Below are 72089 nucleotides of genomic sequence, written 5' to 3' on the forward strand. Positions count from 1 at the left end.
TTTCGCACATTATCCCATCACCTGCCACCAAGAAGAGGCTTGCTGCTTTTCGAAAACTTGATCCTGCAATAAGATCATTTCAAGCAAATACCCAGGATTCTCAAGAGGTATCCTCAGGTTCTGTAACAATGTCGAGTAAGTATCCTGTTTTTTTGCATAATTAAATGTTTAAAAAAATAGTTATATAGAAATAAAATAAGGATACTTATCTGTTTTGGGTGTGTAGGTGCTGGAAAGTCATCAAAGTCTGCTTCTCGTTTTAGTGTCACTGACCTTGATACCGTCCGATCCAGAAAGAAGAAGTCTGCTGCTAGCCCTTCCGTTACAATCCCTAAGGCAACCACTTCGAAGGGAAGAGGTGGAAAGAAAAGGAAGGCTGCCGGTGCCCTTGAAGGTATACCTCTGATCCAGCATCAGTTTGACGAATATGTTGCTCAGGTAAGAATAACCGATCCTTAAATATGATTCTTGTACATGATCCTTTCATACTGAGGCTAAGGGATCCTGAATTGTATCCTTTCTTTTGCAGAAATTTGCTGAAATCCGAGACTACGTAGTGAGCATTGAAGAGATTGAGGGAAAATACTCGGACCTCCAACAAGTGGCGTTGCTCAAGGATCATAAGATTTCCTCCCTCGAAAAGGACCTCAATGAAGCAAAAACTCAGGCGGTTGCAGCTCAGATCAACGCTGACTATGAAAAGCACGAGATCATGGAGGATGCTAAAGTCTCCGCTGCCATTGCCATGTACAAAACCAAGTTGCAGATGGCCCAAGAAGCTCAGGATCCTAATTTTGACAGGAGCAACTGGGACATGGAGGGCTGGAAGGCTAGGCTGGCTGAGTTGGAGGACGAAGAAGAGGCTGATGAGGTTCTGGCAATCGAGGCAACCAACAGTGGCAAGGATCAGGGTGGTGAAGAAGTAGGTGGAGCTGGTGATGGTGATGCAACAAAGGTGTAAGCTTCAAGGATGGGTGATGATGGACATTTGTAGACAAAGCCAGAGCCCATTTTTTAAAGTCTGGTAGTTTGTTTTGGTTTGATGTTTTTGTTGAACAATGATGGGTTGTATCTTGAACAATAGTTATTAGGTTTATGGATCATGGATCCTCAGACAATAGGTAGGATAATAGGTGGTGGAGGGATCCTCTGTTTGGGGGATGAAGCCACTTGTTATCCTGCCGCCTTTAATTTCCTGCACTGTTATGACCACATGAACAATGGACACCATTTGCCAACCCATTTGGACGGACCACGTTTTGCTGGTAGAAATGTGGGTTGGCAATTTTGACAACCTTAAAGGGTTGAACATTTTGTGAATAAATAAAACTTTAACTTTTTGGCTTATCCTGTGTTGTTATCCTTATGAATTCTTTAGTTTCCAATTGTTATTATATACTTTGTTTGAATAAGAAAAGATGAACAAATCATTTTTAAGAGTTTTAGGATATGATAAAATATCCTATAGTTAATAAACTTAGAAAAGTTATGCAATTTAAGGATCATTAGTTCTGTTGTCAAAGAATAAGAGTCACTCATAAAATAAAAATGAATAAGGATCATACCTGAGAATCCAAGTTAGGATCCTAACTCCTTAACAATTATGATCAGGATTATCAAAAAGACAAACCTTAGTGGAAGGTAAGGATCAAGGATCCTTGCTTGTTTAACTTTAAAAACCTAAAATAGAATATAACTTGGGACTAAGCCAATATAAAAGACAAGTTAGTAACTGGGGACAAGCTCAACAATTCTGGGGACAAGCCCAAAGGATAACTGGGGACAAGCCCAAAGGATAACTGGGGACAAGCCCAAAGGATAACTGGGGACAAGCCCAAAGGATAACTGGGGACAAGCCCAAAGGATAACTGGGGACAAGCCCAAAGGATCTTGTGTAAACTGGAGTATGGCCCTTACTGGCGACTATCCAAACTTAGTGACATGAAAATGCCAAAACCTTAGCTAACGTGAAAACGTTAGAAACCTTAGGAACGAATGTATAGTACGTCTACCATTATACGTAGGATCCCGGATACAGCCAGTACAATGAAATTGTCAGCCCCTAAAGCGAGTAACGGTCCCATTGCCATGAACTGTACCAGGATCATCGTGCGCTGCTGGCGATCCTGGGGACAGGCCCAAACTGGGGACTAGCCCAAAGAACTGGGGTCAAGCCCAAATAACTGGATACTTCTGTGGATGGTCAATCCTTTGTTAAAGATACCTAAACCTTCTTCAAAACTCAGAATCAAGTGAAAAGGGGATAAAGGATCCAGGATCCTTATCCTTGTAATTAGGATAATTAAAGAATGAAATAGTTGAGATTAGGATATTACCAAAATGAGGGTCCTCTGTTCTGTAAGGATCCTTCGAGGATACTTGTTGGCTAAGGATCACGGATCCTTATTACATGAAGTATTTCTTCAAGTGGACAGCATTCCAAGCTCTTGGTAGCAAATCACCTTCCATTGTTAGCAACCGATATGCCCCCTTTCCTGCTTCAGCTTCAATCAAATAAGGGCCTTCCCATTTTGGTGCCAACTTTCCATCAGCAGGATTGGTGGTATTCTGAAATGCTTTCCTTAGTACCATATCACCAACTTGGAATTTCCTGATCCTGACATTCTTGTTGTAAGCTCCGACCATCCTTTGTTGATAACTGGCCATCCTTATCCTTGCCAAATCCCTGAGTTCTTCTATAGTATCCAGGTCTTGAACCAAGTTTTCAGCATTTCCTTCAGGATCACGGATACTTGTTCTTGCAGTAGGAACCACCATTTCTGTAGGGATCACTGATTCTGCTCCAAATACCAAAGAGAATAGAGTTTGACCAGTAGGATTCTTGGGAGTTGTCCTATCAGCCCATAATACATAAGGTAGCTCTTCTGCCCATTTTCCTTTCTTGGATCCAAGTTTCTTATTCAAGTTGTTGATGATGATCTTGTTGGATGATTCTGCTTGGCCATTAGCTTGTGGGTGGACTGGTGTTGATGTTATCATCTTAATCCCCCAGCTGTCATAAAAGTTAGTAGTTCTACTCCCAATAAATTGGGATCCATTATCACATACAATTTCAGAAGGGATACCAAATCTAGTAATAATATTTCTTTTGATAAAGGATATCACTTCTTTCTCTCTGACTTGAGCAAAGGTTTCAGCCTCTATCCACTTTGAAAAATAGTCAGTCATAGCAAGCATGAATACTTTGCCACCAGGTGCCTTGGAAAGTTTACCAACTATATCCATTCCCCATCTCATAAATGGCCAGGAAGAGGATATAGGATGCAAGAGCTCTACTGGTTGATGAAGGATATTACTATGTCTTTGACAAGGATCACATCTTTTAGCATAATCCACAGCACCTTTCTTCATAATAGGCCAGTAGTATCCTATTCTCAGGATCCTTGAGAATAGTGCCATGTCCCCAGTGTGATTTCCACAATCTCCTTCATGGAGATCTTTTAAAACTTCTTGAATTTCGGGATCCTCAATACATCTTAGATATGGTCCTGCAAGAGATCGTTTGTATAGCATGTTATTCAATATTGTAAATTGAGATACCTTAATTTTGAAAGCCCTGGGGTTTTCTCCTATAGGAATCTCTCCGTGTTGGATGTAACTCATGATTGGGAGGATCCAGGATCCTGATTGCGGAGCATCACTAGGTATGATTGCAGAATCCTTTCCTATCTCCATAGCCACATGATCTTCAATAGCAGGATTCAGGATATGGATAATAGGGATTTTGATATCCTCTGGGATCTTCAAGGATGATCCTAAATTGGCCAGTGCATCAGCTTCTACATTCTCTTCTCTTGGTACCTGTGTCAAACTAAAAGATACAAAAGAGAGTGCCAATTCTTTGACTATCTATCTCTAAGTATTTGATTAGCTTTTCAACTTTGACAGCATAGGATCCATTAAAGTGATTAGTGATTAATAATGAATCTACATGTACCTCAAGATACCTGATCCTCATATGCTTGGCAATTTGCAAACCAGCTATCAAGGCTTCATATTCAGCCTCATTGTTAGTAGTTTGGAACTCACAAGCTATAGAGTGGGGTATTATGTCCCCCTGTGGCGATTTTAGTAGTATTCCAAGCCCTGTCCCTTTGACATTAGAGGCTCCATCTGTGACAACTGTGATCTGTAATCATCGTATTATGTAAAACAATGTCCGTTATCAATAAAACAATATGCTTTGGTGTTATTATGTGTATTTTGGTGTTACTATATGTGCAATTGTGTTTATTAATTTTACAATTTGATTCGATACCGATTTCAAGCTTTAAATCACTTTCTGGAAGGTTATACGCAAACCAGTTCTTAAACGCAATCAGTTTAACGCGACGTACACTCCAGAATTGTGACGTAAGCCAAATATACCCTAGATATCCCTTACATAACTTAGAAATAAGTTTCGAAGGATTCGGTATGACGAAAACATGTTTATTTGAACTAAAGAACTAATTACGACAAAACTGCGAAACGAACGTTGGTGGCCGCCCGGATAATATTTAATCTCACAAATATTCTGTTATGATTAAAATTTTATTTTAATCAGGTTCGTGTTGAAAAATAAATTAAAACGCTTAAAAACGTTATTTTTCAAGTTTAAGCGCGTACCGTGTGTTCCTACGCGACACAGTGCTTACACTGCAAAACGCAGACAACGCAGCAAACCCAGGAATATGCCAGGAATATACCAGGAATATGCCAGGAATATGCCAGGAATATGGCAGGAATATGCCAGGAATATGCCAGGAATATGCTAGGAATATGCCAGGAATATGCCAGGAATATGCCAGGAATATGCTAGGAATATGCCAGGAATATACCAGGAATATGCCAGAAATATGCCAGAAATATGCCAGGAATATGCCAGGAATATGCCAGGAATATGGTAGGAATATGCTATATGGGAGATCTATAAATACCACCATTCCATCACTCCATCTTCACTTCCCTCTCTCCCTCCCAAACCGTCCCCATCTCTCCCTCTCTCTATCTTAATCTTCTTCATATCTTCAAGTCTTGTTCTTGAAGATTCAACACCCGTTCTAGTAAACTTCAAGTTAGTGTGAAGATCTAAGGGTGTTCCTGTCACACCCCCAAAATCCACCCGCGGAGTACCACCGCTTGGGAGCGTGACTGACCAGGATCAAGCCATCAATCATATCAAACATAGCATTTAATAATAAAAGTGATCATCGTAAGTCACCACAACATGATTGATGTTTCAAAACCAAATACTATTTTAAGTAGCGGAAGCAATGTAAAGTAAACCCAAGTAAAGTTATAAGTTCAATAATGTTCATGATCCATCTGCCACAACGACCTGCTCCTTCCTTGTGCAAGCTCCATAAAGTACCTAAGGTCCTGCAAGGCATGCAGCAAATAATCAACAAACTAGTTGAGCGAGTTCACAGAAAGTAAGATCGTAACATAGTGCATAAGTATAGCTAGTGGGGGCTTCCCATACTAGTGTGTAATAAAGGTGGGGGCTTCCCATGTTCATCCTGGCTAATGAGGGCTTCTCATTAACGGTACTTACTAGACTAACTTCCGACCATGTGTTCTTCTTTACCGAGAACAGGAAAACGTACAGGGTCACGTAGGCTTTACGTGACGTGCCCTTCCCCGAGGACAGTGGTACGTGTGGGGGCTACGTAGGCTTTACGCAGCGTGGCCTTCCGACCTGGAAGCCAGTGAATGGTATTGGGTTACGTAGGTTTTACGTAACGTGTCCTTCCCGACCCGGGAGACATATGGCAATTGTACTGGGTTACGTAGGCTTTACGTAACGTGTCCTGACTAACCTGAGGACGATGGTCTATAGTCTGGTATATGCGTAAGTACGAGTAATCATTCCATATTCATCATATCCAACCCAATTCCCAACCCGGGAATCCCATGCCTTGGCTGTGTGAACTCACCTTGGTTTGCTCGGCAGATACACAAGGAATATAAGTAGCAAGTAAATGATCACTCACGTCCTATCATGGTTATTATACGAGTCAGGTTCATATATAGCACGTATATAGCAATCACGTATAGTCATGGCATACATGTACGCACGTAAGCAGACAAGACATATCATGCGTGATCCAATTGTCTAAGTCCAATCATTCCCGGCCCAATGACATAAGCAGCCCAATAACAAAGCAGTCCAGATTCTCAATCGGCCCAAATAGCAAATACATACAAGTCCATTAATAAACAGCCCATAAATCAAATCATTGGGCTCAATAGATTGGGCCCGTAACAGTGAAGGCCCAACAGTGTGCGTGTAAATGATGGTCTCGACTCGCAACGGGGTTACGAGTCGCAACGAGGATCTCGAGTCGTATCGGCTGGATGCGAGTCGCAACGATGGTCTCGGTTCATCCCGGTCTGGTTACGAGTCGCAATCTGACTCGCAACCGTGGTTGCGGTTCGTGCGGTTGTGGTCTCGAGTGGGGTTCCGACTCGCAATCCGAGTCGCAACCGGACGTGTAACTGATTTCCATACTTTAGTCAATTAAATCCCGTGATTTCAGCTAACAGTTTGGCCAGTTTCGGTAACCAGATCAATTAACATAATTTTCAACAAATCATTAGCATGATATCGATCAAATAGGATAATTGCAACACAAATTCATAAGAACCCTAATTAATTCCATATGAACAACATTAACAAATCGCATGATCCGGTCCGATTACTAGCATACACATTAACTTAACAATTTAGCATAACATCCATACATAAACACACATCAGTCGATTAGTACACGTACAATCTGATATCATCATCCAAATTATCCGATTCACAACAAACATGAAGCCGATTACATTTATCAACATTCAACCCGATTCCTAACATATTATCTTGTAACCACTATTGTTCATCATACAATTCCAACCGAATAACATCAAGTAACACGTATAGCACAACAGAAATCACAAATCCAAGGGTAATACACTAACCGATTACAAGTGAGGTGTGTGATCCGGGCAAGAGTGCTCCTTGGTGCCGTCGGGTTCAAGCAGCCGAGAGAGAGAGGTAGAGAGCAAAGCTTCTAGGGTTTGTGTGTGAGTGCTTGATTTGCAAAAGTGGTAAAACAAAACCCCTAACTTGGTTTTGTGTGTGTTGCGAGTGGGGAGTGGGCCGAGCCCACTCGGTTGTCTAATGGACCCGAGGACAAGGAGTGGCCCGAAGGGCTTGTGCGAGTGGTGTTGTGCGGTTCAAGTTGTGTAGCTTTGTGCGGTTTGGCTCGTTTACATACATACACATATTATATGCACAACACACGTAATAACAAAATCACATAATTATTCAATAAACAACGTTCTCATAACCACGTATCGTTACACAAAGTGAGTCTAAAGTTCGAGTTGTCACATTATCCCCAACTAATTGGAAATTTCGTCCCGAAATTTGGTATGCACTCACTAAGGAAGCTAGGTAAACTGTACTGTTCACTGATTTTCCTGGGGTGTCACATCCTCCCCCCGTTGATCTGGAATTTCGTCCCGAAATTCCGAAGTAGTAGCTTCAGCCTCAGTAGTGGTTGCCTGGTTCCCGAATAAATGGGGGTACTTTTCTGTCATCCTGTCTTCGCGTTCCCAGGTGTACTCTGGGCCACGTTTGGAGTTCCAACGAACTCGGACAAGAGGGATTCTCTTGTGTTTGAGGACCTTCACATCCCGGTCCGTGATTTCAACTGGTTCTTCGACGAACTGCAACCGCTCGTCAATAGTGAGTTCCCTAAAAGGAATGATGAGGTTTTCATCTGATAGGCACTTCTTTAAGTTCGATACATGAAAGACATTGTGAACTGCCCCGAGTTCAGCTGGTAGGTTCAACTTGTATGCTACCTTGCCAATCTTTTCGATAATTTCGAATGGTCCGACGTATCGCGGATTCAGTTTACCCCGTTTGCCAAAACGAACCACACCCTTCCAGGGTGAAACTTTCAATAAAACCCGGTCCCCGACCTCAAATTCCAATGGCTTTCTACGCTTGTCCGCGTAGGCTTTCTGACGGTCGCGTGCTGCCGCCATGCGTTGTCGTATCTGTGCAATCTTTTCTGTGGCGTCCACTACAATCTCTGGACCCGTAATCTGACTATCCCCCACCTCTGCCCAACAGAGGGGTGACCGGCATTTACGCCCGTACAATGCCTCGAATGGAGCGGCTTGAATGCTGGTGTGGTAACTATTATTGTAAGAAAACTCCACTAAAGGGAGGTGTTTTTCCCAGCCGTTGCCGAAATCGATGACGCATGCCCGAAGCATGTCTTCAAGTGTTTGAATCGTACGCTCAGACTGTCCATCCGTCTGAGGGTGGTATGCTGTGCTCATGTCTAACCTTGAGCCAAAAGATTTGTGCATTGCTTGCCAAAGTTCTGACGTGAATCGTGCATCGCGATCCGAAATGATGGACGTGGGCACCCCGTGCCTCGAAACAACTTCTTTAAGATAGACGTCTGCGAGAGTGGAGAACTTGTCCGTTTCCTTTATAGGTAGGAAGTGTGCAGACTTGGTGAGTCGATCAACTATGACCCATATGGTATCGTTCCCACGCTGGGATCTAGGTAGGCCTGTAACGAAATCCATGGAAATTTCTTCCCATTTCCACTGTGGTATCTTAGGCTGCTGAAGTAGACCAGCTGGTTTCTGATATTCGACCTTGACTCTCGCGCAGGTCAAGCACTTTCCAACGTACGTAGCGATGTGGGCCTTCATACTAGGCCACCAATAAGTAGTGCTGATGTCGTGGTACATTTTATCCGACCCTGGATGTACCGAGTAGCGAGACTTGTGTGCTTCATCCATTACAAGTTCGCGTAAACCGCCATAGAGAGGGACCCAAATCCGGCCCGTTACATAGTAGGCGCCGTCTGCCTTCTGTTCCATCTGCTGTCGTGAGCCGCGTAAGGCTTCAGCCTTGACATTTTCGGGCTTCAATGCTTCTATCTGAGCAGCTCGTATCTGTGCAGGAAGGCTAGACTGAATCGTAAGCTGGAGCGCTCGCACGCGCTTCGGTAAGGTGTCTTTCCGACTGAGGGCATCAGCCACAACATTGGCTTTGCCTGGATGATACTTGATAGCGCATTCGTAGTCATTAAGTAACTCGACCCATCGTCGTTGACGCATATTCAAATCCTTCTGCTTAAGGATATGCTCGAGACTCCTGTGATCGGTGTAAATCGTGCACTTGGTACCGTACAGGTAGTGTCGCCATATCTTAAGCGCGAAAACAACAGCTCCCAGCTCTAAGTCGTGCGTCGTGTAGTTCCGTTCATGAACCTTGAGTTGACGAGAGGCGTAAGCAATAACCTTGTCGCGCTGCATTAACACACATCCCAGTCCCCGAATGGATGCATCACAATAAACCACGAAGTCGTCTGTGCCCTCTGGCAATGAGAGGATAGGTGCACTGCAAAGTCTATCCTTTAGGTGCTGAAAAGCCGTCTCCTGGGGCTCTCCCCAGCAATAAGTAACACCCTTCTGTGTCAGTAGCGTAAGCGGCTGAGCAATCTTCGAAAAGTCTCTAATAAACCGTCTGTAGTAACCTGCCAGACCCAAGAATTGGCGTATTTCCGTTGGCGTACGCGGTGCAGGCCAGTTCCTGATCGAATCTACCTTGGATGGATCGACGTGAATCCCATCCTTGTTTACCACGTGGCCTAAGAAGTGGACTTCACGAAGCCAGAAGTCGCATTTAGAAAGTTTGGCGTACAACTGTTCCTTTCGAAGGAGTTCCAATATCAGGCGAAGATGCTGCTCGTGTTCCTCCTGACTCTTGGAGTAGATTAGGATGTCGTCGATGAAAACAATGACGAACTTGTCGAGATAGGGTTTGCACACCCTGTTCATAAGATCCATAAATACAGCAGGCGCGTTCGTTAACCCAAATGGCATGACGAGGAACTCGTAGTGACCGTAACGAGTTCTGAAGGCTGTCTTAGAGACGTCCTCATCCCGGACTCTCAACTGATGGTACCCCGACCTTAAGTCTATCTTCGAGTAGTAGCACGACCCTTGCAACTGGTCGAATAAGTCGTCGATGCGCGGAAGAGGATAACGGTTCTTCACCGTCACCTTGTTGAGTTCACGGTAGTCGATGCACATCCTGAACGTACCGTCTTTCTTTTTCACGAATAGTACTGGAGCTCCCCAAGGCGAAGAGCTTGGTCGTATGAAACCCTTTTCCAAGAGTTCTTGCAGCTGCTTTGACAATTCCTCCAATTCCGATGGAGCTAGACGATATGGTGCGCGAGCTATGGGTGCTGCTCCTGGAGCGAGCTCGATCTGAAATTCGACCTGACGATGAGGCGGTAAGCCAGGTAAATCTTCAGGAAACACCTGAGGGTAATCACGTACAACTGGAATGTCTTCCAATTTCTTTTCCTTTGCTGAGGCATCTGTAACAAGAGCCAGAATGGCAGTGTGCCCCTTACGTAAGCATTTCTGAGCCTTCAAGAAAGAGATGATGCCAACCACGGCACCACTCTTGTCGCCTTGAACTTCTAGAGGTTCCTGACCAGAACGAGGAATGCGAATAATCTTTTCGCTGCATAAGATTTCTGCCTGGTGTTGGGATAACCAATCCATCCCAATCACGACGTCGAAACTACCCAAAACTATGGGAATGAGATCGATAGGGAAAGCTTGACCAGCTAGGATAAGATTACAACCCTGAACTACGTGCGTGGCTTCTAGACTTTTACCGTTAGCTAACTCTACTACATGTTTGGTGGGTAAAAGTGTTGGTGCACGTTTTAGCAGTTGACACATTTTCACAGACATAAAGCTTGTATCCGCACCCGAATCAAACAAAACAGTAACGTAAATATTGTCGAGGAGAAACTTACCCATAACAACGTTGGGATCGTTCACTGCGTCTCCTCTTCCCAAAACGAAAGCTCGACCTCTTGCCTCGTTGCCATTATTGTTGTTGTTTCCGCCGTTGTTGTTGCCGTTGCCCTGGTTGTTGTTGTTGCGATTCTGGTTCAATTGGGGGCAATCGCGTTTGAAATGACCTTCAGCCCCACACTGGAAACACCCCCGGTTTCCACGCTGTGGCTGCTGCTGCTGCTGGTTCTGTGGAGCTGGTTGCTGAGGCTGCTGATTCTGATTCGCAGGCCGTGGACTCCTACAGTCTTTGGCCTCGTGACCCATCTTAAGATACCTTTGACAACGACCCTTGTTACATGGGCCGTGGTGATGCCTGTTGCAGTTGTGGCACCTAGGTTGACTACCCTGATATCTCCTCTGTCTGTGACCACTAGAGGATTGCTGACTGGGACTCTGATAGTGGTCAATCTTCTGCTGCTGAGATTGTGGCTGAACAGATGCTGAACCTTTGCTGGAATCCCCATCCCACTTTCTTTTACTGTCACCAGATGTAGCAGGAGTAACTGAGGTGGTGACATTAGCAGTAGCGTTAACACGCTTGGGCAGTTTATTCTGATCAACTGCCTGATCGGTGATACGGTGGGCGAGACGCTGAATTTCCTGGATGTTTTCGAGGTTAGCCGACGTCACGTGGCTCTGAATTTCTGGCGCCAATCCCTTGAGATACAACTCAATGCGCTTGTATGGAGGGTCCACCATAGTAGGACACAGAACGGCCAGCTCATTCGACCGTTTGGTATACGCTTCGATTTCCGATCCAACCATCTTCAGATTATACAGCTCGTCCTCCAACTTGTGAATATCCTCACGTGTACAGTACTCACGCTTGATGAGTTCCTTAAAGTCGTTCCATGGGGTGGCGTTAGCAGCTGCCAACCCTAAGATCTGGACTTGGGCGTTCCACCAAGTCAGTGCTATCCCTTCCAAAGTACCGGTGGCAAACTTAACCTTGCGAGCCTCAGGGCATTCGCACATTTCGAATACTGATTCTAGCTTCTCGAACCAGTGGAGGAGTCCCACTGCCCCCTCTGTGCCGCTGAAAGAGTTTGGACGACAGTCCATGAAGTTCTTGAACGTGCAGACAGGCTGCTGCGCGTTTTGACCTATTGTGTACGAATAGGACGAAGTTAAATACGGGAGTTAATATAGGATCTAAAGATCCTAGTGTGTGCCTATACTGCAGGATATACTACCTGCTTGAGCTGCTGCAACTGCCGCAGCAACTTGAGCTTGAACAAGAGCCTCTAGCTGGGCTTGTGTCATGTTGATTCGTCCAGACATGATCTTCATAGTAACAAGTAGCATACGTAAGAATGGTTCGCGAGTAGGGCGATGACAGAAAAGCGTAGGCATATAGGTGTTCTCACGAAATCAAAGCATGTGTATCTAAGCGTAATGCGAGCAAAGTTCTAAACAGTTCTAGCAAACAGGCAATAAACATAAACCTTATTACCTAGAATGTCGAGTCTTGCACGTGGAGCGAAGCGTCGTTGTGGATCATTGAGAGCACTGTACTGGTTATAGTCCGGTTTTAATAAAAACGTTTTTCCCATATTAAAACCAAGTTCTCTATAACCAATGGCTCTGATACCAATCTGTCACACCCCCAAAATCCACCCGCGGAGTACCACCGCTTGGGAGCGTGACTGACCAGGATCAAGCCATCAATCATATCAAACATAGCATTTAATAATAAAAGTGATCATCGTAAGTCACCACAACATGATTGATGTTTCAAAACCAAATACTGTTTTAAGTAGCGGAAGCAATGTAAAGTAAACCCAAGTAAAGTTATAAGTTCAATAATGTTCATGATCCATCTGCCACAACGACCTGCTCCTTCCTTGTGCAAGCTCCATAAAGTACCTAAGGTCCTGCAAGGCATGCAGCAAATAATCAACAAACTAGTTGAGCGAGTTCACAGAAAGTAAGATCGTAACATAGTGCATAAGTATAGCTAGTGGGGGCTTCCCATACTAGTGTGTAATAAAGGTGGGGGCTTCCCATGTTCATCCTGGCTAATGAGGGCTTCTCATTAACGGTACTTACTAGACTAACTTCCGACCATGTGTTCTTCTTTACCGAGAACAGGAAAACGTACAGGGTCACGTAGGCTTTACGTGACGTGCCCTTCCCCGAGGACAGTGGTACGTGTGGGGGCTACGTAGGCTTTACGCAGCGTGGCCTTCCGACCTGGAAGCCAGTGAATGGTATTGGGTTACGTAGGTTTTACGTAACGTGTCCTTCCCGACCCGGGAGACATATGGCAATTGTACTGGGTTACGTAGGCTTTACGTAACGTGTCCTGACTAACCTGAGGACGATGGTCTATAGTCTGGTATATGCGTAAGTACGAGTAATCATTCCATATTCATCATATCCAACCCAATTCCCAACCCGGGAATCCCATGCCTTGGCTGTGTGAACTCACCTTGGTTTGCTCGGCAGATACACAAGGAATATAAGTAGCAAGTAAATGATCACTCACGTCCTATCATGGTTATTATACGAGTCAGGTTCATATATAGCACGTATATAGCAATCACGTATAGTCATGGCATACATGTACGCACGTAAGCAGACAAGACATATCATGCGTGATCCAATTGTCTAAGTCCAATCATTCCCGGCCCAATGACATAAGCAGCCCAATAACAAAGCAGTCCAGATTCTCAATCGGCCCAAATAGCAAATACATACAAGTCCATTAATAAACAGCCCATAAATCAAATCATTGGGCTCAATAGATTGGGCCCGTAACAGTGAAGGCCCAACAGTGTGCGTGTAAATGATGGTCTCGACTCGCAACGGGGTTACGAGTCGCAACGAGGATCTCGAGTCGTATCGGCTGGATGCGAGTCGCAACGATGGTCTCGGTTCATCCCGGTCTGGTTACGAGTCGCAATCTGACTCGCAACCGTGGTTGCGGTTCGTGCGGTTGTGGTCTCGAGTGGGGTTCCGACTCGCAATCCGAGTCGCAACCGGACGTGTAACTGATTTCCATACTTTAGTCAATTAAATCCCGTGATTTCAGCTAACAGTTTGGCCAGTTTCGGTAACCAGATCAATTAACATAATTTTCAACAAATCATTAGCATGATATCGATCAAATAGGATAATTGCAACACAAATTCATAAGAACCCTAATTAATTCCATATGAACAACATTAACAAATCGCATGATCCGGTCCGATTACTAGCATACACATTAACTTAACAATTTAGCATAACATCCATACATAAACACACATCAGTCGATTAGTACACGTACAATCTGATATCATCATCCAAATTATCCGATTCACAACAAACATGAAGCCGATTACATTTATCAACATTCAACCCGATTCCTAACATATTATCTTGTAACCACTATTGTTCATCATACAATTCCAACCGAATAACATCAAGTAACACGTATAGCACAACAGAAATCACAAATCCAAGGGTAATACACTAACCGATTACAAGTGAGGTGTGTGATCCGGGCAAGAGTGCTCCTTGGTGCCGTCGGGTTCAAGCAGCCGAGAGAGAGAGGTAGAGAGCAAAGCTTCTAGGGTTTGTGTGTGAGTGCTTGATTTGCAAAAGTGGTAAAACAAAACCCCTAACTTGGTTTTGTGTGTGTTGCGAGTGGGGAGTGGGCCGAGCCCACTCGGTTGTCTAATGGACCCGAGGACAAGGAGTGGCCCGAAGGGCTTGTGCGAGTGGTGTTGTGCGGTTCAAGTTGTGTAGCTTTGTGCGGTTTGGCTCGTTTACATACATACACATATTATATGCACAACACACGTAATAACAAAATCACATAATTATTCAATAAACAACGTTCTCATAACCACGTATCGTTACACAAAGTGAGTCTAAAGTTCGAGTTGTCACAGTTCCCAAGGTGTTGTCAAGTGAATACAAGCTTCCTATCATCCCACAACCTACTTGAATCTTGAAGGTATAACACTTATGTTTTACCATTGATTCATAGTTGTTCTTAGATGATTTAAAGTTTCTCTTGAATCTTGGGATTTTCACTAAACTTGAAATCTAAAAATGAAATGGGTCTTGGTTACAAAAAAAATGGTGGTGTATATATACATGTATAACCGTACATATACATATATATATATATATGTGTGTGTGTGTATGAGTTTTGAGTTTGGTTGTTGTTAAATACTCGTTTATATTGTTGCTTGTTCTTAAATAATGGAAAAAAATGCAAGTACTTGATGATTCATGTATGATATGTTAGATGACCAAGTACATCAGCAAATAACATAAATAAATCTCATATTTGATGCATCTAAACCCATATAAAATGTGATGCTATGTTAGTGTGCTTTAGGCACTTGTACATGAAGATACATGTTGGTTTAAAGCTCAAGAAATGATAAAAAGGGGTTGTTTGGCAAAAATGTTTTAGATCAGTTTATAAACACTAAAAATAACTTTATTTGATGTATTATAATGGCATGAAACTTTGACATAAGGTTGGTAGCTTTACATGTTGTACATATAGCTTAAAAAGTGGTAAAATATGCGAAATTTGCATGATCTAAATGCTTTATTTAAGACCTGCACTATCATGAGTAAAACCATTATTTTATTCAGTAAATAACATGGGTTATGATAAAATTTCAAGTCGTTTTGATTAGGGATGGTTCGGGTAACGTTTGATGCAAAACTATGGGGTAAAACGGTTAAAAATCGCCTTTTCGAAGGATTTTTATTAAACTGTTTTAGATCAGTAACCAAACTGATATTTTTAGTATAAAAATAAGTATTTTAACTTATATTAAGTTTACTTGGTGTTTGGTTAGTCATACGTGACTTCCGACGCTCAAAAAAGTTACTGAAACGCTAAAATAAGTGTTTTTCGACATAACTATAATGGGTTGTTCATGAGAAAATTTTATATGTTATAATGTGCTATGTGTTTTATAATATGTGTATGATGACATGATAATACTTGACAAGATTATTTGTTTTAGCTTGAGTACATATACGCGAATATACCAAAATAATAAAAAATAATAACTTTTCAAGGAATCTCAAAGTTATGTGAAAATTCTAAGTATCGGAGAAACTTCGTCATTTTTATGAATTTTGTTTATAAAATCATTCTTATTTAATTTAGGACAAATAAATAATTTGAGGGATTGTGTTAGCATATAAAAACGCACCCAAAGGTGAGTATATAGTTCCCCTATTTTACTGTTTTCAATTATTTTGGGGTGATTCATATGTATCAAAATGATTTCGATGTTTTAACGATGGTTTCAAAACGAGTAAGATGGTTTATACTAAACTAATAACGATTTCGATAATGTGAACGAGCTTGTTGGTTGTAATTACATAACAAATGACATTCATTAATTTCGGCCAAACCGACCAGTATTAGGTTATGGTACCATAGGATCCGACAAATCCCGTTATCAGACCGGACCCATGGTTATGTGTGGGTTAGGTGGGTAACGACCGAATCTGATGATTGTTAACTTACCCTTTGGAGGTTTGTTAATGCGAAAACGAGTTGAACAATAAACGAGTCACACAGGTTTGAATGTTATTAGCGAGACGACCAAAAGTAGTTTCACGATCTAAAACGAGAATGATTTAAATGACTAAAGAGATGTTTAATGAATTAAACGATCTGGGCAAACAATTGGAAGCGATGTCACACAAACGAGGTTTTCGAAACGATATAAACTATACGAATTTTATTACGAAAATGATTTACGATTTGGTTTACGAAAAACAAATGTTTTGGGTAAAGGTTAATGGCTTCGAGGTTTACAAATTATAACCAAACAATTTTGATTCGGTTATTCCTTTTACGATACAAACATTTTATAAAACAAGGTTTTCTAATGACAATTAACAAGGTTGCAAAATTTATTCCAACGTATAAACGAGCCATGAATCTGACACTCTCACAAAACCTATGTACTCGCCAGCATTTCTTTGATGACTTTGTTTTTACATATGTTTCAGGTGAAGTTGCTTAGTGTTGATTGCGAATAGGAAGCATGCTCACTTAGGACCGGAGGAGGCCTTAGTGATTTAATAATGATATTAGTCTATGTTTGATTTGCTTGTTTAACTTTAGAACAATGTTTAATATTTAATGAAATGAAACTATTCGTATCCATGGTTTGAAACAATAATTCTGTTGCAACACTCCCCGGCGTTTCCGCCATGATTTGTCGTTTTACGTGGTCGGGGTGTGACACCATCAGTGAAGAGTATCCAAGGATCGTTAGTTTCTTCAAGCTGTTGGACTTCTAACTCAGCTTCCTTTTGCAAGTCACTACTGAAATCTGCCACAAAGTCAGCTAAGGCTTGGGATTTAATGGCGGTTCTAGGCTCATATCTTATATCATAAGCACTGAGCTTCACTGCCCACTTAGCCATCCTTCCTTACATTTCAGGTTTCCTGAGAACATTCTTAATTGGGAAATTAGTCTTAACGATAATGGTATGAGTTTCAAGATAATGTCTTAACTTAGTAGACGCCATAATTAAAGCCAGAATAAGTTTTTCTAAATGTGAATACCTGGATTCAACATCAAGCAAACTCTTACTTACATAATAAACAGGATGTTGTGTACCTTGGTGATCCTTAACAAGGACCGCACTTACTGCTTTTGAGGATACTGCTAGGTATAAGGATAATATATCCCCCTTTTCTGGTTTCATCAAAGTGGGGGCTGAGGATAGGTAATCCTTAATAGCTTTGAGGGCACTTTCATACTTCTCAGTCCATTCAAATTTCTTGTTCTTCCTCAGGATGTCATAGAATTCCTTGCACTTTTCTGAGGATTTGGATATGAACCTGTTTAAGGCTGTGATCCTGCCTGTTAATCTTTGCACATCCTTAGCATTGGCAGGTGATTTGATGTTCACAATAGCCTTAATCTGCTCTGGACTTGCTTCAATGCCCCTCTTAGTCACCATAGAGCCTAGGAATTTACCTGCTTTAACACCAAAATGACACTTGGCAGGATTTAGTTTCATGTTGTATTTGTCAAGGATATTGAATGCTTCCTCCTAGTCCCTAAGGTGATCCTCAGCTCTTTTAGACTTGACCACCATGTCATCTATATAGAGTTCCATAGTGTGTCCAATTTGATCCTTGAACATCATATTGACTAGCCTTTGATAAGTAGCACCTGCATTTCTTAGTCCAAATGGCATAGCAATATAACAGTAAATACCAGTTGGGGTCATAAAGGCTGTATCCTCTTGATCAGATGGTTCCATCTGAATTTGTTGAAATCCAGATGAAGCATCCATAAAAGTTAACAGTTCATGACCCGCGGTAGCAACCACCATGGAGTTAATGTGGGGCAATGGGAAAGGATCCTTGGGACATGCCTTATTTAAATCAGTAAAGTCGACACATACCCTCCACTTTCCGTTTTTCTTTTGAACAAAAACCACACTGGCCAACCATTTTGGATACTTGACCTCTCTAATCATACCTACTCGGAGTAACTTTTCTACATCCTCCTGGATAATGGCATTTCTTTCTGGTGCAAACTTCCTCCTCTTTTGATGGATTGGTTTGAATGACCTGTCAATGCCAAGTTTATGAGTAATTATATCTTTAGATATAACTGTCATATCTTCGTGTTTCCTTGCAAAGGTAGATTTTCTTTTCTTGAGGAAGGATACCAAATCCTCTTCTATTTTGCTAAGGATCCCTGATCCTATGTAAATCTCGGATTCAGGATCATGAGGATCCATAAGGATTTCTTCTACATCCTGCTCTCTTGCCTCCAAGACATCCCTTGGAGGATACTTTAATTGCTATTGCTCTCTAGGCCTTGAGGCTGGTTTCATTGATGAAGTGTAGCTTATTTTCGCCTCTTGCTGATCGCTCTCAATTTTCACCACCCCCCATGGACTAGGAAGCTTCACACATTGATGATAAGTGGATGGGACTGCCTTCATGTCATGTATCCAAGGCCTGCCAAGGATAACATTACAACAGGATAAGCAATCTATAACACAAAATTTTTGATAAGAATGTAATCCTTCGATATAAATTGGGAGTTTGATGTCCCCCAGAGTATTCTTGGTCTCCCCACTGAATCCCACAAGCACTGAGGATCTTGGTATAATATCAGATTCAGGAATATTCATCTTCTTAAGGACATCAAGCTGGATGATGTTCACAGAGCTTCCTCCATCTATAAGGATCTTGCGAACAAAATGGTTAGAAATAAAAAGAGTGATAACAAGACCATCATGATGAGGATCCTGAATGTCAACACGATCATCCTCATAAAAAGTTATAACTTTATCCTTGGTAACACTGGATGTTCGGTTGGGTCTATCTCCATTCTCCGTCTTGGTTTCCTTAGCATGTCTTTTGGCTGCTGAAAAGGAGGTACCACAAATTTCTGATCCTTCGGATATAAAGTTTATAACTTGTGCATCTGCTGGAGGAGCTGGAGCTTTATCTGGGATCCTTTCAGGATCCTGGGTTCTTGAGTTCTTTCGCCCCAAAAGTTCCTTTAAGTGCCCCTTGCTTAACAAGTAACCAATTTCTTTCCTTAGTGCAATGCACTCTTCGGTGAGATGCCCAAAATCCTCGTGATAAGCACACCATTTTGATTTGTCTTTCGTAGCAGCTGGTTTATCACTTTTTCTTGGCCACCTAGCTTTTTCACCTAAATTCTGCATTGAAAGGAATAGTTCATTGTTATCAACAGTAAAACAGTATTCAGAAGTTGGAGGATAATCCTCATCATCTTCTTCCTGTTCTACTGCATTCACGTTCTGGTTATCAGACTTGTTGTAGGATTGAACTTGTTATTCTTGAAGGAGGATCCTTGCTTTTCCTGTTTTGAGGGTCCTGCAAGTCTCTCCTGGATCCTTTTGTCATCCTCTAACCGGATGAATCTATGGGCACTAGTTCTTACTTCATCAAGATTCCTGCATGGGGTCTTAACAAGATCATCATAGAATAATGAATCCCTAAGCAAACCCATTTTAACGGCTTCTACAGCCGTAGCTATATCCAAGATAGGAATATCTAAGGATTCTTTACTAAACTTAGTGATATAATCTCTAAGTGATTCATTTTGACCTTGAGTTACCCTATACAAATCACTAGTTAATCGTTCAAACTTTCTACTACAAGAAAATTGATTATTAAACAGGTTAACCAGATTAGCAAATGAAGTAATAAAATAGGGGGAAGACTTAGCAGCCATTTAAGAGCTGATCCTGTGAGTGTGGATCCAAATCCCTTGCATAGACATGCTTCTTGTAACCTCTCTGGGATGCGGTTAATCTCCATCCTTTCTCTGTATTGAGCCACGTGTTCTTCAGGATCTATTGAGCCATCATATAACTTCATGGTTGGTATTTGGAACCTTTTGGGTATCTCAGCATCACAAATAGGTGGTGCAAAACGAGATCTTATGGCTCCCATCTGCAATTTCAGGAATAGGTTTAACCACCACTGGAACACTGGATATCATGTCCTTAAGCTTTTGTAACTCCCTAGCCATAGCTTTATTGATACCTGTATCCTACATAAGGCCATGGTTAGTGGTATAAGAATTATTAAAAGTGTTATGTGACAACCCTCAAAATTCCATGTATTCCGTACAATTTATTAATGATAATTAATGTCTCACCTTGGAAAGGTGTAGTTCGTTTTGGCAAATGAGGCAAACTCAACCCGCGATACGTTGGACCTTTTGAAATCATTGAAAAGATTGGCAAGGTGGCCTACAGGCTGAATCTACCTGAAGAACTCAGCGGAGTTCACAACGTTTTCCATGTGTCGAATCTGAAGAAGTGCCTGTCAGATGAGACCCTCATAGTTCCTCTCAAGGAGCTCACTATCGACGACCAGCTGCGATTCGTCGAGGAACCAGTAGAGATTACAGATCAAGACGTAAAGATTCTCAAGCACACCAGAATACCTCTCGTCCGAGTTCGTTGGAATTCCCGTCGTGGCCCAGAGTACACCTGGGAACGAGAAGATCAAATGAAACTCAAGTATCCCCAATTGTTTAAGAAAAACACAACCACCACTAAGGCTGAAGCTACTGCAGAATTTCGGGACGAAATTCCAAATCAACGGGGGATGATGTGACACCCCAGGAAAACTAGGAAACCAACGCAACATAACTAGCTTCCTCAGTAACCACGAGCTAAATTTCGGGACGAAATTTTCTTAACAGGGGGAGAATGTGACAACCCTCAAAATTCCATGTATTTCGTACAATTTATTAATGATAATTAATGTGCTTGACGACTGTGTGGAATTACTTAACTGCTTTCTGATATCTGTGTTATACTTACATGTGCATGTTAACATAGTAGTAGTATACAGAAAAGTCATTAAATAGTCTATTATGCTTTCCTGAGTATTGAAAATCAAAAACGTTACAAAAATACATATGTATGACACTTTACGGATTAATTAAGCACTTTAATGGAACAGTGTGAAACCGAACAACCGGACTTTACCCGGAACATAAAAATATTGTCATTGACATTGTTTTCACTTTACTGAGCTAGTTAGGGTCCCCGAACACCCTAACACCCGTTATAACACATAACACACTAGTAACTAATTTAATCACCTAACTAATCTAACTAGCTACTAACTACATCATTCAAATCCAACCATATAACCCCCCCCCCCTAACCGAACGGTTCCCCATAGGGGACACACTCGACCAAATTATGATTATTTTATTCTTATTGTCCAAAATCTAGAGAACACATTATTTGTTGGTTAAAGACCTAACTTGGTTTATAAATATAACCAACAGATCTCATTTCATTCACTAAAACACATCAACAAAATTTAGCTCTCTTCTCCTCTCTTTCTTTGAATTCGACAGCCACACATCACCACCATACACCCACCATCAAGCCACTTTATAGCCATTTTCCATCCATACAAAGGTGCAAGAAGGTGAACAACGAAGCTTGGTGCACTCGCAAGTTGAAGGACCGCTCTCGTTTTCTTTTATCCACCACTTTTCTACACTCGAACTCTCCTAGCCTTGTGCTAGTGGTAAGCACTTAGATCCTTGCATTTTACATGATTGTTGAGTGGTTAATGATGTTTAAAGATCGAAAAGGTAGAACACTAATGAACATAAACAAATCTTGAACATCATCTAACATATGTTAAAGTAGTGTTAAAATGATGAATGAAATATGATATTGCATGATAAATCTGTAATATATATGTGATAATCTGCTGTAAGTATTGTTGTGATCGCTAAACATGTTAACGGAATCAATCGAGCACACTTTATAATGTTAAAAGACTGAAAACAGCTTGCTGATCTGCATTTCTAGCCTCCTTTAACTGGCTGTAACAGAACCATAACTTAACGAAAAATGCATTTTCTAAAGCCTAGATTTATGTATTATGAAATACGGTTTTAATGGCACTGGAATCATAATTGTTGGACTTCGTTTACTATTTTTAAAGTGTCATTCTGTAACAGCAGCTAGAGCTGCATTTTTCTGCAGAAAATTGGCGAAATGTTTTCAGTCATAACTTGTGTTCCGTGTCGAATCAACCCATGAAATCTGTACAGTAGATGGATACTGATGTCGTAGCAATTGTCCCACTAAAATTTCATCAATCCGACTTACAATGAATTTTTAATGAATTATTCCGTAGACTGCAGTCAGAAAATAATGAATCTCATTGCAGTCTGGAAAATGATTTTTAATAAAATATTGGTGATGAATTAGATCCCGAGATTTTTACACAATAATATTTGGGTCGTTTAGCATCTTCTGTAAAAAGTTGGGAATTTTTGAAATAAGATAACTATTTTATTAAAATGCTCGAAAACAGCCCAGTTTCGGATAATTAAATTGAAACGACATAAGTAGTGATTTGCGTGTCTAAATGTCGAATATGGTATCTGTGAATGATCTAACATGTTATGTGCCGATAAAAGTGTTATGTGCAATGTCGTATGTTTATTTGTGAATGGGAATAGGTGGGGAGTTTGTATGGGCATAAACCGTTAAAGTAATGCATGTTATGTGATAGATACGTGTAGGAACTTTGTGCTCTATTTGAAAACCACTAAATGACTAACTAGTAATCATATTAGGACGTGATTGACCGACCTTGACTGTTAGCTATATTTGAGAATCTAACCGAGCAAACCAAGGTGTGTTCACACACTTTCTAAGGCATGGGATTCCCGGTGGTTTGGGAATGGGTTAAAGAATTAGAACGGAATCTACATATCTTACTTAAGTAGGATATGTACGGCCATCCTCCTCGGGTAGGATGCCAGTATTAATCTTGCGTATTCTCTTTGGGAGAACTACGTACGTTCGTCCTCCTTGGGTAGGACAACAACCTTAAAACATACTAGACAAAACTCTATCATAAGTCCCGCATTTTATATCGACTTAATCGTCGAGGCCAATGGCGAGCAGGTCATTAGTTAATAGCGCTATTAGGTTTAACAAACCTCACACCGTGCCAGTTGGACGGGCATGTACTAATGGACTATGGCAAACCATAAGTAATGATAGACACTGATGTAGGGCACAACTTACTTGCGTAGTAGTCGATATCATACGGTCTAGTAGTTCACACGGGAAAGCCCCCACTAATCATGGACAGGGTATGGGTAAAAAGAATGAACTAGTTAAATTTTCTTTCAACTACGGGGTAACCCCCACGGCAGTTACGCCAACGAAAGACAAACCATGTTTTCAGAAACAACTTAAAACTAAACAACCAACCGTAAACTCACTCAACTTTGTTGTTGACTCGTTGTTACATGCCTTACAGGTCGCTAAATGCTTGGAGCTTGCACGAGGAAGGAGTCGTTATGGTGTACGGACTGTTATGTTCCGTGCTTAATATTTAGATCCTTATGAACTTATTAAACTTGCGTTTTGAACTTTAACTTATAAACTTTGGACTTATGTTTTGGACTTTACGTTTATGCTTCCGCTGTTTAATTTAAAACTTGGTTAACTAGCTTTTGGTCACCAATCGTATTGTGGTTGGCTTTATTTACTTAAATACGTTGTTCAGTATGATTGGTGGCTCGATCCTGGTCACGTCACGCCTCCAAGCGGTGGTACCCCGCATGGTGGATTTTGGGGGTGTGACAGATTGGTATCAGAGCCATTGGTTATAGTGAACTTGGTTTTAATAAAAAGGGAAAGCTTTTTGATAAAACCAGACTATAACCGGTACAGTGCTCAACGGTCCACAACGACGGTTCGCTCCACGTGCAAGACTCGACACAATAGGTGGTATGATCTATGTTATATTGTCGGTTAGATAGTTTACACTGTGCATTAGTTAACGTGATAATTGCTATTTGAACCTTGTGTGCTTACTCTCTACTGTCGTCCCACACTTACGCACTTTCGCGACACTTTCCTCACTTACGTTGCTTCATTGTGAAGATCATGAGCGGACGCGGAGGACGTATCAACCTAACTCAAGCCCAGCTGACGGCTTTGATCAACGAACGAGTTGCTGAGGCACTCGCAGCTGTTCCTGCAGGAGGTATAACCTGCCATATCAACCCATCTTAGGACACTTAGAACCTACCTTCGCAAACCAACCCTCATGCCTAACCTTGTCTTTTATCCTCGCGCAACAGGTCAACATGCTCAGTCTCCTGTGTGCATGTTCAAAACCTTCATGGATTGCCGACCTAGTACTTTCAACGACACAGAAGGAGCTGTAGGTCTTCTCCACTGGTTCGAGAAGCTCGAGTCTGTTTTCGAAATGTGTGATTGCCCGGAAGATCGTAGGGTGAAATATGCTACTGGAACACTCGAAGGTGCTGCGTTAACCTGGTGGAAGGCACAAGTTCAACTGCTTGGGTTGGCGGTTGCTAATGCCACCCCATGGAACGGTTTCAAAGAACTGATCAAAGAGGAGTACTGCAGTCGTGACGACATCCACAAGCTGGAAGTGGAATTTTTCAATTTGAAGATGACGGGGTTTGAGATCGAGGCATACACGAAGAGGTTAAACGAGCTGGCCATCCTGTGTCCCACAATGGTGGACCCTCCCATCAAACGCATTGAGTTGTACCTTAAGGGCTTGGTGCCAGAAATTCAAAGCCATGTAACCTCAGCTAATCTTGGCACCATTCAGCAAATCGGCTCATCGTCTCACTGATCAGGCAGTTGAGCAGAACAAACTGCCCAAGCGTATTAGCGCTACTACTTCTGATGCTCCCAATGACAATAAGCGCAAGTGGGATGGAAATTTGGGCAAGGGTTCTGCTTCAGCTCAATCCCAGCAACGAAAGACAGACGAATATAGGAGCCCCAATCAGCAGTCTTCTGGGAATCAAGGTCAGGGTAGGTACAAGGGAAATCACCCTAAGTGCAATCGATGTAATCTGCACCACAGCGGCCAGTGCAACAAGGGTCGTTGCCAGAGATGTCACAAAGTGGGTCATGAAGCTAAGGATTGCAGGAGCCCACGTCTTGTGAATCAGAATCACCAACAACAACAAGCTCCACAGAACCACCAGCAGCAGCATCAGCAGGGAAATAAAGGATGCTTTTAGTTTGGCGCTGAAGGCCACTTTAAGAGGAACTGCCCCCAACTGAACCAGAATCAGAACAACAACCAAAGAAATGGGAACAACAATGGAGGCAACAACGGAGGTAACAATAATGGCAATGGCGCCCAAGGTCGTGTGTTCGTGATTGGTCAGGGTGAGGCAAGGATCGATCCCAACGTTGTGATGGGTAAGTTTCTTCTGGATGATTTCTTTGTTACTGTTTTATTTGATTCGGGTGCCGATACTAGCTACCTGTCCTTAAAAGTTAGTCAGATGCTTAAGCGTACTCCAACACTCTTGAACACCAAGCACATCGTAGAGTTAGCAAATGGTAAAAGTTTAGAGGCTACACATATAGTTAAGGGCTGCAAGCTTGTCCTTGCCGATCAGACCTTTTCTATCGACCTCATTCCTATCGTTCTGGGTAGTTTTGACGTTGTCATTGGAATGGATTGGTTATCTCAACACCAAGCGGAGATTATTTGCAAGGAGAAAATCGTCCGCATCCCTCGTTCTGATAAAGAACCCCTAGTGATTCGTGGCGACAAAAGTGGTGCTGTTGTAGGCATCATCTCTTTCCTTAAGGCCCATAAGTGTTTGCGAAAGGGCCACACCGCTATTCTAGCCCTCGTTTCAGATACATCCGCGGAAGAAAGGAAGATAGAAGACATTCCTATTGTACGCAACTTTCCCGAGGTATTTCCTGAGGAATTGTCTGGACTTCTGCCTCATTGCCAAGTTGAGTTTCAAATCGAACTGGCTCCTGGAGCAGCGCCCATAGCTCGAGCATCCTATCATCTAACTCCATCAGAACTCGAAGAACTGTCCACCCAACTACAAGAACTCTTGGAAAAGGGTTTCATACGTCCTAGCTCTTCGCCATGGGGAGCTCCAGTATTATTTGTGAAGAAGAAAGACGGTACCTTCAGGATGTGTATTGACTACCGCGAGCTCAACAAGGTGATTGTGAAGAATCGTTATCCACTTCTGCGCATTGATGACTTATTCAACCAGTTGCAAGGGTCGAGTTATTATTCTAAGATTGATTTGAGATTGGGCTACCATCAGTTGAGAGTCCGAGAGTAAGACGTCTCCAAAACAGCATTCAGAACTCATTACGGCCACTATGAGTTTCTGGTTATGCCTTTCGGATTGACGAATGCACCTGCAGTCTTCATGGATCTCATGAACCGAGTGTGTAAGCCTTACCTAGATAAATTTGTCATAGTCTTCATCGACGACATTCTAATCTATTCTATGAGTCAGGAGGAACACGAGCAACACCTAAGGCTTATTCTGGAAATACTTCGTAAAGAACAGTTGTATGCCAAGTTTTCAAAATGTGACTTCTGGCTTCGCGAAGTCCATTTTCTAGGCCATGTGGTAAACAAGGATGGAATTCATGTGGATCCATCCAAGGTTGACTCGATCAAGAACTGGCCTGCACCCCGCACACCAACAGAAATCCGCCAATTCTTGGGTTTGGCAGGATATTAGAGAAGGTTTATCAGGGATTTCTCCAAGATTGCGCAACCTCTCACTTCCTTGACTCAGAAAGGTGTCACCTATCATTGGGGTGATGCACAGGAGTCCGCATTTCAGCACTTAAAGGAGAGACTTTGTAGCGCACCTATCCTCTCATTGCCTGAAGGCACAGATGATTTTGTGGTTTACTGCGACCCTTCCATCCAAGGATTTGGTTGTGTGTTGATGCAACGTGACAAGGTCATTCCCTACGCATCACGTCAACTTAAAGTTCACGAAAGGAACTACGCTACCCACGATCTGGAATTGGGAGCAGTTGTTTTCGTGCTTAAGATATGGAGACATTACCTGTACGATACCAAGTGCACCATTTACACCGATCACAGGAGTCTCGAGCATATCTTCAAGCAAAAGGAATTGAATATGCGACAACGCCGATGGGTCGAACTCTTGAATGATTATGAATGCGCTATCAAGTACCATCCGAGCAAGGCCAATGTTGTGGCTGACACCCTCAGCCGAAAGGATACTATACCTAAGCGTGTACGTGCGTTACAGCTTACCATCCAATCTAACCTTCCCGCTCAGATTCGCGATGCTCAGGTTGAAGCATTGAAAGCAGAGAACATCAGGGCTGAGTCCTTACGAGGATCGAGGTAGCGGCTAGAACAAAAGGAAAACGACGCCTACTATGTTAACGGACGCATCTGGGTTCCACTGTATGGAGACCTACGCGAACTTGTAATGGATGAAGCACATAAGTCTCGTTATTCAGTACATCCTGGTTCGGATAAGATGTACCACGACCTAAAGACTACATACTGGTGGCCTGGTATGAAAGCCAGCATAGCAACCTACGTCAGTAAATGCTTGACTTGTGCTAGGGTCAAGGTCGAATACTAGAAACCATCAGGCCCACTTCAACAACCAGAGATCCCGAAATGGAAATGGGAGCAAATTTCCATGGATTTCGTTACTGGCCTACCCAGATCTCAACGTGGAAATGATACCATTTGGGTGATCGTGGATCGACCGACCAAGTCTGCACATTTTCTGCCTATCAAAGAAACGGATAAGTTTTCTACCCTAGCAGACATCTACCTAAAGGAAGTGGTATCAAGGCACGGAGTGCCAACCTCCATCATTTCTGATCGTGACGCGCGTTTTACTTCTGAATTGTGGCAAGCTATGCACAAATCTTTTGGCTCACGTTTAGATATGAGCACCGCTTATCATCCACAGACGAATGGGCAATCTGAACGCACCATCCAAACCCTTGAAGACATGCTTAGGGCATGTGTAATCGATTTTGGTAATGGTTGGGAAAAGCACCTTCCACTAGTGAAGTTCTCATATAACAACAGTTACCACACCAGCATCCAGGCCGCTCCGTTCGAGGCCGTGTATGGACGCAAGTGCCGATCACCTCTTTGCTGGGCAGAAGTTGGTGACAGCCAAATCACTGGCCCAGAACTCGTAGTAGTACAACCGAGAAAATTGCTCAGATACGACAACGAATGGCGGCAACTCTTGACCGTCAGAAAAGCTATGCTGATAAGCAAAGAAAGCCACTCGAATTCCAGGTTGGGGATCGAGTTCTACTCAAAGTCTCACCTTGGAAAGGTGTAGTTCGTTTTGGCAAACGAGGCAAACTAAACCCGCGATACGTTGGACCTTTTGAAATCATTGAAAAGATTGGCAAGGTGGCCTACAGGCTGAATCTACCTGAAGAACTCAGCGGAGTTCACAACGTTTTCCATGTATCGAATCTGAAGAAGTGCCTGTCAGATGAGACCCTCATAGTTCCTCCCAAGGAGCTCACTATCGACGACCAGCTGCGATTCGTCGAGGAACCAAAAGAGATTACGGATCAAGACGTTAAGATTCTCAAGCACACCAGAATACCTCTCGTCCGAGTTCGTTGGAATTCCCGTCGTAGCCCAGAGTACACCTGGGAACGAGAAGATCAAATGAAACTCAAGTATCCCCAACTGTTTAAGAAAAACACAACCACCACTAAGGCTGAAGCTACTGCAGAATTTCGGGACGAAATTCCAAATCAACGAGGGGATGATGTGACACCCCAGGAAAACCAGGAAACCAACGCAACATAACTAGCTTCCTCAGTAACCACGAGCTAAATTTCGGGATGAAATTTTATTAACAGGGGGAGAATGTGACAACCCTCAAAATTCCATGTATTCCGTACAATTTATTAATGATAATTAATGTGCTTGACGACTGTGTGGAATTAATTAACTGCTTTCTGATATCTGTGTTATACTTACATGTGCATGTTAACATACTAGTAGTATACAGAAAAGTCATTAAATAGTCTGTTATGCTTTCCTGAGTATTGAAAATCAAAAACGTTACAAAAATACATATGTATGACACTTTACGGATTAATTAAGCACTTTAACGGAACAGTGCCAAACCGAACAACCGGACTTTACCCGGAACATAAAAATATTGTCAATGACATTGTGTTTCACTTTACTGAGCTAGTTAGGGTCCCCGAACACCCTAACACCCGTTATAACACATAACACACTAGTAACTAATTTAATCACCTAACTAATCTAACTAGCTACTAACTACATCATTCAAATCCAACCATATAACCCCCCCCCCAACCGAATGGTTCCCCATAGGGGACACACTCCACAAAATTGTGATTATTTTATTCTTATTGTCCAAAATCTAGAGAACACATTATTTGTTGGTTAAAGCCCTAACTTGGTTTATAAATATAACCAATAGATCTCATTTCATTCACTAAAACACATCAACAAAATTTAGCTCTCTTCTCCTATCTTTATTTGAATTCGGCAGCCACCATCACCACCATACACCCACCATCAAGCCACTTTATAGTCATTTTCCATCCATACAAAGGTGCAAGAAGGTGAACAACGAAGCTTGGTGCACTCGCAAGTTGAAGGACCGCTCTCGTTTTCTTTTATCCACCACATTTCTACACTCGAACTCTCCTAGCCTTGTGCTAGTGGTAAGCACTTAGATCCTTGCATTTTACATGATTGTTGAGTGGTTAATGATGTTTAAAGATCGAAAAGGTAGAACTCTAATGAACTTAAACAAATCTTGAACATCATCTAACATATGTTGAAGTAGTGTTAAAATGATGAATGAAATATGATATTGCATGATAAATCTGTAATATATAAGTGATAATCTGCTGTAAGTATTGTTGTGATCGCTAAACATGTTAAAAGAATCAATCGAACACACTTTATAATGTTAAAAGACTGGAAACAGCTTGCTGATCTGCATTTCCAGCCGCCTTTAACTGGCTGTAACAGAACCATAATGAAAAATGTATTTTCTGAAGCCTAGATTTATGTATTATGAAATACGGTTCTAATGAAACTGGAATCATAATTTTTGGACTTCGTTTACTATTTTTAAAGTGTCATTCCGTAACAGCAGCTAGAGCTACATTTTTCTGCAGAAAATTGGCGATATGTTTTCAGTCATAACTTGAGTTCCGTGTCGAATCAACCCATGAAATCTGTACAGTAGATGGACACTGATGTCATAGTAATTGTCCCACTGAAATTTCGTCAATCCGGCTTACAATGAATTTTTAATGAATTATTCCGCAGACTGCAGTCAGAAAATAATGAATCTCATTACAGTCCAGAAAATGATTTTTAATAAAATATTGGTGATGAATTAGATCCCGAGAGTTTTACACAATAGTACTTGGGTCGTTTAGCATCTTTTGTAAAAAGTTGGGAATTTTTGAAATAAGATAACTATTTTATTAAAATGCTCGAAAATAACCCAGTTTCGGATAATTAAATTGAAACGACATATGTAGTGATTTGCGTGTCTAAATGTCGAATATGGTATCTGTGAATGATCTAACATGTTAAGTGTCGATAAAAGTGTTATGTGCAATGTCGTATGTTTATTTGTGAACGGGAATAGGTGGAGAGTTTGTATGGGCATAAACCGTTAAAGTAATGCATGTTATGTGATAGATACGTGTAGGAACTTTGTGCTGTATTTGAAAACCACTAAATGACTAACTAGTAATCATATTAGGACGTGATTGACCGACCTTGACTGTTAGCTATATTTGAGAATCTAACCGAGCAAACCAAGGTGAGTTAACACACTTTCTAAGGCATGGGATTCCCGGTGGTTTGGGAATGGGTTAAAGAATTAAAACGGAATCCTGCGTATTCTCTTTGGAAGAACTACGTATGTTCGTCCTCCTTGGGTATTCTCTTTGGGAGAACTATGTACGTTCGTCCTCCTTGGGTAGGACAACAACCTTAAAACGTACTAGACAAAACTCTATCATAAGTCCCTCATTTTATATCGACTTAAACGCCGAGGCCAATGGCGAGCGGGTCATTAGTTAATAGCGCTATTAGGTTTAACAAACCTCACACCGTGCCAGTCGGACGGGCGTGTACTAATGGACTATAGCAAACCATTAGTGATGATAGACACTGATGTAGGGCACAACTTACTTGCGTAGTAGTCGATATCACACAGTCTAGTAGTTCACACGGGGAATCCCCCACTAATCATGGACAGGGTATGGGTAAAAAGAATGAACTGGTTAAATTTTCTTTCAACTACGGGGTAACCCCCACGGTAATTACCCAACGAAAGACAAACCGTGTTTTCAGAAACAACTTAAAACTAAACAACCAACCGTGAGCTCACTCAACTTTGTTGTTGACTCGTTGTTACATACCTTACATGTCGCTAAATGCTTGGAGCTTGCACGAGGAAGGAGTCGTTGTGGTGTACGGACTGTTATGTTCCGTGCTTAATATTTAGATCCTTATGAACTTATTAAACTTGCGTTTTGAACTTTAACTTATAAACTATGGACTTATGTTTTGGACTTTATGTTTATGCTTCCGCTGTTTAATTTAAAACTTGGTTAACTAGCTTTTGGTCACCAATTGTATTGTGGTTGGCTTTATTTACTTAAATACGTTGTTCAGTATGATTGGTGGCTCGATCCTGGTGACGTCACGCCTCCAAGCGGTGGTACCCCGCATGGTGGATTTTGGGGGTGTGACATGTTACCTCCTGGTGGGTTCAAGTTCAGAATCCCGGATGTGAATCCATATTGTCGAGATTCTGGTATGATTGAAGGACCAAAAGAAGCAATGGTTTGCATTGGAATGAAGTCTCCTTGATGGACATCAGGACTTCCAGGTTGCAAACTTCTTAAGGATCCTTGTTCCTGGGAAACATTGGATCCTTGATGCATTGTGAATGGGGGTCTTAGAGGATAATCCATGGATCCGAAAACCTGAGAGGATCCTTGAGGCTGAAAGGAGGATCCTTGAACCTGAGAGGATCCTTGAACCTGAGGGGATCCTTGAACCTAAGAGGATCCTTGAACCTGAGAGGATCCTTGAACCTGCTACGTCCCCATGTATCTTCCTGAGCTGACGAAGGATCCTTGATGCTGAGAGAAGGATCCTGCTAGTTGAAAATAGGATCCTAGAGCCTGAGACGTTGCTGAGGATCCGTAGTGCATTCCCCTTGTTCCACCCGAGTATTGGACATCTGGAGATGCAGAATGCTGAGAGGTTATGACCGGATTGTCGAAATTCAAAGATCTAGGCTTTCTCTGAGAATCCTTTCATTAGTCTTATCCTGCTGCTGTATGTGATCATTCATCTGCAAAATTAAAGTAAAAAGGTCACTAGTAGTAGGAGCATAAGATGCAGAAGAAGTTGGAGGTTTTGAGAAAATAGGAGTCGGTTTCTTTTCAGCATTCTTCTGGGATCCAGAAGGTGGTAGAGGCAAAGGTGGAACGCCTTGGGATGAATTGACCGCAGACATTGCACTTGAAGTGGTTTTCCCTTGAGAAGCCATCTGGTTGAATGTGATGAACCAAAATGAGCGAAATGAACAAAATTTCTCAGAAATGAAGCACCAATTGCCCCACGGTGGGCGCCAAACTGTTTTGGTCAAAAATCAAGCCAAGATAATGCAACAAATCTTTAGATGTGAGGTGTGATGCCTGAATCAATGAACAATATTGAGGATCTCTCAGAAATGTAATGAACAAGTGACACAATGATTTATACGAGGAAAAAGCCCTTGATCAAGAGTTGATCTCCGGCATAAAAAACCTTGGGTGATGGAAACTACCGATCACCAACTTAGATTAAATCAAATATGTGTTACAACTTTGGATGATAGCGAGCTAGTTGCAAGGATCACTAGAATGAAATGCATAAAAATGATGTGTAATCGCCGAGCAGAGTGTTGTAAACTGATGAGAGCAGTACGAGTGTGTGTTTGTAGCCAAAAATAGCCAAGTGTTCTAATCTAGCTCGCTATCCCCTTTTAAATTTAGTAAATATCTAAGATAACTAACTATCCGCAATTCGTGCACTATCCCCACGATCTCCATAACGTTCACAATAGTCAAGCACTTGCGGAACAAAAGAGAATATGCTCCAGGAATATTGCCATGACCAAGTCCAAGCACGTATTCCTGCAAAACAATTCCATATTCAAAGCAGACAATCGTTAGTGTAAGGATCACTATGAGGATCCTGGATCCTGATCCTACAATACTCTCCGAGGATCCTAAACTCAAACACAATTAAGGATCCGAAAACCCGACCGCAATTGAGGATCACTGATCATAGGAAAATCCTCCCCTAACACATACTATTTCAGAAGGGATACCAAATCTAGTAATAATATTTCTTTTGATAAAGGATATCACTTCTTTTTCTCTGATTTGAGCAAAGGCTTCAGCCTCTATCCACTTGGAGAAGTGATCAGTCATAGCAAGCATGAATACTTTTCCACCAGGTGCCTCAGGAAGCTTATCAACTATATCCATTCCCCATCTCATAAATGGCCAAGAGGAGGATATAGGATGCAAAAGTTCTGCTGGTTGGTGAAGGATATTACTATGTCTCTGACAAGGATCACACTTCTTAGCATAATCCACAGCATCCTTCTTCATTGTAGGTCAATAGTATCATGTCCTCAGGATCCTTGAGAATAATGCCCTGCCCCCAGTGTGGTTTCCACAATCTCCTTCATGAAAATCCTTTAGGACTTGTTGGATTTCAGGATCCTCAATGCATCTTAGATATGGTCCTGCAAGAGATCGTTTATATAATATGTTATTCAATATTGTATATTGAGATACCTTGATTTTGAAAGCCCTAGGGTTTTCTCCTGTAGGAATCTCTCCATGTTGTATGTATCTCATGATTGGAAGGATCCATGATCCTGAATGAGATTGAGTATCATCACTAGGGATGATTGCAGAATCCTCTCCTATTTCCATGACTACATGATCCTCGATAGCAGGTGTCAGGATAGGGATCTTGATATCCTCCGGGATCTTCAAGGATGATCCTACTAGATTGGCTAATGCATCAGCCTCTGCATTCTCTTCCCTTGGTACCTGTGTCAAACCAAAGGAAACAAAAGAGAGTGCCAATTCTTTGACTATCTCTAAATATTTGATTAGTTTTCCACCTTTAACAGCATAGGATCCATTAAAGTGATTAGTGATTAATAATGAATCTACATGTACCTCAAGATACCTGATCCTCATATGCTTGGCAATTTGCAAACCAGCTATCAAGGCTTCATATCCAGCCTCATTATTAGTAGTTTGAAACTCACAAGCTATGGAGTAGGGTATTATATCCCCCTGTGGCGATTTTAGTAGTATTCCAAGTCCTGCTCCTTTGACATTAGAGGCTCCATCAGTGAAGAGTATCCAAGGATCCTTAGTTTCTTCAAGCTGTTGGACTTCTAACTCAGCTTCCTTTTGCAAGTCACTACTGAAATCTGCCACTAATTCAGCTAAGGCCTGGGATTTAATGGCAGTTCTAGGCTCGTATCTTATATCATAAGCACTAAGCTTCACTGCCCATTTGGCCATCCTTCCTGACATTTCAGGTTTCCTGAGAACATTCTTAATTGGAAAACTAGTCTTAACAATAATGGCATGAGTCTCAAAATAATGTCTTAATTTAGTAGATGCCATAATTAATGCAACAATAAGTTTCTCTAAATGTGAATACATCGATTCAGCATCAAGTAAACTCTTACTTACATAGTAAACAGGATGTTGTGTACCTTGGTGATCCTTAACAAGGACCGCACTTACTGCTTTTGAGGATACTACTAGGTATAAGGATAATATATCCCCCTTTTCTGGTTTCATCAAAGAGGGGGCTGAGGATAGGTAATCCTTAAGAGCTTTGAGGGCACCTTCATGCTTCTCAGTCCATTCAAATTTCTTGTTCTTCCTCAGGATGTCATAGAATTCCTTGGACTTTTTTGAGGATTTGGATATGGACCTGTTTAAGGCTGCGATCCTGCCTATTAATCTTTGTACATCCTTGGCATTGGCAGGAGATTTGATATTCACAATAGCCTTAATCTGCTCTGGACTTGCTTCAATGCCCCTCTTAGTCACCATAAAGCCTAGGAATTTACCTGCTTTTACACCAAAGTGACACTTGGAAGGATTTAGTTTCATATTAAATTTATCAAGGATATTGAATGTTTCCTCCAAGTCTTTAAGGTGATCCTCAGCATTTGATCCTTGAACATCGTATTGACTAGACTTTGATAAGTAGCACCTACATTTCTTAGTCCAAATGGTATAGCAATATAACAATAAATATCGGTTGGGGTCATAAGGGTTGTATCCTCTTGATCAGATGGTTCCATCTGAATTTGTTGAAATCCAGAGGAAGCATCCATAAAGGTTAACAGTTCATGGCCTGCGGTAGCATCCACCATGGAGTCAATGTGGGGCAATGGGAAAGGATCCTTGGGACATGCCTTATTTAAATCAGTGAAATCAACACATACCCTCCACTTTCCGTTTTTCTTTTGAACAACAACCACATTGGCTAGCCATCTAAGATACTTAACTTCTCTAATCATACCTGCTCGGAGTAATTTTTCTACCTCCTCCTGGATAATGGCATTTCTCTCTGGTGCAAACTTCCTCCTCGTTTGATGGATTGGTTTGAATGATCTGTCAATGCCAAGTTTATGAGTAATTATATCTTTAGATATACCTGTCATATCTTCGTGTTTCCATGCAAAGGTAGTTTTTCTCCTCTTGAGGAAGGATACCAAATCCTCTTCTATTTTGCCAAGGATCCCTGATCCTATGTAAATCTTGGATTCAGGATCATGAGGATCCATAAGGATTTCTTTCACATCCTGCTCTCTTGCCTCCAAGACGTCCCTTGGAGGATACTTTAATTGCTATTGCTCCCTTGGCCTTGAGGCTGGTTTCATTGATGATGTGTAGCAATTCCTAGCCTCTTGCTGATCACTCTCGATTTTCACCACCCCCATGGACTAGGAAACATCACACATTGATGATAAGTGGATGGGACTGCCTTCATGTCATGTATCCAAGGCCTGCCAAGGATAACGTTACAACAAGATAAACAATCTATAACACAAAATTTTTTAAAAGAATGTAGTCCTTCGATATAGATTGGGAGTTTGATGTCCCCCAGAGTATTCTTGGTCTCCCCACTAAATCCCACATGTACTGAGGATATTGGCACGATATCAGACTCAGGAATATTCATTTTCTTTAGGACATCAAGCTTAATGATGTTCATAGAGCTTCCTCCGTTTATAAGGATCCTGCGAACAAAATGGTTAGAAATAAAAAGAGTAATAACAAGACCATCATGATGAGGATCCTGAATGTCAACACGATCATCCTCATCAAAAGTTATAAATTTATCCTTGGTAACACTAGATGTTCGGATGGGTCTGTCTCCATTCTCCATCTTGGTTTCCTTAGCATGTCTTTTGGATGCTGAAAAGGAAGTACCACAAATGTCTGATCCTCCGGATATAAAGTTTATGACTTGTGCATCTGCTGGGGGAGCAGGAGCTTTTTCCGGGATCCTTTCAGGATCCTGGGTTCTTGACTTCTTTCATCCCAAAAGTTCCTTTAAGTGCCCCTTGCTTAACAAGTAACCAATTTCTTTCCTTAGTGCAATGCACTCTTCGGTGAGATGCCCACAATCCTCGTGATATGCACACCATTTTGATTTGTCTTTCGTAGCTGCTGGTTTATCACTTTTTCTTGGCCACCTAGCTTTCTCACCTAAGTTCTGCATTGCAAGAATTAGTTCATTGTTATCAACAGAAAAACAGTATTCAGAGATTGGAGGATAATCCTCATCATCCTCTTCCTGTTCCACTGCATGCACGTTCTGGTTATCAGATTTGTTGTAAGATTTGAACTTGTTATTCTTGAAGTAGGATCCTTGCTTTTCTTGTTTCGAGGATCCTGCTAGCCTTTCCTGGATCCTTTTGTCATCCTCTAATCGGATGAACCTAAGGGCCCTGGTTCTTACTTCATCAAGATTCCTGCATGGTGTCATAACAAGATCATCATAGAATAATGAATCCCTAAGTAAACCCATTTTAAAGGCCTCTACAGCCGTGGCTATATCCAAGTTAGGAATATCTAAGGATTCTTTACTAAACTTAGTGATATAATCTCTAAGTGATTCATTTTGACCTTGTGTTACCCTATATAAATCACTAGTTAAGCGTTCAAATTTTCTACTACAAGAAAATTGACTATTAAACAGGTTAACTAGGTTAGCAAATGAAGTAATAGAGTAAGGGGGAAGACTTAGCAACCATTTAAGAGCAGATCCTGTGAGTGTGGATCCAAATCCCTTGCATAGACATGCCTCTTTTAACCTCTCAGGAATTGGATTGATCTCCATCCTCTCCCTGTATTGAGCTACATGTTCCTCCGGATCCGTTGAACCATCATATAGCTTCATAGATGGTATCTGGAATCTTTTGGGTATCTCAGCATCACATAAGTGTGGCGCAAAACGAGATATCCTATGACTACCGTCTGTGATCTCAGGAATGGGCTTGACCACTCCTGGAACACTGGATATCATATCCTTAAGCTTTTGTAACTCCCTAGCCATAGCTTGGTTGATACCTGTATCCTGCATAAGGCCATGGTTAGTGGAATAAGAATTATTGAAAGTGTTACCTCCCGGTGGATTCAAGTTCGGAATCCCAGATGTGAATCCATATTGTCGAGATTCTGGTATAATTGAAGGACCAGAAGAAGCAATGGTTTGCATTGGGATGAAGTCTCCTTGATGGACATCTGAACTTCCAAGTTGCAAGCTTTTTAAGGATCCTTGATCCTGAGAAACATTGGATCCTTGATGCACTGTGAATGGGGGTCTTGGAGGATAATCCATGGATCCGAAAGCCTGAGAGGATCCTTGAGGTTGAAAGGAGGATCTTTGAACCTGAGAGGATCCTTGAACCTGAGAGGATCCTTGAACCTGAGAGGATCCTTGAACCTGAGAGGATCCTTGAACCTGCTACGTCCCCATGTATCCTCCTGAGCTAGCGAAGGATCCTTGATGCTGAGAGAAGGATCCTGCTGGTTGAAAATAGGATCCTAGGGCCTGAGACGTTGCTGAGGATCCGTAGTGCATTCCTCTTGTTCCACCCAAGTATTGGACATCTGGAGCTATAGAATGCTAGGAGGTTATGACCGGAGTGTCGAAATTCAAAGATCTAGGCATCTATGGGGAATGATCCTCCGCTGATCTCTTCTGTTTCTTGATATCTCCAATTTCTCTGAGAATCTTTTCGTTAGTCTTATCCTGCTGCTGTATGTGATCCTTCATCTGCAAAATTAAAGTAAAGAGGTCACTAGTAGTAGGAGTATAAGATGCAAAAGAAGATGGAGGTTTTGAGAAAATAGGAGTCGGTCTCTTTTCAGCATTCTTCTGGGATCCAGAAGGTGGTGGTGGCAAAGGTGGAACGCCCTGGGATGAATTGATTGTCGGCATCGCCCTTGAAGTGGTTTTTCTTTGAGAAGCCATGCGGTTGAAGGTGATGAACCGAAATGAACGAAACGAACAAAATTTCTCAGAAATGAAGCACCAATTGCCCCACGGTGGGCGCCAAACTGTTTTGGTCAAAAATCAAGCTAAGATAATGCAACCAAATCTTTAGATGTGAGGTGTGATGCTTTAATCAAAGAACAATATTAAGGATCACTCAGAAATGTAATGAACAAGTGACGCAATGATTTATACGAAGAAAAAGCCCTTGATCAAGAGTTGATCTCCGGCATAAAAAACCTCAGGTGATGGAAACTACCGATCACCAACTCAGATTAAACAGAAAATGTATTACAACTTTGGATGATAGCAAACTTGTTACAAGGATCACTAAAGTGTAATGTGCAAAAAAGTGTGTAATCGCCGAGCAAGCAGTCGGGAGTTGATGAGAGCAGTTACGAGTGTGTGAGTTTAGCCAAAAATCGCCAAGTGTTCTAGTCAAGCTCGCTATCCCCTTATAAATTTAGAAAATATCTAAGCTAACTAACTATCCGCATTTCGTGCAAGTCTTCCACGACCTCCATAACGTCCATATTAGCCAAGCACGTGCGGAATAAATAGAGAATATACTTCAGGAATATCGCCAAGACCAAGTCCAAGCACGTACTCCTGCAAAACAACTTCATATTCAAAGCAGACAATCGTTAGTGTAAGGATCACTATGATGATCCTGGATCCTGATCCTACAATACTCTCTGAGGATCACTAATTCAAACAGAATTGAGGATCCCTAAGCCCGACAGTAATTGAGGATTATTGATCTTTGGAGAATCCTCCCCTAACACTAACCGTGTTGCTTCAAATGCAGACCAAGTAATTATTGAGGATTGGGTTGAGGGGGATGATGTTGTTTGTCAAAAAGCTGACGATGTTTGCCCAAAAACATCAAATTTGTCTGCTGATGCTCCTCCTTATGTGAGAAAGGATGCTTCTAAGCCAGCTTTGAGAGGCCCTTCAATTAAATATGTGCCTCCAAAGCCAACAGTTAGAAATGAAAATGTTAAATCCAATGAATGTGCTAACTGTTGTAAACAGGGACATAAGAAGCACGGGAGAAAGTCTGAAAAGTTTGCAAACAAATCATCCAACAAATCGTATAACTCATACTCAGCATCGGTTGGATGGACTGGATTGGGATATGCTCCTTACGTAAAGAAGCAAACATGCTACAACTGCGGCATACCCGGTCACATAGCAAGGAATTGCACATATCGTCCCTATGTGCCATACTATACACAACATCAGAAGGTTACACCTATGATAGATCTTATTCTAAGCCAATGAAGGTTGAAAAACCTAAGGCAATGATGAATAAGCATCCCCAAGTTAAACCATCTGATGGGGACTGGAATGTTGCCAAAGCTAAAAGAAAACAAGCTTTGAAACCTAAACAAGTTCTAAAAAATAAAAAGGTTGAAAAGCAGACTGTGCTGCCCAAGGCACCTAAGAAATTAGAGAAGCCTAAACAAGTTTGGCAAGCAAAACATAAAGCAGCAACATCACCAGTCCTTGAATCAAAAGGGGGCATGTGTTTTCGAGAAGTGTCGTACATTGATGCTTCAGGAATACCCAGGACCACGATGGTCTGGGTACCAATGTCTTACTAATCTCCTTACTTTTCAGGGACAACCAAGGAGGAGCTGTTGACAATCCTTGGATGTTGATAGAGGTTGTTCCAGAGACATAACGGGTAACATTTCACTGTTTCAAAATGTACATTTCTTTACAGTTGATATGTTTCGTTTGAAGGAGATAAAAGAGAAGTAAGACTAGATCAGCGAAAAGGTACAAATTTTGAATTTCGTATTCTAATTTCAATATTGATTAGTCTTAAATCTTGTGATGGAACGGTTAGGCAAAAACAACAAAAATATTTCATTTTCTTTTCTGTTTCTCGTTGTACATATGTTTTCGTTTGTCAGGTAAATTTGCGCGTAAGATTTACGCACAAATTTAGAGGGATATCTAGAGATATCTGTAAATAGAGGAAATAAAAAAATATACAAAAAATATATACAAAAACATTCGAAAAACAGAAAAATCAAAAATATTTTGTTGCATAAATGGGAAATGAAATGAATTTTCACTATGTGGATTAAGGCTGACTCATGTAAGACCAATATTGAAATGGTCTGACTCTAGAGTGATGTGCTGGTAGGCTTTATCCTAATGGCTGGACTATTTGACTGGTTCTGTGCAGAACAAATAAATTATTCTATGACCTCAGGAAAGAACGTCACTTGGAATTAGGACATGGCTATTTGAATACGTGTGTGACGTCCCGATACACACAATTTTGTTCTAGTTCTGAAATCTTTTCTGACCAACTCGTGTATCTCCTCTGTTTTGCGTGAGCAAAGACCTGGAGGTGCTAGGCAATGTCAGCTTCTGCTGCATCCAGATACATGCTGACCTAGCTGTACGTTGTCGCGCTATAGATCAATTACACCCGAAAGAGGCCCTCTAGTGCCCATAAGAAACCCGAGAAAAAAAACCTATATCACTGAGAAAACTCATTTGATCTGTATATTATATCCATCTCTGCAAATGATCTATTCTTTTCTCTCCTTAATCCAGTCCCCGTCAAGATTTCAGAATTCTAGAATGGACTTGTGAATTATGTGGTAGGGAAACTGCATGTATGATAGTGTGTTCAAGTTAAAAATTCCGGGATTTGATTGTGATTGAATTGAGTGTTCATATCAATTAAAATGAAAACATGATAAATCAGTTGTAGACCGTCACTTGAAAAAGGCCTAGGGAGACAAGTTTAAGTGGACAAACATACTGGTAATCGCTCAGATCATCCGAAGTAAATTAGTGTTGATAATTGTAGTCTAGCCCGAAACACTGTGATTTGATCCCATTGCAAGTTGTAATTGTATATTAGTTTCTTTGCTTGTTTGTGTTTCAAATTTAAAAATCAAAAATCCAAAAATAGAGTGTTTATTTGTTTTATTAAAAAAATTAACCGTTCTTGAAGATTTGATTGATCATCATAAGTTGAATGAAATTTGAATTGTGAAATCCAAGTACAAATACTTGGATGTACCGAGTGTTCACGTGGTATTTCCCTCTGTTGCACTAAATTGATTGCTTATGAATTTCTGAGTATGTGCAGAATTTAATGTTAAATCAAGAAACAGGGGTTGTTGAAGATTGAGATGCTGTTGGTTGCTGACATAGCTTGAAGCATCACAACAACAAGATGTGCCTGAGTCAGAAGAACCAGATACAAGTCATCATCTGACAGTGATAGTGCATTTGAAGAAGTACCTGTGAACCTACTTGAAATTGAAGACATTGACAAAGAAAAGAGTTGCTGAGAATCCTCCACTTGCATTCTTTTCAACAAGTTTTTCAAGCAAAGCTGATCGTGATTAAGAAGAACAAAGAGCCCAAGTTTGAAGGTGAAAAGATGAAGTATCTTCCCACAGAAACATAGTGATAGACAACAGTTTGATAAAGACAGCATAAACCTAGGGGGATATTGTAAGGCCCTATATTGGTGTAGGTTTCCGCCTATCTTTATCAAACACAAATATAGGTTATTGGGCTTAGCCTTGTAGTGAGTTAGATAGTAATGGAATAAGCCATGTGGGCTAATTAAGGGATTTGGGCCTGTTTGGTTAGTAATGTGCATTTGGGCTTGGCCCAACTTGTAACTAGGCCGCCCTATGTAACTATAAATAGGGTGAACCTAGTTCATTATCTGGTTAGACATTTTTGAGAGACTCTTCATTAGTGTTTTCGAAATTCTTTGTGGGTGTACCAGACGGTTCTCTAGAAACCGTGTGCACTTTGGTTATAATCGATTGATTGTTCTTGTTCTTAACACTTTTCTTAGTATTCCGCGCTTTGATTAGTGTTTGATATCCGATTGTGTAATGCTCCTGGACTTACACCATCAATTAAAAGATAATTATAAAATTAAATTTAATATAAATTTAAACAATTCGTATAGGAGATAATCTAATATTTTAAAATATTTATCAGATTTAATAATAATAATAATAATAATAATAATAATAATAATAATAATAATAATTTCTCTAAATGAGTGGGTAATATTATAAAATAATTTAGTAAAATTTAAGATGTTATTTTGGAGATTAAAACGGAGCTATAGACAGAAAAAAGATGGATAAGTTGTTAGGGAAATATCATTAAGAATATAGAGATTAGAAATGACTTAGGTAAAATTAATTAATGTTAACGAGTCAAAAAAAATCCTAGGAGGCAAATCATGTGAAAAATAATTACGTACACCAAGAAAAGTAGTCACCAGATATATTTTTTTTATTAAATTCATTTAACCTATGTAATAAACGTGGTTTTTTTAAAGATATAACATTTTTATTTTTTTCCATACAAAATTACATTTATGCAACTCGTCTAATACACGGGGTTTTTAAAAATATAACTTTTTTTTATTATGTAGTATATAAAATTAGATTTATTCAATCCATATAATACATATAGTCTATAAAGATATAACTTTGTATTGTTCGATATATAAAATTAAATGTGCTCAACCCGTATAACACATGAGATTCTTAAAAGTGTAACTTTTTTCATTATTTAATATATAAAATTAAATTTACTCAACCCGTACAATATACAGGGTTTCTAAAAATACAACATTTTTTAATTATTTAATATATAAATTACATTTATTCAACCCATATAGTAAACGAGATTTTTAATTATATATTGTTTTATTATTTGATAAATAAAATTATATTTATTCAACCCGTATAATAAACAAGATTTTTAAAGATATATATATTTTTATATTATTTGTTATATAAAAATACATTTATTCAACCCGTGTATTACACGGGGTTCTAACCTAGTATGAAAATTATAATATTCCTTTTCCTTCTTTTCCTTGTGTTGCACCCTAACCCTAGAATGGGTTTGACCCAATCAAGGAAAATTGCGGCAACTTTAATTCGGTCCCTGGTACTCCACTCTGCCCAACTGGCTGGTTATTTAATTATTACTCTTTTTGCTCCATTTACACCAGCACCTGGCAATACACAAAATAATATAATACACTACTAATAACTAAAAAGAATAAATAAAAACTAAACTAAAACTATACAATCTACACGGGACAAATATGTGTATTTTACTATATATCAAATATCCGCACACTTAACCTTTTTTCGTCCCCGAAAAAGAATTATGCAAAACGGAATCATAGACGGAATAAATACTCAGGTCAAAAACTTATTTATACTTGTTAAGATCAAAACTTGTGTTAGCCGCGATTGCAAAAACTTATTTATACTTGTTAAGATCAAAACTTGTGTTAGCCGCGATTGCAAATATGCTTGTCCCTTTAAACCCAAACTCAGTTTCTACGCCCCTTATCATGCAAATTTAGTTCAAGTGCGGCCAATCTACCTAGGGTCTCACGCTAGAAGCTACGGTCCACCTAATCCCGCCTCAAGCTTATAGAACAAAAGGAACGATCACTGGACCAATTCCCAACCGTCTTATATCATAACCAAGAGAATTTAAAATCAACATTTTTTCTTTCTTTTTTTTTCCATTTTTTTTCTTTTCATTCTTTTTTTTCTTTTAATGAGCGTAGACGTTGCTTTCCCTAACCAAGAGGCATTCCGGCTGTAGAGTCGCTATCCCCAACTCGGATTATTTAGGCTTCGGTACTTTTTATTTTCACTGCAAGTTCGATTTCACACATCCTAGAGGTATTCCGGTTGTAAAGTCACTAACCCCAACCAAGATTACATAGGCATGCGCTACTTTCATTTAGTTTCTAGCTCATTTTTTTCTATTTTTTTTTCTTTTTTCATGATAAAAAATTCTACCGGTTTAAACTTATAACGGTGTTCCTTATACTCTTATTGGCGGTTTCAATTTCTCTTATTTCCCAGATGAAAACCACTAGTAAATCGACAATTAAGGTATATTAAATCAAAGGGACCTAAAACCAAACCCGGGCCTATTCACACATCCCTAACTAGACACAAGCTCGATTTATTTTAATCTCTTATTATTATTATTTGAACCCGAACAAAAACCCATCTTTTCTATCATTTTCCGTATTAATTTTGCAAACTTCTTTATTCATAAGACATTTTTCTGATTTTTCAATTTTCTAATTTTTTTTGTATTTTTCAAATTTTTATGACTCAAGACTCTGCTAACTAGACACTAAACGATAGTTTCCCATCCTACACTTAAACTCTACATTGCCCTCAATGTAGAATGGAAACTGTTGGTGCATATTTGTGACAACAGCTTAGATTTGGTCTTTGGATATCTTGTAATTAGTAAAACGATAAACAGTTAGCGAGTTTAGCTTTATAATAGTTAATTAAGAGTGAATGGGCCAAACCAAACCCACATATGGGGAATGGTTTGCGAAATGGGCCTTGCCCATATGCAAAGCTTTGTCCTATATAAACAAAGCTTAGCATTATGGTTTAGGTTAATCTTCTAATCACCTTAATCACTTTGGAGAGAATTCGTGAAAGAGAAAGGCTTGGACGAATTTGGAGATCTTGATTGATTGTAATCGTTTGAATATAATCAATAAAGATCGGGTTTATAGAGATTTCTATTTCTACTCGTTTTCTGTGAAATCTGATCTAGGGGATTCCGCACTCTAGGTTAGATTGACGATTATGTTACGATCCACATGGATTAGGGGACCTACAATTGGTATCAGAGTGTTAGGCTCTTGATTGGCTTGGTTCAGAATCGTTTTCTGTAGAAAATCAAAGTTTTGGACGTGTTTGACAGCTGTTTTAGGGTTTCTGCTACTGATTTCGGATAAAACAGCATAAATTTCGGATAAACAACAAGTATTACGGACCATTTCGGATCTTCTGACTGCATTTCGGATCTCCAGACTTGCATTTCGGATATTCAGGCTTGCATTTCGGATTAGACTGGTACATTTCGGATCAAACATTTGCATTTCGGACCAGTTTGACTTGATTTCGGATCAGACTGTATCATTTCGAATCTTTACACCTGCATTTCGGATTATAGTGAAGAATTACGGACCACTTCGGATTAAAAGGGTTCATTTCGGATCAAAAGGTGATCATTTCGGATCAGAATTAGCTTATTTCGGACCATTTCTGCCATTCCGGATAACCATTTCGAACTTAGAACCATTTTGAACAAGGGGTGGAATTTTTCTTGGCTTGCGTAAGAAAAATTTCACTATTTCGTGTTTAGAAAATTATCCGTAACTCATCTCAGGAAACCGTTTGCACCATTGGAATCCTTGGATTTTTAGGAAAAAAAAACAGTATAATTTAGTATATCATTGGAATCGTAATCTCGAGACGAATCTAACGGTATAATTTAGTAAAAACAGTTTCCAGAAAAAAATTGTACGGTTTTATCAGTCTGCAACGTTAAAATGTCGAACATGTCTAAGTTGAATGAGCTTTTGAGAATGGAACATGAGGTTGGCACAACCAACAAACCACCTAAGATGATGAAGGTGGAGAACTACTTGACATGGAAGGATAGGTTTCAATCTTTCATTGAATATCAGGACACTCGCATGTGGATCTGTATTGTTGATGGGTACACAAACCCTACACATGACTTTGAAGGCAGACCACGTGTCACAGCCTATGTGAACATGCAAGAGAATGATAAAAAGATGTATGAGGTTGAAAAGAGAGCCTTGGCTGCTATCAAGATGTCCCTACCTGATAGCATCAAACATACCTTTAAGAAGTACACTACTTCAAAGGAAATGTGGGATGCACTAGAGAAGAGATATGAGGGAAATCCTGATGTCAAGAAGAACAAAGTTGATATACTGAAGAAGCAGTTTGCTGTATTCAAGTATATGAAAAATGAGTCACTTGAGGACATCATCACTCGATACTACAATCTGATGTCAGAATTGGATAATTATGATGTAGATTGCTATACTGACATAGAGAAAATGAGAAGCTGCTTGATGCTCTACCTGCTAAATGGGACATCTATACTCTCATGATCAAGGGAGAAGCAGATTATGAGACCAAGGAATTGGAAGAAGTAGTTGGAAACCTAAGAGCTTATGAGCTCAGTATGAAGAAGAAAGACACTGGATATGATCAGGTTCAAGATCTAGGGATTTACAATGGGCTTACATCTTCTTCATCTCACGATGCTTCTAGCGACTCTGCTACTGCATTTCTTTCATGTGAAAATGAGCAGGTTACAGTGAATGAGGATGGTGATGTATGTTTTGTAGCTGCTTCAGGAGGATCAACAGGAGCCAAGGGAACATCAGCTTCTAAGCAAAGTAGTAGTGCAAAGTCGATGCCTATGAGTGTGAAGTCTGCTGAAGAACATCTTTCTCTACTTGCTTCGTTTGTTGCGTCTTATGAGAACTACATTCAGGGGAAGATATCTGATCCTGCCACTTTAGATGAAGACTATGATCAGATTGACCCTGATGATCTAGAAGAGATGGATTTACAATGGCAGATAGCCATGATTTCGAGACGTGTGAAGAGATTCATGAACAGAACAGGAAGGAAGTTTGTGGGGAAGAGTGTTGGCTTTGACAAGACCAAAGTGAGGTGCTTTAACTGTCAAAGTTATGGTCATTTCGCTAGGGAATGTCAGAAACAAAAGCATGAGACGTCGAGTCAGAGTTCAAACAATAGGAATTCATCAAACAACTCTAAATCAAGGGCGTTGATCTCTACTGCAAGAGAAGGTTCATATGTCTGGAGTATTCACTTGGAAAATGATGAGAATGTCACTCAAGCATTCATCGCAGAGATTGTGCCAGTTGATGAAGGTGAAGCTACAATAGATGATGCTACAGTTGAGAAGAAAAGTGAAGCTAAGGTAGATAAGGCTGATCAGATAACAGATGCTGACAAAGAAAAGCCAAAGCCTGAGCATGAAAGGGGAGCTGAAGAGAGAGATGCAAAATACAAAAGAATGGAAGTTCAACTTGCTGCTCTCATGTCTAACTCAGACAAATCGACAGGAGAGGTAAGTAACTCTACTACTTCTGTTTGTTTAAAATGTCGTGAATTACAGGGTGAAGTTGACAGGTTGTCAAAACAAAAGTCTGGTGAGCGAGATGTCTAACATAAAAGAATCAAACTTTTTTGCTAAAAGAAACGAATCTTTATACTTGAAGAAGATAAAAGGTTATGAAAGTGAAATTGAAGCTTTAACCTGCAAACTAAACGAAAAACTTCAAGTCATAGACTTAGCTCATCAAATGATGGCTGAGAAAACAAAAGAGATTTCTGAAAAATGCAAAGAGTTGTCAGATGCACAACTCAAAATTGTTGAACTTGAAAAGAAATTAGGTCAATTCAGGGATTCTACTTTTGTTAGTTGTCAGATGCACAACTCAAAATTGTTGAACTTGAAAAGAAATTAGGTCAATTCAGGGATTCTACTTTTGTTATGAAACACATGATGGGTGGGTTAAACAAGACCAGTGTGGGATTCCAGGGCTTTAATGAAGTCCCACCTCCACTTAGTCATGGCTATTATTTCTTACCTGATGAAGTTGAGTTCGCAGACTTTCTGCAACATCACCAAGTAGTTTCACATCCAGTCAAGGTGAGGTGTTTGAAGATAATGATGCTAAGAAGGAAAATAACAGCAAACCTGTTTTGAAAAAGATAAACAAACCTCCAAAAATTAAAAATCAAACTTTTGTTAAAAAGGTTAATTTTATTCAAGGAAGTGACATGAAAAACGAAACAGCTGTTATTGAAAATGAATCAAACGCAGAGTTTGCTAAAAACAAACACAAAGAAAAATCTGAAACTAAGCAAACTGAACAAAATCCTTCCAAGGCATCATCATCAAAACTAAAATCTAGTTCAAAGGTTTCAGTTGAGAAGTCTTCGAAAAAGAGACCGTGCTTCAAATGTCACACAAAGGGACATGTAGCTAGCTGTTGTCCTAATAAAAAGACTGAAGCACAAGTTAGTGAGAAACAAAGAGGGAAGTCACCAGAGAAGAGCGGTGATAAAAAGGAAAGTGAGTCTAACTCTCCTAAGAAATCTGCTCCTAAGCAACAAGGGGGTGTTGCTGGTGGTGTAGATAAGGCTGAAAAAGGAACTCCTCAAGCTCCTCGTTTTCAAAGAAATCAACCAAGATTTCAGCCTGAATCTACATCAGGCAGATATGAGAGACCTAGAAGTAGTTCACCAAGAATGAACAATCAAAACTCAAATAATTTCAGAAGTCAAGGTCAATATCAAAATCGATACAAAAATAATGGTTGTCGAACTTTTTATAACAATGGCTTTGGAAATTACAACAATCAAGCTTCTTGGAATCAAAACTCAAGGTTTCAAAGGTCACATAGTCCAAACTCTTATAGGAACCCTCAGGACCAGAGACCTTATGGAAATCAAACCCCATTTGTATCAAAAGGTCCAAGATCCAAGACTCTAGTTAGGAGTGATGGATACTGGATGGATGTTCAAGTAGTTAGTGAATTTGGACAACCCAAGACCATTAAAGCTTGGGTCCCCCAATCTAACTAATCTTTTGGTTGGTGTGTGCAGGAGCTGCTAAGGAGGATTATCAACTTATGGTATATTCATAGTGGCTGCTCTAGGCACATGACAGGGGATGCGAGGTTGTTTTCTGAATTTGAAGAATATGATGGTGGACATGTAAATTTTGCTGGTGCTAAAGGTGGTAGGATTACTGGACAAGGAAAAGTGACGAATGGGAAGATCACTTTGGACAAAGTGAATTACATTGAGCAGCTTAAACACAATCTGATGAGCGTGTCACAAGTCTGCGACAAGGGTCACTCGGTCAATTTTACTAATACTGAAGCACTGGTGTTAAAACCGGGTTTGGTTATTCCGGACGATTGGATAGTAATGCGTGCACCAAGGAAAAATGATACTTATGTCATGGACATGGGTGCCAAGGATCCGACTGCTGCGGTGGCGTGTTTGCTTTCAAAAGCATCTGAAGCTGAATCTATGTTGTGGCACAGACGCATAGCCCATATTCACTACCGCAAAATGAATTATATCATTAAAAATGAGCTAGTGAAAGGGGTTCCGATGCAGAGGTTTCACGTGGAAGATAAATGTCTTCCATGTCAAAAGGGAAAACAACACAAGAAACCTCATAAGTCTAAAACAATAAATTCCATTAATGCCCCTTATGAATTACTTCACATGGATTTATTCGGTCCAGTAAATGTGAGGAGCATAGGTGGAAAGTACTATTGTCTTGTTGTCACCGATGATTACTCACGTTATTCATGGGTTTTCTATTTAGGTACAAAATATGAGACAGCAGAGATGTTAATAGATCTTTTTACAAAAGGATAAGGAGTGATAATGGCACGGAGTTCAAGAATCGGATTCTTGATCTCTACTGTCTTCGAAACAATGATTGGTGAAGATGATGAAAGAGGTTTCTGAGGTTTCTGATTCAGATGATTCTCAGCTAATTCCAATAGTGATTGGTGAAGATGATGAAGGCGAATTCATGCCTAGATCGAATGTTGATGTGACAGATGCTCCGGAAACATCCCAAGGTGCTGCTGATCCTGATTCAAGCGATAGTGAACCTGAACCCAATCAGGAGGAGGATTTCATTAATCCGTTTGCAAATCAGAATATTCAGGGGGAGGTTGGATCAAACCTGGTGATAATCTTGAAGTTGATGTCGTTTCTACTACACTAGCAAATAGAGATCATCCAGTTGACATGATACTTGGAGATCCTACTGCAGGTGTTCAGACGAGAAGGAGCATAGCAGCGAATTCAGGCTTATTTGTTTCGATTGGGAAGACTGGGATAGTGAACGAGTGCTTGTATAGTTGCTTTATTTCTTAAGAGGAGCCGAAAAACATACATATGGCTCTTAAAGACAATTCATGGGTTGAAGCTATGCAAGAGGAATTGGCACAGTTTGCTAAGTTGAAGGTTTGGGAATTAGTGGACCTTCCTAAAGGTGAAAGAGAGATTGGCACTAAATGGGTATTTAGGTGCAAGAAGGATGAAAGAGGGATAGTCACGCGCAGCAAGGCTCGTTTAGTGGTAAAAGGGTTCAATCAACAAGAAGGGATAGATTACAATGAGGTGTTTGCACCAGTGGCAAGGTTGGAGGCAATTCGTTTGTTTCTAGCTTTCGCTTCTTTCAAGGGCTTTAAAGTTTACTAACTAGACGTGAAGAGTGCATTTCTTTATGGGAAAGTCCAAGAAGTGGTGTATGTCTCACAACCAGATGGGTTCTTTGATCCAGACTATCCAGATCGAGTTTACAAACTTGATAAGGCTTTGTATGGATTACATCAAGCTCCCAAAGCGTGGTACGAGACACTGTCTACACATCTGCTCAAGAATGGTTTTGAAAGGGGTCAGATTGACAGTACACTATTCATTAAGATAAAAAAGGAAGATTTTCTGCTGGTACAGGTATACATGGATAACATCATCTTTGGGTAATCAGATGAGAACATGTGTAAGGAATTTGAACAGGTGATGAAGAGCAAGTTTGAATTGAGTACTATAGGTGAGCTGTCTTACTATCTGGGTTTACAAGTTGAACAGAAGGAGGATGGGATGTTTATTCATTAAACGAAGTATATGTATGACATTTGGCTTGATTCAAAATGGAGGATTGCTCTACTTTCAACACACCTATAAGCGAGAATCACAATCTTGGCCCACATCATGAAACCACTGAAGATGTTGATCCTACTCAATACAGGGCAATGATTGGTTCTCTAATGTACTTGACCGCTTCAAGACCTGACATCATGTTTGCCGTATGCTTGTGTGCCAGATATCAGGCAAATCCGAAAGAGTCACACGTGAAAGCAGTATAGCGTATTCTTTGTTACTTGAAGGGGAAACAAAAACTTGGGTTGTGGTATCCAGCTGATAGTGATTTGGGGTTCGTTGCTTACACTGATTCAGACTTTGGAGGATCCAAATCAAACAGAAAGTCTACAACTGGTGGTTGTCAGTTCTTGGGAGGCAGGATTGTGTCTTGGCAATGCAAGAAGCTATCTTGTGTGTCTACCACTACTGTGAAGCTGAATATATTGATGCGGGTAGCTATTGCTCTCAAGTTCTCTGGATTCAACAGCAGATGCGCGATTATGGTTTGGATTTCACTCGTACTCCTATTATGATAGATAATAATGCCACTATATCAATCACAAACAATCCAGTAAAGCACAGTAGAACTAAACATATTGACATACGTCATCACTTTATACTGGATTGTGCTGAAAAGAGACTCATTGAATTACACCGAGTCGACACACTAGATAACCTTGCTGATCTTTACACTAAAGCTTTTGATCGAGCTCGCTTTGAACACTTAGTCGAACTCAACGGGATGAGGAATCCTGAATAACTGGTTTTTCATAAGAATTTTGTAAATAGTTTACTGCTTTCTTAAAAACCAAAAATACAAAAACATTGAAAAATCAAAAACATAAAAAATAGAAAATCAAAAATGAGTTTTCACTGTGTGAAAAAGAAGAAATGATAGTACATCAGCAAGCTAGACTGTCACACTCAAACTGAATTAAATTGCTTAAGTGTGATAGCAGCTTCATCATCCGATGTACCAGTAGGCAAAAAGCACGAAATAATCAACTTACTAATGTGATATAAACCTAAATACGCTGAGTATGAGTGGGGAACACATCAGTGGTGTATGGTTTAATGACCTTAAACCTTGCGTTGATAGACTGCCAAAATCTGAAGTTTTGGGTCTTTATACTATTATTTCATCTGAGGATATCAGGGTTGTCCTTCTGCTGCATCCAGATACATGCTGACCTAGGCACAACCAGGATATCTTAAAAGAGCTAAAAATGCCAAAACCTAAAAATGAAGAAGCTCTCCTAGAGAGTCATTCAAATGTGCAAAATGCATCAATCGTACCAAAAATGGTATTTGTATTAGCCCTCGTTAGATAATTTGGTCTATTTGCTGTACAGAAGTACTAACCTGATCACCAATTATCTAAACGTTGAAAAACAAAATGGATGAATTCAGTATACTCACATACTACGATGAATCTTTGTGCATACCTTGATCGCGGGGGTATATCCTGAAGTGGGACACACTAGTATATCAGAAATAAAATTACTTAACGCATCATACAGTAATGGTACTTGAAATGTTCATGCATTTTGTTTAGATGGACAAACATACTGGTAATCATCTTGAACTGCTTTTCACGAATAATTACATACATAATTAACTAATGGTGTGAAAACAATTTGATTATGCTGATATGATCTTCTTACCGGTGATTCTCACAAAAATAGAGTGTTTATTGCTTTTTGTTATTTATTTGCTTTCAGAAAATACAAAAATACAAAAATACAAAAAATAGTGTCTTTTTCTGTAAAATTCTTAATGTACGGGAAACTGTTATTTTTGGAGGAGTTGTTACCGATAGGGGGAGATAGTGTTAGAAAGTGGGTTCAAAATTTTTTAATCATGCAGGTTATAAGGTGTATGTTTAATATTTGTGCGTGTTGGTGATGAATTGGAAAGTGCTTAATCTATGATACAGTTTAACCATCTCTTGAATAATAATAATTTGCTTAACTTTTGTTGAAAAATTCTTATGGTTTCTCGAGATGTTTGTTTTATAGTATACAGATTGAAGCAGTATGTTACTGAGAAGTTGCTGTGAAGATGAGAGTTTGATTGGATGCATGGTAGAACCTCCTTTCTACATTGCAGACAAAGTTGAAGAGTTAAAGATTGCTATACTAATGCTGAACTGGAGTTTACTCAAGTGCTAAAGTTTTGAAGATTTGGTGATTGGATGCATCAGCTTACGGGGAGTTTGTTGCTGACAGAAGCTGTTAAAGCTGAAGCTATCCAAAGACCAAAAGACTGTGAGATTCTGAAGACTGAAGTTACCTTTGCGATCTATTGTCAAGGGGGAGTTTGTTGGTGCATATTTGTGATAACAGCTTCGATTTGGTCTTTAGATATCTTGTAATTAGTAAAACGATAAACAGTTAGCGAGTTTAGCTTTGTAATAGTTAATTAAGAGTGATTGGGCCAAACCAAACCCATATATGGGGAATGGTTTGCGAAATGGGCCTTGCCCATGACCTAGCCCATATGCAAAGCTTTGTCCTATATAAACAAAGCTTAGCATTAGGGTTTAGGTTAATCTTCTAATCACCTTAATTACTTTGGAGAGAATTCGTGAAAGAGAAAGGCTTGGACGAATTTGGAGATCTTGATTGATTGTAATCGTTTGAAGATAATCAATAAAGATCGGGTTTATAGAGATTTGTGTTTCTACTCGTTTTCTGTGAAATCTGATCTAGGGGATTCCGCACTCTAGGTTAGATCGACGATTCTGTTATGATCCACACGGATTATGTGACAACCCGAACTTTTGAGGTTAGTATCTTTTAGTCTCGCGATCCTGTTCTTCCATCATTCCTCTGTTACGTTCTTATTACGATTAAACTTGTTTAACGCTCTGTGCTATTATAAGTTTGTTAGTTATAAAACGAGTATAGTCGTTTGTGTGTGTTTGGACCACACACACATGTAGGGTATAATTGGGCCGTGCTCGTTATAAATCTTTATAGATTGGGCCGGTCTATGTGATTACTTATATATATATATATATATATATATATATATATAATTGCGCTAATATAAGAACCACCTCGAGTTGTAAGAACCGCGCGAACTTTTTGATCCGGGGCGAGGTGGACCAAATTTTTTTCATAAACGTAGATGCGTGTATTATAAACACATTTGTAAAAAAAAATTCAAAAAAAAATGTCGTGTGCGTAGTTTTGAGCACCACAACTTTGTGTTTACGGGTACTGTAAATTTTCCGGTAGGATTTACGGTAGCCGTAAACACAAACTTGTGGTGCTCAAAACTACACACATGACATTTTTTTTTGAATTTTTTTGTTTACAAATGTGTTTATAATACACGCATCTACGTTTATGAAAAAAAAATTTGGTCCACCTCGCCCCGTACGGTGTAGTTCTCACGGTTCTTACAACTCGAGATGGTTCTCATTTTAGCGGTCCCCTATATATATATATATATATATATATATATATATATATATATATATATATATATATATATATATATATATATATATATATATATATATATGCGCGCACACCCGAAGCGCAAATAACACCCCTTTGTGCACCAGACCTATGTTGGACCTAGTAGAGCCCAAGTAAATGGTGTGTTGGGCCGGCTTATAACTTCAGAATATACACACGCATGCATATAGTGAGTGATGGGCTGATTAGTTGGGCTAGTAAGTAATCACGTGCATGAGAGATTTATAGTTGATTGCTTAGCAATATCTCAAACAAAAAGCAAACCCTACCCTTCTCTCACACTTACGTACGGCATCAGGAGACCCCCCTTCTTCGAGCATTATTCTACTTGATCAAACTTGTGGTTAGTGAATCCTTATTTGTGTGAGTTTTACTCGTTGTATCTTGTTCATATATGAGTTTTATACGTGTACAATGATTATGTTATGTGGCTGTTATGGGTGCATACGAAGTAAATGATAAGATTATGATTACTAGTTTTTATTATTGCATGATGATTGATTAATAATACATAACTAGGGCACGTGATAATATGATTTATGACACGCGGGTGTGTGTAACGAACTGATGATTCAATATGCATGTTTAAAAGATGACTTGATTTATTGGAAGATTGCTTATGATTACTAGGTTAGACCCATTCCACTAATTGATGTTGTGATGTCTTGATGTGATCACATGTATATGTCGAATCTGAAACAGATCATTCTTGGCTAGGGTATTATGTAAACTAGGGTGTTGTATAAATAAACGTGGCATTAAATTATCTGAATTGATGATGGCTGTTATCGATGTGTGTGCATGTGGTCAACATGTGATCCCTAATCAATTTTGATGTAACACAGTGCGCATCCTAATCACTTTTGATGGTAATTCAGTCTTAGCGCCCCAATAGAATTGAAGCTACATATTTGGATAAGGCTTGGTAAAATGGCGGCCATGTGTTGAGTCTTGATCTAATCAAATAGAGTGGACATCATAATAACATTGTTAGTGATGTTATGGGATATTATGGAGGGTTTGACCTGGCCAATTGCTCATGTGAACAGCCCACATGCACACGGGAACACACACCTTCACATGTGGGCCGTAAACGTTGGGCTTTGAATGATGGACTCGCACACCTCTAGGTTAGTTGCACAAGTGGAGCCCGGAAACACACACCAAGGGAAATTTCACAGTTCATTTGGGCTTTGGTAGTGTATGGGTTAGTATTACATGTTAACAAATCGCACACTTATATGACTTATGATTGCCAATTATGGACATTAAACGAACTGGTATGGGGTCTGGATACTTACAATGTGATACTATAGTGCATGTTACTGATTGAATTGCAAGATCAATCGCTACAACTTATATGATGATAGGTGTATGTTATTTGTGTAATATGTTGTACAACTTGCATTCCGTGTATACGAAACTGATTTGTCATTGGTAACCACGTTAGGATTTGTTGACCAACTGTGAATAACGTGACGTAACATACCAAGCAGTCTAAAGTGAGTTCATTTATTGAGCATGCGTCCCGGTGGTTGGGACAGTCAGTGGGTATCCCGGGGAGGGATAAGTCTTTTGGGTAAAACTGGGATGTTGGATAATAATCTCACCCTATCACTCTTAAGTCCCATCTTTTGTTAAAAAGGTTAATTTTGTTCAAGGAAGTGACATGAAAAATGAAATAGTTGTTATTGAAAACGAATCAAATGTAGAGTTTGCTAAAAACAAAAACAAAGAAAAAACTGAAACTAAGCACAAGGCATCATCATCAAAACCAGAATCTAGTTCAAAGGCTTCAGTTGAGAAGTCTTCGAAAACGAGATCGTACTTCAAATGTCACACAAAGGGACATGTAGCTAGCTGTTGTCCTAATAAAAAGACTGAAGCACAAGTTAGTGAGAAACAAAGAGGGAAGTCACCAGAGAAGAGCGCTGATAAAAAGGAAAGAGTGTCTAACCCTCCTAAGAAATCTGCTCCTAAGCAACAAGGGGGTGTTGCTGTTGGTGTAGATAAGGCTGAAAAAGGAACTCCTCAAGCTCCTCGTTTTCAAAGAAATCAACCAAGATTTCAGCCTGAATCTACATCAGGCAGATATGAGAGACCTAGAAGTAGTTCACCAAGAATGAATAATCAAAACTCAAATAATTTCAGAAGATAAGGTCAATATCAAAATTGATACAAAAATAATGGTGGTCGAACTTTTTATAACAATGGCTTTGGAAATTACAACAATCAAGCTTCTTGGAATCAAAAACTCAAGGCTTCAAAGGTCACATAGTCCAAACACTTATAGGAACCCTCAGGACCAGAGACCTTATGGAAATCAAACCCCATTTCCATCAACAGGTCCAAGATCCAAGACTCCAGTTAGGAGTGATGGATACTTGATGGACGTTTAAGTAGTTGGTGAATTTGGATGACCCAAGACCATTAAGGCTTGGGTCCCCCAATCTAACTAATCTTTTGGTTGGTGTGTGTAGGAGCTGCTAAGGAGGATTATCAACTTATGGTATATTGATAGTGGCTGCTCTAGGCACATGACGGGGGATGCGAGGTTGTTTTCTGAATTTGAAGAATATGATGGTGGACATGTAAATTTTGCTGGTGCTAAAGGTGGTAGGATTACTGGACGAGGAAAAGTGACGAATGGGAAGATCACTTTGGACAAAGTGAACTATGTTGAGCAGCTTAAACACAATCTGATGAGCGTGTCACAAGTCTGCGACAAGGGTCACTCGGTCTATTTTACTAATACTGAAGCACTGGTGTTAAAACCGAGTTTGGTTATTCCGGACGATTAGATAGTAATGCATGCACCAAAGAAAAATGATACTTGTGTCATGGACATGGGTGCCAAGGATCCGACTGCTGCGGTGACGTGTTTGCTATCAAAAGCATCTGAAGCTGAATCTATGTTGTGGCACAGACGCATGGCCCATATTCACTACCGCAAAATGAATTATATCATTAAAAATGAGCTAGTGAAAGGGGTTCTGATGCAGAGGTTTCACGTGGAAGATAAATGTCTTCCATGTCAAAAGGGAAAACAACACAAGAAACCTCATAAGTCTAAAACAATAAATTCCATTAATGCCCCTTATGAATTACTTCACATGGATTTATTCGGTCTAGTGAACGTGAGGAGCATAGGTGGAAAGTAGTACTGTCTTGTTGTCACCGATGATTACTCACGTTATTCATGGGTTTTTTTTTAGGTACAAAAGATGAGACAGCAGAGATGCTAATAGATCTTTTTACAAAATTGGAAAACGTCCATGATGCAAGGATCACGAGGATAAGGAGTGATAATGGCACGGAGTTCAAGAATCGGATTCTTGATCTCTACTGTCTTCGAAAGGGAATAGAACATCAATATTCTGCTCCTTATACTCCTCAACAGAATGGTGTCGCTGAGAGGAAAAACAGGACGTTGATTGAAGCCGCTAGGACGATCCTTTCAGATTCAAAGCTACCAGTTCTCTTCTGGGGAGAAGCTGTGAATACAACTTGCTACATCCTAAAAAAAGTTTTAACCGTTAAACGTTTTAACAAAACACGTCATGAATTAATGTTTAACGAGAAACCAAACGTAACAGGCTTTGAACCATTTGGATTACCCTGCACCATTTTGCGAAATAAAGATAAGCAAAAACTCGGTGAGGTGGCCGACGAAGGCTACTTTCTAGTTTACGTGCCTGGCACACCGAATAAAAGGGTTTTCAATCAAAAAACTGGTAAAATTGAGGTTGTTTAAAATGTTGAAATTACTACATACAAACCTCAATAATCTCACCCTATCACTCTTAAGTCCCATCTTTTGTTAAAAAGGTTAATTTTGTTCAAGGAAGTGCCATGAAAAATGAAATAGCTGTTATTGAAAACGAATCAAATGTAGAGTTTGCTAAAAACAAAAACAAAGAAAAAACTGAAACTAAGCAAACTGAACAAAATCCTTCCAAGGCATCATCATCAAAACCAGAATCTAGTTCAAAGGCTTCAGTTGAGAAGTCTTCGAAAACGAGATCGTACTTCAAATGCCACACAAAGGGACATGTAGCTAGCTGTTGTCCTAATAAAAAGACTGAAGCACAAGTTAGTGAGAAACAAAGAAGGAGGTCACCAGAGAAGAGCGGTGATAAAAAGGAAAGAGAGTCTAACCCTCCTAAGAAATCTGCTCCTAAGCAACAAGGGGGTGTTGCTGTTGGTGTAGATATGGCTGAAAAAGGAACTCCTCAAGCTCCTCGTTTTTAAAGAAATCAACCAACATTTCAGCCTGAATCTACATCAGGCAGATATGAGAGACCTAGAAGTAGTTCACCAAGAATGAACAATCAAAACTCAAATAATTTCAGAAGTCAAGGTCAATATCAAAATCGATACAAAAATAATGGTGGTCGAACTTTTTATAACAATGGCTTTGGAAATTACAACAATCAAGCTTGTTGGAATCAAAACTCAAGGTTTCAAAGGTCACATAGTCCAAATACTTATAGGAACCCTCAGGACCAGAGACCTTATGGAAATCAAACCCCATTTCCATCAACAGGTCCAAGATCCAAGACTCCAGTTAGGAGTGATGGATACTGGATGGACGTTCAAGTAGTTGGTGAATTTGGACGACCCAAGACCATTAAGGCTTGGGTCCCCCAATATAACTAATCTTTTGGTTGGTGTGTGCAGGAGCTGCTAAGGAGGATTATCAACTTATGGTATATTGATAGTGGCTGCTCTAGGCACATGACAGGGGATGCGAGGTTGTTTTCTGAATTTGAAGAATATGATGGTGGACATGTAAATTTTGCTGGTGCTAAAGGTGGTAGGATTACTGGACGAGGAAAAGTGATGAATGGGAAGATCACTTTGGACAAAGTGAACTACGTTGAGCAGCTTAAACACAATCTGATGAGCGTGTCACAAGTCTGCGACAAGGGTCACTCGGTCTATTTTACTAATACTGAAGCACTGGTGTTAAAACCGGGTTTGGTTATTCCGGGCGATTAGATAGTAATGCGTGCACCAAGGAAAAATGATACTTATGTCATGGACATGGGTGCCAAGGATCCGACTGCTGCGGTGGCGTGTTTGCTATCAAAAGCATCTGAAGCTGAATCTATGTTGTGGCACAGACGCATGGCCCATATTCACTACCACAAAATGAATTATATCATTAAAAATGAGCTAGTGAAAGGGGTTCTGATGCAGAGGTTTCACGTGGAAGATAAATGTCTTCCATGTCAAAAGGGAAAACAATACAAGAAACCTCATAAGTCTAAAACAATAAATTCCATTAATGCCCCTTATGAATTACTTCACATGGATTTATTCGGTCCAGTGAACGTGAGGAGCATAGGTGGAAAGTACTACTGTCTTGTTGTCACTGATGATTACTCACGTTATTTATGGGTTTTCTTTTTAGGTACAAAAGATGAGACAGCAGAGATGCTAATAGATCTTTTTACAAAATTGGAAAACATCCATGATGCAAGGATCAAGAGGATAAGGAGTGATAATGGCACGGAGTTCAAGAATCGGATTCTTGATCTCTACTGTCTTCGAAAGGGAATAGAACATCAATATTATGCTCCTTATACTCCTCAACAGAATGGAGTCGCTGAGAGGAAAAACAAGACGTTGATTAAAGCCGCTAGGACGATGCTTTCAGATTCAAAGCTACCGGTTCTCTTCTGGGGAGAGGCTGTGAATACAACTTGCTACATCCTAAACAAAGTTTTAACCGTTAAACGTTTTAACAAAACACGTCATGAATTAATGTTTAACGAGAAACCAAACTTAACAGGCTTTGAACCATTTGGATTACCCTGCACCATTGTGCGAAATAAAGATAAGCAAAAATTCGGTGAGGTGGCTGACGAAGGCTACTTTCTAGGTTACGTGCCTGGCACACCGAATAAAAGGGTTTTCAATTAAAAAAACTGGTAAAATTAAGGTTGTTTACAATGTTGAAATTACTACATACAAACCTCAACAATCAACGAATGGACCTGCTATATTATATGACTATGAAAGTGTGTTTAAATCATTTAATATTCCAGAGGTTTCTGATTCAGATGATTCTCAGCTAATTCAAACAGTGATTGGTGAAGATGATGAAGGCGAATTCATGCCTAGATCGAATGTTGATGTGACAGATGCTCCAGAAACTTCCCAAGGTGCTGCTGATCTTGATTCAAGCGATAGTGAACCTGAACCCAATCAGGAGGAGGATTTCATTAATCTGTTTCAAATCAGAATATTCAGGGGGAGGTTGGATCAAACCTGGGTGATAATCTTGAAGTTGATGTCGTTTCTACTACACGAGCAAATATAGATCATCCACTTGACATGATACTTGGAGATCCTACTGCAGGTGTTCAGACGAGAAGAAGCATAGCAACGAATTCAGGCTTATTTGTTTCGATTGGGAAGACTGGGATAGTGAACGAGTGCTTGTATAGTTGCTTTATTTCCGAAGAGGAGCCGAAGAACATACATATGGCTCTTAAAGACAATTCATGGGTTGAAGCTATGCAAAAGGAATTGGCACAGTTTGCTAAGTTGAAGGTTTGGGAATTAGTGGACCTTCCTAAAGGTGAAAGAGAGATTGGCACTAAATGGGTATTTAGGTGCAAGAAGGATGAAAGAGGGATAGTCACGCGCAACAAGGCACAGTTAGTGGTAAAAGGGTTCAATCAACAAGAAGGGATAGATTACAATGAGGTGTTTGCACCAGTGGCAAGGTTGGAGGCAATTCGTTTGTTTCTAGCTTTCGCTTCTTTCAAGGGCTTTAAAGTTTACCAACTAGACGTGAAGAGTGCATTTCTTTATGGGAAAGTCCAAGAAGTGGTGTATGTCTCACAACCAGATGGGTTCGTTGATCCAGACTATCCAGATCGAATTTACAAACTTGATAAGGCTTTGTATGGATTACATCAAGCTCCCAGAGCGTGGTACGAGACACTGTCTACACATCTACTCAAGAATGGTTTTGAAAGGGGTCAGATTGACAGTACACTGTTCATTAAGATAAAAAAGGAAGATTTTCTGCTGGTTACGTGGATGATATCATCGTTGGGTCATCAGATGAGAACATGTGTAAGGAATTTGAACAGGTGATGAAGAGCAAGTTTGAAATGAGTGCTATGGGTGAGCTGTCTTACTTTCTGGGATTACAAGTTGAATAGAAGGAGGATGGGATGTTTATTCATCAAACGAAGTATGTGTATGACATTTTGGCTCGATTCATAATGGAGGATTGCTCTACTTTCAACACACCTATATGCGAGAATCACAATCTTGGCCCAGATCATGAAAGCACTAAAGATGTTGATCCTACTCAATACAGGGCAATTATTGGTTCTCTAATGTACTTGACTGCTTCAAGACCTGACATCATGTTTGCCGTATGCTTGTGTGCCAGATATCAGGCGAATCCAAAAGAGTCACACATGAAAGCAGTAAAGCGTATTCTTCGTTACTTGAAGGGGAAACCTAAACTCGGGTTGTGGTATCTAGCTGATAGTGATTTGAGGTTCGTTGCTTACAATGATTCAGACTTAGGAGGATGCAAATCAAACAGAAAGTCTACAACTGGTGGTTGTCAGTTCTTGGGAGGCAGGATTGTGTCTTGGCAATGCAAGAAGCAATCTTGTGTGTCTACCTCTACGTGTGAAGCTGAATATATTGCTGCGGGTAGCTGTTGCTCTCAGGTTCTCTGGATTCAACAGCAGATGCGCGATTACGGTTTCGATTTCACTCATACTCCTATTATGATAGATAATAATGCCACTATATCAATCACAAACAATCCCGTAAAGCACAGTAGAACTAAACATATTGACATACGTCATCACTTTATACGGGATTGTGCTGAAAAGAGACTCATTGAATTACACCGAGTCGACACACTAGATAACCTTGCTGATCTTTACACTAAAGCTTTTGATCGAGCTCGCTTTGAGCACTTAGTCGAACTCAACGGTATGAGGAATCCTGAATAACTAGTTTTTCATAAGAATTTTGTAAATAGTTTACTGCTTTCTTAAAAACAAAAAATACAAAAACATTGAAAAATCAAAAACATAAAAAATTGAAAATCAAAAATGAGTTTTCACTGTGTGAAAAAGAAGAAATGATAGTAGATCAGCAAGTTAGACTGTCACACTCAAACTGAATTAAATTGCTTAAGTGTGATAGCAGCTTCATCATACGATGTGCTAGTAGGCAAAAAGCATGAAATAATCAACTTACTAATGTGATATAAACCTAAATACACTGAGTATGAGTGGGGAACACATCGGTGGTGTATGGTTTAATGACCTTAAACCTTGCTTTGATAGACTGCCAAAATCTGAAGTTTTAGGTCTTTATACTGTTATTTCATCTGAGGATATCAGGGTTGTCCTTCTGCTGCATCCAGATACATGCTGACCTAGGCACAACCAGGATATCTTAAAAGAGTTAAAAATGCCAAAACCTAAAAATTAAGAAGCTCTCCTAGAGAGTCATTCAAATGTGCAAAATGCATCAATCGTACCAAAAATGGTATTTGTCTTAGCCCTCGTTAGATAATTTGGTCTATTTGCTGTACAAAAGTACTAACCTGATCACCAATTATCTAAACGTTGAAAAACAAAATGGATGAATTCAGTATACTCACCTACTACGATGAATCTTTGTGCATACCTTGATCGCAGGGGTATATCCTGAAGTGGGACACACTAGTATATCAGAAATAAAATTACCTTAACGTATCATACGGTAATGGTACTTGAAATGTTCATGCATTTTGTTTAGATGGACAAACATACTGGTAATCATCTTGAACTGCTTTTCACGAAAAATTACATACATAATTAACTAATGGGGTGAAAACAGTTTGATTGTGCTGATATGATCTTCTTACCGGTGATTCTCACAAAAACAGAGTGTTTATTGTTTTTTGTTATTTATTTGCTTTCAGAAAATACAAAAATACAAAAAATAGTGTCTTTTTCTGTTAAAATTCTTAATGTACAGGAAACTGTTATTTTGGAGGAGTTGTTACCGATAGGGGGAGACAGTGTTAGAAAGTGGGTTCAAAATTTTTTAATCATGCAGGTTATAAGGTGTATGTTTAATATTTGTGTGTGTTGGTGATGAATTGGAAAGTGCTTAATCTTTGACACAGTTTAACAATCTCTTGAATAATAATTATTTGCTTAACTTTTGTTGAAAAATTCTTATGGTTTCTCGAGATGTTTGTTTTATAGTATATAGATTGAAGCAGTATGTTGCTGAGAAGTTGCTGTGAAGATAAGAGTTTGATTGGAGGCATGGTAGAACCTCCTTTCTACATTGCAGACAAAGTTGAAGAGTTAAAGATTGCTATACAAATGCTGAACTGGAGTTTACTCAAGTGCTAAAGTTTTGAAGATTTGGTGATTGGATGCATCAGCTTAGGGGGAGTCTGTTGCTAACAGAAGCTATTAAAGCTGAAGCTATCCAAAGACCAAAAGACTGTGAGATTCTGAAGACTAAAGTTACCTTTGCGAGCTATTGTCAAGGGGGAGTTTGTTGGTGCATATTTGTGATAACAGCTTAGATTTGGTCTTTGGATATCTTGTAATTAGTAAAACGATAAACAGTTAGCGAGTTTAGCTTTGTAATAGTTAATTAAGAGTGATTGGGCCAAACCAAACCCACATATGGGGAATGGTTTGCGAAATGGGCCTTGCCCATGACCTAGCTCATATGCAAAGCTTTGTCCTATATAAACAAAGCTTAGCATTAGGGTTTAGGTTAATCTTCTAATCACCTTAATTACTTTGGAGAGAATTCGTGAAAGGGAAAGGCTTGGACGAATTTGGAGATCTTGATTGATTGTAATCGTTTGAAGATAATCAATAAAGATCGGTTTTATAGAGATTTCTGTTTCTACTCGTTTTCTGTGAAATCTGATCTAGGGGATTCCGCACTCTAGGTTAGATCGACGATTCTGTTACAATCCACACGGATTATGTGACAACCCGAACTTTTGAGGTTAGTATCTTTTAGTCTCGCGATCCTGTTCTTCCATCATTCCTCTGTTACGTTCTTATTACGATTAAACTTGTTTAACGCTCTGTGCTATTATAAGTTTGTTAGTTATAAAACGAGTATACTTGTTTGTGTGTGTTTGGGCCACACACACACGTAGGGTATAATTGGGCCGTGCTCGTTATAAATCTTTATAGATTTGGCCAGTCTATGTGATTCCATATATATATATATATACATACATATATATATATATATATATATATATATATATATATATATATATATATATAAATAATTGCGCTAAAATAAGAACCACCTCGAGTTGTACGAACCGCGAGAACTTTTTGATCCGGGTCGAGGTGGACCAAATTTTTTTTCATAAACGTAGATGCGTGTATTATAAACACATTTATAAAAAAAATCAAAAAAACAAAATGTCGTGTGCGTAGTTTTGAGCACCACAACTTTGTCTTTACGGGTACTGTAAATTTTCCGGTAGGATTTACGGTACCCGTAAACACAAACTTGTGGTGCTCAAAACTACACACACGACATTTTTTCTTGAATATTTTGTTTACAAATGTGTTTATAATACACGCATCTACGTTTATGAAAAAAAATTTTGGTCCACCTCGCCCCGTACGGTGTAGTTCTCACGGTTCTTACAACTCGAGGTGGTTCTCATTTTAGCGGTCCCATATATATATATACATATGCGCACACACCCGAAGCCCAAATACCACCCCTTTGTGCACTTGACCTATGTTGGACCTGGTAGAGCCCAAGTAAATGGTGTGTTGGGGCCGGCTTGTGACTTCAGAATATACACACGCATGCATATAGTGAGTGATGGGCTGATTTGTTGGGCTAGTAAGTAATCACGTGCATGAGAGATTTATAGGTAATTGCTTAGCAATATCTCAAACAAATAGCAAACCCTACCCTTCTCTCACACTTACGTACGGCATCAGGAGACCCCCCCTTCTTCGAGCATCATTCTACTTGATCAAACTTGTGATTAGTGAATCCTTATTTGTGTGAATTTACTCGTTGTATCTTGTTCATATATGAGTTTTATACGTGTACAATGATTATGTTATGTGACTGTTATGGGTGCATACGAAGTAAATGATAAGATTATGATTACAAGTTTTTATTATTGCATGATGATTGATTAATAATGCATAACTAGGGCACGTGATAATATGATTTATGACTCGCTGGGTGTGTAACGAACTAATGATTGACTTGATTTATCGGAAGATTGCTTATGATTACTAGGTTAGACCCATTCCACTAATTGATGTTGTGATGTCTTGATGTGATCACATGTATATGTCGAATCTGAAACAGATCATTCTTGGCTAGGGTATTATGTAAACTAGGGTGTTGTATAAATAAACATGGCATTAAGTTAATTGAATTAATGATGGCTGTTATCGATGTGTGTGCATGTGGTCAACATTTGATCCCTAATCAATTTTGATGTAACAAGAGTGGGTATCCTAATCACTTTTGATGATAATTCAGTCTTAGCGGCCCAATAGGATTGAAGCTACATGTTTGGATAAGGCTTGGTAAAATGGCGGCCATGTGTTGAGTCTTGATCTAATCAAATAGAGTGGACATCATAATAATATTGTTAGTGATGTTATAGGATATTATGGAGGGTTTGACCTGGCCAATTGCACATGTGAACAGCCCACATGCACACGGGAACACACACCTTCACGTTTGGGCCATAAACATTGGGCTTTGAATGATGGACTCGCACACCTCTAAGGTAGTTGCACAAGTGGAGCCCGGTCATACACACCAAGGGAAATTTCACAGTTCATTTGGGCTTTGGTAGTGTATGGGTTACTATTACATGTTAACGGATCGCACATGTATATGACTTATGATTGCCAATTATGGACATTAAACGAACTGGTATGGGGTCTGGATACTTACTATGTGACACTATAATGCATGTTACTGATTGAATTGCAAGATCAATCGCTACAACTTGTATGATGATAGGTGTATGTTATTTGTGTAATATGTTGTGCAACTTGCATTCCGTGTATACGAAACTGATTTGTCATTGGTAACCACGTTAGGATTTGTTGACCAACTGTGAATAAGGTGACGTAACATACCGAGCAGTCTAAGGTGAGTTCATCTATTGAGCATGCGTCCCGGTGGTTGGGACAGTCAGTGGGTATCCCGGGGAGGGATAAGTCTTTTGGGTAAAACTGGGATGTTGGATAATAATCTCACCCAATCACTCTTAAGTCCCATCTTTTGTTACCGGGGAGGTAGCGGGGTATTAGTTGGTAGCGCTACTTAGGTTTGGCACCCTCACCCCGTACCGGAGAGGACGGGTGTGAATTAATGACCCAGTCATGCCCAGTGTTTAGTGTTTTGATAGGAGCACTGGGGAACGGGCAAAACATACATCAAGAGCCGTCTTGTTCAGTATCGAGATATTATCAACATTACTTTCGGATTTAAATTCAATGGATTAACTAAACACTTGGTAACCAACGTTTTCGTAGAACTATGAACTCACCAGCGTTGTCTGATACACGTGTGTGCATGCTCGCAGGTTATAGGTTTTAAAACAGTTTGGGATGCTGAAGTGGTCATGGGTCGACTGGAGGGATCCATGTGTTTAAACTATTGATATTATACATTGGTTTTAAAACAATTTAACTTTGGTTTACTATTTGCTTCCGCTGAACATGTGGTTTTCATTTAAACTCGTTAATGGTATTTTTCATTAATAACTGAGGATTTTATTTTGAAACTTTTATGGGTTCAAGGTAATTAGTGGCTCGTTGTTTGTACGTCACACGCCTAATAGGGACTTTCCCTAAGTGGTATTTTGGGGGTGTGACAGATTAGGGGACCTACAGAAACCGACTCAAAAGACTAAAATAAATAAGAAATAAAAAAATGGGCAAATCGGAAAGGACTTAGCTGGTTAATAACGTGTAAGCTTCAAACTCTCATCCAATCCAGCTCAATCGTATAGCATTTCGGTAGCAATCGGGTTTGACACTGACTAGTATACTTGGTAAATTCCTTGAAATTTGCTGTACAGCTCCAAATTCACCCCAATGGAGATTGAGTACGGGTGGTACATATTCAAACCTGCATAAACAAAACAAGCAAAAAACCAAAGCAGTACCGATTCGACACAATAACTGACTCAAAAACTACTAAGACTCAATATACAAAAACTACGACTCAAAATACAAACTCTACAAACTACCAAAAATCGACCGAATAAATAAATTTAACAAACTCTACAAAACCTCCCCACACTTAATTTTAATCAGGAGGTTTTTCTTTGATCTGGACCCTATCTAAACCATTTAATTCCACCCGGTCCTCAAAAATAGTTAGAAATTTAATGGTGGAATAATGAAATATTTTAAAATTTTGAAACGGGCCAAACCACCAAAACTTAAACTTACCTGGCATTAACCGGATGCGCGGCATGTAATGAGAAGACTGGTCTTGTTTCAAAGGTTCATTCCTCTCCTCCTTGTACCAGCTTTTGACCCGCAACCAATCCCAGTTCTTTATTTTTCTTTTCCTTGCCTTCTCCTGTGGTTTTAATTTTTTAGTTTCATTTATTATAAGTACCACGGGCTAGCTGTGGTGTTCTTCCTCTTCCACCACTTGGTCTACTTCCTTGGGAAGATCCCCACACTTAATTTCTACGTGCGGTGTGGGTTCACTTATTTTCTCGGGTTTACCTTCTAGTAGGGCTTCTACTTGTTCAGATTCTAATAAACCTTCTAACTCTAGTAAAAACTCATCTTCCCAACTGAACACTTTTTTCTCTACCTCAACTTCTACCTCATCATCAAACACACTACCTAAGGAATCTCCTAAATCTAATTCCTCATCAACATCTACCCCCTTAACCAATGATTCCCGGTAGACTTGCCACTCGTCTACTTCTTCCACACACTCCCTCACTGTCCCGCAATTAGCCATTTGCATCGTAATCTCCTCTTCTTCACAGCCAAAATCAATGATGCCCTTCTTCTCAGTTTCTATTACTTCTTCTAATCTCCTAAACATTTCTTATATTGAACATCGAATGTCTGAGAGTATAGACTGGTGATTTTGAAACAGGACTTCATGTTCTTGAATCATTTTCTGAGTAGTCTCATCCATAGCAACCAGTTGAACTAACAACCCCATTATCCTATCCAGCTGGTCCTGTTCATAGACTTCAGAATTTTGCTGTTGGGGCTTGTGATATGGTTCCCCATACTGGTACAAAGGATACCCCTGTGAATATTATGGCTGCGGCTGCACAAATGGGTTAGCATAATAATCGGCAGAGGACCCCTCATATTGTGGGCTTTTAACTTTAAAGTAGGGCCCTCCACAAATTTCACACGTTACTAGACTCAATATAAATAAAATAAAATAAAAAACTAAAAAACATGAACAATTAGACTCCTATGACTCAAACAAACAAATAGCACGTGTGATATCAGTTAAGTCCAAATAAAGTAATCAACGCAATTGCCAAGAGTTCCCGGCAACGGCGCCAAAAACTTGATGTGCTAAAAGTGGTCTAATTAAACTAACTAATTTTAACCCTAAATTAGACACTCTAACTTTTAAATTTATAAAAACAGACTCTTTGAAACCTAGACCACACCACTGACAAGTTTACCGGTCAATGCAGTATAGCCTAAGTAAGTCCGAGTATCGAACCCACGAGACTCTCTGATTACGCTAATTAGACTCTATCTAGACCTAGACTGATACGGACTCTAACTGTTGATTGGGGGGGGGGGGGTTACTGAAAATCAAAGGAAATCTAACGAACTAAATTATTAAACTAAATATAAAATTAGAACTAAGCTAATACGAAAGAAGACGAAGGCTTTTCTTATATGATGAACGAGAACCACCTAGACAAGAATCCTGGATTGATTTTAAGGAATTACCGATTAAGTTAAATGCATGATTTATGGAACCGGAATCTTATAGTACTAAACCTATTAAGACACCAAGTAAGCCCCTCAACCCTTCTCGAGGTGAAACTTATGGCACTACCTAGGCCGTTAATCCTACCGGTTATTAGACGTCTTTCCAGTTGTCTAATTATTGTGTAAGTACCCTAATATTGACCTACTCTTTTCCAATTATGAATCTAGGGTAGTTTAGGTTTCTTAACTTGACTTGATAGACTAATAAACTGATAGGGCAACTAAGGCACGACCTTTTCCAAGGACTGTCTAAAGCAATTCGCCGGGTAAGACCTATCAATAGCCCCGCACCTTCCAGCTATAAGGACTAGTAGAACACTAAAATCTAGCAAATCACTAACAATTACTTCTAGGGGTTATTTGCGCAATTTCACCCTAAAGAGTTAAGATTTATTATGTGATATAGACACTCACCAAAATCTTAAACCCTAGCACGACTCTATTATGTGATAAAAACCGTCACCAAGAATCATACGAAGCAATTGATAATAAGAAACCAGATTAAAGTATGTATGTACATCAAATCAATAGACCAAACTTTTTACTAAACACAATTAATCCATAAAGATCATACAATTAACGAAAAAGGTAAAAACGTCTAGGAGGTTTAGAAAATTAGCCAAGGAACATAGTCAAGAACGAAAATAATAAACAAGTCTCAAAAAACAAAGAAGTCATAGTATCAAGTTTGAAAACCAAAAGTAAAACAAACCGAACAATAACTCGTTGCCTAATCGACCCGAATCTTAAATCCCACTCTTGAAGCGACCCAATAAACCTTTTTCTCTTGATCACCAACTGTGTAGCTGTCCCCAATCTGATCTGCTCGTGCGTCTGATCCTCATGTCCTTGTCGAACTCAACTACCTTCCTCTCCATCTGATGTTGATTCGTCACAAAGCCGTGTATATATCTTTTTTTTTCGTAGGGTTGAATAATGATCATAACATTTAAATTGCTCAACAGGCCCAATACCCACACTTTCATGCAATTCGCTGGACCAAGAATCCTTTTGGTGGCCCATATGCATCTTCGAACAACAATAGTAATAAAGGCAGCACATATTATTTGATTCCTTTTATAATTCGTTTGCCTCCATTTATTAATTGTAGTCACCTTTTGTTTCATTAAGAATATTAAATATTGATTATCCTCATGTGTACGTAGGAATACGAAAAGTATAATATTCCTTTTCCTTTTTTTCCTTGTTTTGCACCCTAACCCTAGAATGGGTTTGACCCAATCAAGGAAAATAGCGGCAACTTTAATTCGGTCACTGGTACCCCACTCTGCCCAACTGCCTGGTTATTTAATTATTACTCTTTTTTGCTCCATTTACACCAACACCTGCAAAACACAAAATAATATAATATACTACTAATAACTAAAAAGAATAAATAAAAACTAAACTAAAACTATACAATCTACACGGGACAAGTATGTGTATTTTACTACATATCAAAACCCAAATGGTCCAGCCACTGTTCGAGATGAATGTGGTTATGTGACCATAATTAGGTAGGTGATTAACCCTTAAAAGGGCACCTCCTACTTATTTCGTTTGCTTAGTTAATTATCGGATCAAACTAATTAGTTAAAAAGTCAAACTGGACAGAATTATAAATAATAATTGTTAGTGCATACATCTCTCGACTTCGTCTTGGATTGAGTCTTAGACTAGATTGTATTGATCAGGGCACGTTATTCAAGAAAATAGGAAAGTTTAGAATGGTTTAAGCTGATTCCGCTCGAAATGGTATCTGACCATTTCAAGTGAAATCAACAAGTCTTGATTCCGCTCGAAGTTATTTGAGTGATTTCGCTCGTGTTGCTAATTCCGCTCGAGCATGTTCAAGCGGAATCAGGCACCCTATATATAGTTGTTGTCTGAGCGAAATCAGTAGAGTTGTGAACGTTCATGTAAATCATACCGAAGTGCTGCCGGTGTATTTCCTGATTGTAATTGCTGCATTATCAATCAGAAGAACATTTTAAGTGAAGACAAGCTGTTACTAAGTCTATTTCTTGTTTTCCGCACCTGAAATAGATCAGAACCTCTCTGAACGACTCGTTCGAGTAAGATACACGATCCTACAACTGGT

The sequence above is a fragment of the Helianthus annuus genome, chromosome 6 (assembly GCF_002127325.2).
Source record: "Helianthus annuus cultivar XRQ/B chromosome 6, HanXRQr2.0-SUNRISE, whole genome shotgun sequence".
In the NCBI taxonomy this organism is placed as follows: Eukaryota; Viridiplantae; Streptophyta; class Magnoliopsida; order Asterales; family Asteraceae; genus Helianthus; species Helianthus annuus.